This window comes from Triticum urartu, chromosome 5A (assembly GCF_056163025.1).
Source record: "Triticum urartu cultivar PI428250 chromosome 5A, HENAU_Tu73, whole genome shotgun sequence".
Classification (NCBI taxonomy): domain Eukaryota; kingdom Viridiplantae; phylum Streptophyta; class Magnoliopsida; order Poales; family Poaceae; genus Triticum; species Triticum urartu.
Window position 1 is genome coordinate 514,227,966 of NC_141877.1, and position 72,089 is coordinate 514,300,054.

General features: G+C 42.5%; 1 protein-coding gene and 1 long non-coding RNA gene across 26 annotated transcripts; one reads left to right on the top strand and one right to left on the bottom strand.

Moving 5' to 3' along the window:
• The first annotated feature begins 18,116 nt into the window (after positions 1-18,116).
• On the top strand, positions 18,117-29,432 carry LOC125532438 (uncharacterized). Of its 25 annotated transcripts, none has more exons than XR_015602518.1 (10): positions 18,120-18,896; positions 19,027-19,930; positions 20,256-20,763; positions 21,128-21,203; positions 21,296-21,501; positions 21,882-21,987; positions 22,617-22,714; positions 22,792-22,924; positions 25,770-26,602; positions 28,926-29,432. It is a non-coding gene; the product is annotated as an uncharacterized LOC125532438 (long non-coding RNA). The 25 variants fall into 25 exon arrangements; XR_015602516.1 differs by having other exon boundaries at positions 18,121-18,896; positions 21,882-21,958; positions 28,926-29,431; XR_015602513.1 differs by having other exon boundaries at positions 18,122-18,896; positions 22,812-22,924; positions 28,926-29,431.
• Positions 29,433-50,329: 20,897 nt separating this feature from the next.
• On the bottom strand, positions 50,330-50,973 carry LOC147972366 (protein MEI2-like 6). The gene is made up of 3 exons (XM_087523045.1): positions 50,855-50,973; positions 50,612-50,747; positions 50,330-50,488 (listed from the first exon to the last, which is right to left on the bottom strand). The coding sequence occupies exons 1-3, from the start codon at positions 50,971-50,973 to the stop codon at positions 50,330-50,332; spliced, it is 414 nt and encodes a 137-aa protein (XP_087379171.1).
• Between the last annotated feature and the right edge of the window lie 21,116 nt (positions 50,974-72,089).

Consider the following 72,089-nt stretch of genomic DNA (forward strand, 5'->3'; position numbering starts at 1 on the left):
TGTTGATTCTCAACCTCACTCTGAAATTCCTTGAACTTTTCAAATGTCTCAGACTTGTGTTTCATTAAGTAGACATACCCATATCTACTCAAGTCATCAGTGAGGGTGAGAACATAACGATAGCCACCGCGAGCCTCAACACTCATTGGACCACACACATCAGTATGTATGATTTCCAATAAGTTGGTTGCTCGCTCCATTGTTCCTGAGAACGGAGTCTTGGTCATTTTAGCCATGAGGCATGGTTCGCACGTGTCAAATGATTCGTAATCAAGAGACTCTAAAAGTCCATCTGCATGGAGCTTCTTCATGCGTTTGACACCTATGTGACCAAGGCGGCAGTGCCACGAGTATGTGGGACTATCATTATCAACCTTACATCTTTTGGTATTCACACTATGAATATGTGTAGCATTACGCTCGAGATTCATTAAGAATAAACCATTCAACATCGGAGCATGACCATAAAACATATCTCTCATATAAATAGAACAACCATTATTCTCGGATTTAAATGAGTAGCCATCTCGTATTAAACGAGATCCTGATACAATGTTCATGCTCAAAGCTGGCACTAAATAACAATTATTGAGGTTTAAAACTAATCCCGTAGGTAAATGTAGAGGCAGCATGCCGACGGCGATCACATCGACCTTGGAACCATTCCCGACGCGCATCGTCACCTCGTCCTTCGCCAGTCTCCGTTTATTCCGCAGCTCCTGCTGTGAGTTACAAATGTGAGCAACCGCACCGGTATCAAATACCCAGGAGCTACTACGAGTACTGGTAAGGTACACATCAATTACATGTATATCACATATACCTTTCGTGATGCCGGCCTTCTTGTCCGCTAAGTATTTGGGGCAGTTCCGCTTTCAGTGACCACTTCCCTTGCAATAAAAGCACTCAGTCTTGGGCTTGGGTCCATTCTTTGGCTTCTTCCCGGCAGCTTGCTTACCGGGCGCGGCAACTCCCTTGCCGTCCTTCTTGAAGTTCTTCTTACCCTTGCCTTTCTTGAATTTAGTGGTTTTATCCACCATCAACACTTGATGTTCCTTTTTGACTTCTACCTCTACTGATTTCAGCATTGCAAATACTTCAGGAATGGTCTTTTCCATCCCCTGCATATTGAAGTTCATCACAAAGCTCTTGTAGCTCGATGGAAGCGATTGAAGGATTCTGTCAATGACCGCGTCATCCGGGAGATTAACTCCCAGCTGAGTCAAGCGGTTATGCAACCCAGACATTTTGAGTATGTGCTCACTGACAGAACTATTTTCCTCCATCTTACAGCTGAAGAACTTGTCGGAGACTTCATATCTCTCGACCCGGGCATGAGCTTGAAAAACCATTTTTAGCTCTTCGAACATCTCATATGCTTCGTGTCTCTCAAAACACTTTTGGAGCCCCGGTTCTAAGCTGTAAAGCATGCCGTACTGAACGAGGGAGTAATCATCAGCACGTGTCTGCCAAGCGTTCATAACGTCTTGGTTCTGTGGGACGGGTGCGTCACCTAGCGGTGCTTCTAGGACATAATCTTTCTTGGCAGCTATGAGGATGATCCTCAGGTTCCGGACCCAGTCCGTATAGTTGCTGCCATCGTCTTTCAGCTTGGTTTTCTCTAGGAACGCGTTGAAGTTGAGGACAACGTGGGCCATTTGATCTACAAGACATATTGTAAAGATTTTAGACTAAGTTCATGATAATTAAGTTCATCTAATTAAATTATTAAATGAACTCCCACTCAGATAGACATCCCTCCAGTCATCTAAGTATAACATGATCCGAGTTAACTAGGCCGTGTCCGATCATCACGTGAGACGGACTAGTCAACATCAGTGAACATCTTCATGTTGATCGTATCTTCTATACGACTCATGCTCGACCTTTCGGTCTTCTGTGTTCCGAGGCCATGTCTGTACATGCTAGGCTCGTCAAGTCAACCTAAGTGTATTGCGTGTGTAAATTTGGCTTACACCCGTTGTATTCGAACGTTAGAATCTATCACACCCAATCATCACGTGGTGCTTCAAAACAACGAACCTTCGCAACGGTGCACAGTTAGGGGGAACACTTTCTTGAAATTATTACGAGGGATCATCTTATTTAAGCTATCGTCGTTCTAAGAAAATAAGATGTAAAACATGATAAACATCACATGCAATCAAATAGTGACATGATATGGCCAATATCATTTGCTCCTTTGATCTCCATCTTCGGGGCTCCATGATCATCGTTGTCACCGGCATGACACCATGATCTCCATCATCGTGTCTTCTTGAAGTTGTCTCGTCATCTATTACTTCTACTACTATGGCTAACGCTTTAGCAATAAAGTAAAGTAATTACATGACGTTTATGTTGACACGCAGGTCATAAATAAATAAAGACAACTCCTATGGCTCCTGCCGGTTGTCATACTCATCGACATGCAATTCGTGATTCCTATTACAAGAACATGATCAATCTCATACATCACATATATCATTCATCATTCATCACAACCTTTGGCCATATCACATCACAAAACACTTGCTGCAAAAACAAGTTAGACGTCCTCTAATTGTTGTTGCAAGTTTTTACGTGGCTGCTATAGGTTTCTAGCAAGAACATTTCTTACCTACGCCAAAACCACAACGTGAACTGCCAATTTCTATTTTACCCTTCATAAGGACCCTGTTCATCGAATCCGATCCGACTAAAGTGGGAGAGACAGACACCCGCCAGCCACCTTATGCAACTAGTGCATGTCAGTCGGTGGAACCGGTCTCACGTAAGCATATGTGTAAGGTTGGTCCGAGCCGCTTCATCCCACGATGCCGCCGAATCAAGATAAGACTAGTAACGGCAAGCAAATTGACAATATCGACGCCCACAACTACTTTGTGTTCTACTCGTGCATAGTAACTACGCATAGACCTGGCTCATGATGCCACTGTTGGGGAACGTAGCAGAATTTTAAAATTTTCTACGCATCACCAAGATCAATCTATGGAGTCATCTAGCAACGAGGGAGAGAGGAGTGCATCTACATACCCTTGTAGATCACGAGCGGAAGCGTTCAATAGAACGGGGTTGATGGAGTCGTACTCGACGTGATTCAAATCACCGATGACCAAGTGCCGAACGAACGGCACCTCCGCGTTCAACACACGTACGGTTGGGAGACGTCTCCTCCTTCTTGATCCAGCAAGGGGGAAGGAGAGGTTGATGAAGATCCAGCAGCACGACGACGTGGTGGTGGAAGCAACGGTGATCTCGGCAGGGCTTCGCCAAGCGCTGGGAGACGGAGGAGTGTCACGGGAGGGAGAGGGAGAGGCCAGGGGCTTGGGTGTGCAGCCCTCCCTCCCCCCCACTATATATAGGGTGTCTAGGGGGGCGCCAGCCCTAGGAGATCCAATCTCCTAGGGGGGGCGGCAGCCAATGGGGTGCCTTGCCCCCCAAGGCAAGGGTGGCACCCCCACCCCTAGGGTTTCCAACCCTAGGCGCAGGGGGAGGCCCAAGGGGGGGCGCACCAGCCCACTAGGGGCTGGTTCCCCTCCCACTTCAGCCCATGGGGCCCTCCGGGATAGGTGGCCCCACCCGGTGGACCCCCGGGACCCTTCCGGTGGTCCCGGTACAATACCGGTGACCCCCGAAACCTTCCCGATGGCCGAAACTGGACTTCCTGTATATGAATCTTTACCTCCGGACCATTCCGGAACTCCTCGTGACGTTCGGGATCTCATCCGGGACTCCGAACAAATTTCGGGTTGCCGTGTGCTAATATCTCTACAACCCTAGCGTCACCGAACCTTAAGTGTGTAGACCCTATGGGTTCGGGAGACATGCAAACATGACCGAGAAGCCTCTCCGGTCAATAACCAACAGCGGGATCTGGATACCCATGTTGGCTCCCACATGCTCCATGATGATCTCATCGGATGAACCATGATGTCGAGGATTCAATCAATCCGTATACAATTCCCTTTGTCAATCGGTACGTTACTTGCCCGAGACTCGATCGTTGGTATGCCAATACCTTGTTCAGTCTCGTTACCGGCAAGTCACTTTACTCGTACCGTAATGCATGATCTCGTGATCAACCACTTGATCACATTGAGCTCATTATGATGATGCATTACCGAGTGGGCCCAGAGATACCTCTCCGTCATACGGAGTGACAAATCCCAGTCTCGATTCGTGCCAACCCAACAGACACTTTCGGAGATACCTGTAATGTACCTTTATAATCACCCAGTTACGTTGTGACGTTTGGCACACCCAAGGCACTCCTACGGTATCCGGGATTTACACAATCTCATGGTCTAAGGAAATGATACTTGACATTCAGAAAAGCTACAGCAAACGAACTACACGATCTTTGAGCTAAGCTTAGGATTGGGTCTTGTCCATCACATCATTCTCCTAATGATGTGATCCCGTTATCAATGACATCCAATGTCCATAGTCAGGAAACCATGACTATCTTTTGATCAACGAGCTAGTCAACTAGAGGCTCACTAGGGACGTGTTGTGGTCTATGTATTCACACATGTATTACGATTTCCGGATAACACAATTATAGCATGAACAATAGACAATTATCATGAACAAAGAAATATAATAATAACCATTTTATTATTGCCTCTAGGGCATATTTCCAACAGGTCCGACTATATTAACAAAGCCCGTAATACATCAAGATCGTGACATCTCAAGAACACGGGAGGGAGAGATTAAACACATAGCTACTGGTACAAACCCTCAACCCCGAGGGTGGACTACTCCCTCCTTGTCGTGGTGGCCGACGGGATGATGAAGATGGATACCGGAGATGATTCCCCCCTCCGGCAGGGTGCCGAAACAGGGTCTAGATTGGTTTTCGGTGGCTACAGAGCCTTGCGGTGGCGGAACTTCTGATCTAGGTTTACCCCGAGGGTTTTTGGAATATTTGGGAATTTATAGGATGAAGAGGGGGTGCGGGAGATCACCGAGGTGAGCACAACCCACCTGGGCGCGCCTGGGCCCCTAGGTACCCTGGTGGGTTGTGCCCCCCTCGGGGCACCCGCCAGGTGCTGCTTTGGTCCATCGGGAGTCTTCTGGTCCATAAAAAATCCACAAAAAGTTTCGCGATGTTTGGACTCCGTTTGATATTGATTTCATGCGATGTAAAAAACAAGCAAAAAACAGCAACTGGCACTGGGCACTGGGTCAATAGGTTAGTCCCAAAAAATGATATAAAGTTGCTATAAAATGATTAAAACATCCAAGAATGATAATAAAACAGCATGAATACTTCGTAAATTATAGATACATTGGAGACGTATCAGCATCCCCAAGCTTAATTCCTACTCGTCCTCGAGTAGCTAGGTAAATGAGAAAAGAAATAATTTATGAAGTGTGAATGCTAGCAAAGTCCATAAGTTTGATCAATGATAATATCAATTACTTTTCCTAGCATCATGACAACAACTCTTTCTTATAAAATTTCTCATGTTTAAAGTAGCAACCAATTCACATGTTAAGGTTCAAACAATGCATTCTCTTGACACTCAACAACCTATGTTCTCAGTCACCACGCAATTGCAATTCAACTTATTCAACAGAGTCTAAGTAAGAGCTCCACATACTCAACCATCATATAGTATTCTATGATTGCTAACACTCACCGCATACACATGAGCAAAACGTTTCAACCGGACACATAGGAAGATTGGGGCTTATAATTTCGCCTTCCAACGTGTTCACCTCAAGGGTGATGTCAACAACAATAACTCATGCTACGCATATCCAACTGGATCTATGTGCCTAGATCTTTCCTCGCCACATGATGCTTGCCAAAAGAGAAAAATAAAAAGAATAGCAAGAAAAAATTTGACTCTTGCATGAAAGTAAATACATAAAAGTAAGAAATAGGCCCTTCGCAGAGGGAAGCAGAGGTTGTCATGCGCTTATTTGTTTGTATGCTCAACCCCTTAGTGCAAAAGAACGTCATGTTATACTGCCCCTTATGACAGCAATCTTTATTATGCAGCCTGTCGCTTTTATTCTTTGACATCACAAGTTTTTACAACGCTCAATTTTCTCTTACACTAAATGATCTAACACTTTTAGAAGCTATTTTTATTGCCTTATTGTACCAGTGAGAACTTACTTGAAGGATCTTTCTTAATCCTTAGGTAGGTATGGTGGACGCTTGAAAATAAGAGTTGGGTTTAAGGGTTTTTGGATGCACAAGTAGTATCTCTACTTGGTGCGGAATTTTTGGCTAGCAAAGATGGGGGGCAAGCACCACATGTTGAAGGATCTATGACAATATAGCTTCTATGTGAATATGAACAAACATAAACCATTACGTTGTCTTCCTTGTCCAACATCAACATTTTTGGCATATAATATTTTGATGGGGGCTCACAATCACAATTCCAAGATAGTGTATTTGCATCTTAAAGTTCTCTTCCTTATACTAATTATTCATGAATTGCTTGCATGACCAATATTGTAATTGTCAAGCTTCAAAAGATTTCACTTTCTAAACCCAATGTGAAGCTACCACTAGGCATGGTATAATTTCAACTTCATGAAATTCAGTTCATTCAACAATTTACTCATAGGATATAAGTGAAGCACAAGAGTAATTGACAAGCTACTCCAAAAAGATATAAATGAAGACCAAGCGAGTAGTTATGTAAATGGGCAACTATTTGAGGACTCTCTCTTATTTAAAAACTTTCAGATCTAAGTATTTTATTAAAACAGAAAGCAAAACAAAACAAAATTACAATCCAATAATAGCACACATCATGTGAAGAAGCAAAAACTTAGGCTCAACCTATACTAACCGATAATTGTTGAAGAAGAAAGGTGGGATGCCTACCGGGGCATCCCCAAGCTTAGATGCTTGAGACTTCTTGAAATATTATCTTGGGAGGCCTTGGGCATCCCCAAGCTTGAGATTTTGTGTCTCCTTAATTCCTTTTATATCACGGTTTCCCTAAATCTTAAAAACTTCATCCACACAAAACTCAACAAGAACTCGTGAGATAAGTTAGTATAAACCAATGCAAAAACCTTATCATTCTCTACTGTAGCAAATCACTAAAATTATTGTTCAATATTGCATACTAAATTCCTCTGCATATTTAATACTCCTGTCCTCAAATAGAATCATCAAACAAGCAAACATATGCAAACAATGCAAACATAACAGCAATCTGCCAAAACAGTACAGTCTGTAAAGAATGCAAGAGTATCAATACTTATTTAACTCCAAAAATTATGAAAATTTACAACACTGTAGAAAATTTATCAGAGCTTATTGTGCAAAATGTTTCAACATTTTATCACATTCTGACTTTTCTAGAGAATGTTTGCAACAGCGATAAACTTTCTGTTTTGAAACAGCAACTCATAAACTTGCAAGATAAGCATGGTAAAGGCTATCCTTGACCTTTTTATTGAAAAGAAACATGCAAATCATAATTATAAATAACAGCAAGCAAATCCTAACAAAATAAAATGATGCTCCAAGCAAAACTCATATCATGTGACGAATGAAAATATAGCTCCAAGTGAGGTTACCGATAATGTTGGAGACGAAAGAGGGGATGCCTTCCGGGGCATTCCCAAGCTTAGTTGTTTGGATATTCCTTGAATATTACCTTGGGGGTGCCTTGGGCATCCCCAAGCTTAGGGTCTTGTCACTCCTTATTCTCCTCGTATCGACATCTCACACAAAACTTGAAAACTTGAATGACACAAAACTTGACGGAACTTCGTGAGATAGGTTAGTATGATAAAGACAAATCATCCACTTTGGTATTGTCAAAGACAAGGTTCATAATTGTTCTCACACAATGCCTACTGTAGCATATCATTTCCACAATTTCTATTGAGCAATATATGCCATAGAAACTAGGAAACAAGCATTCTATGCATTGAAAACAGAATCTGTCAAAAACAGAACAGTCTGTAGTAATCTGTACTCCAACCAAACTTCTGCTACTCCAAAAATTCTGAAAATTTAGGAAATCCTGGGACATTTGTCTATTAATCTTCTGAAAAATGAATCAGTATTTTATCGCCCTTTTGTTAAAAATGATAATTATTTTCCTAAGCGCAAAAGTTTCTGTTTTTCAGCAAGATCAAATCAACTATCACCATAGACCATCCCGAAGGCTTTAGTTGGCACTTTATTGAAAAAAAAGCAATAAAATACGATTACTACAGTAGCCTAATCATGTGAACACACAAAAACAGTAGGTAAAAGTGTTGGGTTGTCTTCCAACAAGCGTTTTTCTTTAGTGCCTTTTAAGCTAGGCATGTTGATTTCAATGATGCTCGCATAAAAGATAAGATTTGAAACACAAAGAGAGCATCATGAAGCATATGACTAGCACATTTAACTCTAACCCACTTCCTATGCATAGGGATTTTGTGATCAAACAATTTTGGGAACAAGAATCAACTAGCATAGGAAGGCAAAACAAGCACAATTTCAAAACTTTCAACACATAGAGAGGAAACTTGATATTATTGCAATTCCTACAAGCATAAGTTCCTCCCTCAAAATAATTTTCTGTAGCATCATGAAGAAATTCAACAATATAATCATCACATAAAGCATTCTTTTCATGACACAAAATCATAGAAAACTTATTACTCTCCACATAAGAAAATTTCTTCTCATCAATAGTAGTGTGAGCAAACTCAACAAAATAACTATCATGAGAGTGAAAATTAAAATCACGATGCCAAGTTTCATGGTTATCATTATTCTTTATAGCATACATGTCATCACCATAATCATCATAGATAGCAACTTTATTTTCATAATCAATTGAAATCTCTTCCAAAATGGTGGATTCATCACTAGATAAAGTCATGACCTCTCCAAATCCACTTTCATCATTATAATCATCATAAATAGGAGGCATGCAATCATTATAACAAATTTGCACGTCAAATCTTGGGGGACTAAACATATCATCTTCATCAAACATAACATCCCCAACCTTATGGCTTTGCATATCACTAGCAACATGAATATTCAAAGAATTAACACTAGCAACATTGCAATCGTGCTCATCATTTATACCAAACATTTTATTGAATTCTTCTTCTATCAATTGAGCACAAGAAAAAATTTCTTTACATCATTTTCACGAAATACATTATAAAGATGAATAATGTGATGCAACCTCAATTCCATTTTTTTGTTTTCTTTGATAAACCAAACTGGTGATAAACAAGAAACTAAAAGATTCGATTGCAAGATCTAAATATATACCTTCAAGCACTCAACTCCCCGGCAACGGCGCCAGAAAAGAGATTGATGTCTACTACACAACTTTATTCTTATAGACTCGTGTTGGGCCTCCAAGCGCAGAGTTTTGTAGGATAGTAGAAATTTTCCCTCAAGTGGATGACCTAAGGTTTATCAATCCGTGGGAGGTGTAGAATGAAGATGGTCTCTCTCAAACAACCATGCAACCAAATACAAGAAATCTCTTGTGTCCCCAACACACCCAATACAATTGCAAATTGTATAGGTGCACTAGTTCGACGAAGAGATGGTGATAAAAGTATAATATTGATGGTAGAAATATATTTTTATAATCTGAATAAATAAATAAAGCAAGGTAGCAAATAGTAAACGGGCACAAAAACGGTATTGCAATGCTTGAAAATGAGGCTTAGGGTCCGTACTTTCGCTAGTGCAATATCTCAACAATGCCAATATAATTGGATCATATAACCGTCCTTCGATGTGCAACGAAGAATCACTCCAAAGTTCCTATCTAGCGGAGAATATACAAAGAAATTGTTTGTAGGGTACGAAACCACCTCGAAGCTATTCTTTCTGATCGTTCTATCCAAGAGTTCATACTAAAATAACACCAAATAATTTCAGATTCATTATACTCAATCCAACACAAAGAACTTCAAAGAGTGCGCCAAGATTTCTACCGGAGAAACAAAAGACGAGAATAACACCCTCAACCCATGACACTAGGGAAGAATAACTAAGCTATCAATTTGTTTATTTTCACCCTTAGTTCTAGCTAATTCCAGCATCAATGAACTAATGTATGGTAAACTAGCACATTAATGCAAAATAGGTTGGATCAAAAATCATATAACGATCCAAAATTCATCAAGCACAACCACACATGATGTCGGATATAACTATTAAAATGATGGCACAAACATTACTTGCATTGTACAAAATGGCTCAAACATGGAAGAGATTATGTTAAGCACCTAGTAAAAATCAAAATCACCAGTACAAAAATGCATAGCTATTTCTGAGTCTCTGTTGGCACGAAAGAATTCAATTCTCACTACCAACGAGGCGTCAACAAGCATTCAACGATTCCCATGAAATTCAGTAATAATACTGCTTCCAACATTAACATTGATAGATTAGCAACTTCAATTCTCACAACCAACTAGCCAACAAAGCGTTAGCAATCATCCAGCACACAGATAACTACTACTACCACTACTTAGAGATACATAAGCACAGTTAACGACGACTAAGAGGAGATAACAACAACCAACTACATTTGTCACAGCAAGCGACGCATCATCCGTCTACGAGGAGGTGAACTTGGTGACGGCCTTGGTGCCCTCGGAGGCAGCGTGCTTGGCGAGCTCACTCAGGAAGACGAGGCGGCAACCATGGTCGGGCGGATGGTAGAAACCTAGACGACGAGGTGAAAGGAGGGGAGGCGAGGACTTACGGTTGGGGAAAAGTCTAGTATGCTGGAGGAGGTACGTCGGCGTCGGGGCGTCGGGCGACGGCGTCTTGAGGAAGAGTTGGAGGGGCTGGGCGATGAAATCCTCGCGTACCAAATGGACCCTCGAGGTTTTGCGAGGTTTTTGGGCCACGTGAGGAAATCCTCTGCCCCACCCCCCGATCCACTTCTACCATACAAGGCCTTCATATTTTCCAAAATTGTTTGCCAATTAGAAGAAATGATCGTGTTATTGGGAAATTTTATCACAAAGTTGAAACTTGAAAATATTTCAATTTTATAAGAAAAAATGTTTTAAAATATATATTCTAGACACTTTTTAATTTCTTAGAACATTTTTAAAATAGAAGATAACATCTGTTTTAATTTGTGAACATTTTTATTTTTGCATGTGTTTGTGAGGGTCTGCATTTTGACTATATTTCTAAATAATAAAAAATTGAAAAAATTGGTGCTCAAGAATTTTTTCATATTCGGGAACTTTATTTAATTTTTGAAAAAACTTATAGTATTCCAGGTCATTTATTTGGTTAAGAACATTCTGTCGAATCCAGGATTTTTCTAATGAAAAAACAATTTTTAAATTTTTCATAAAATTTTTGTATTTGATAAAAAAAATCAATATTTTAGAAGAATTTTTAAAATTTGAGAACAATTTTTGTATTAGAAAACATTTTTTATTTCAAGAAGGTGTTTAGTTTTTGAGAACGTCTTTGGAAACATGCACACTTTTTAATCTGATAACTTGTTCGAAATTTAGAAATTTTGTAAAACTTCTTAATATTTGTTATCTCGTCAGTATTACTTTTTCGCAAAATATCCAGCTATTAGTTTGAAAAATAATCCGGCTAGAAAAAGCAAAGGAAAAACGAAACAGAAGGAAACTCGCGTCAACCCTCTCAGTGCTCGACGTTATATCGTGCATGTCCTTTGTGCGTAACGCTGTTGTTTGACATAGAGAGCGCCAAATAAGGTTTTGAAAACAAAAAAGCGCCAAATAGGTGCTCAGCTAGATGGGCCCCAAAACAGAAGGGATCCAGGTAGAGGTTAAAGTCAAAAGTAACTCGGTCTGATTTGGGCCAAATCCTATTTGGCGCCTTAAGCACCCAATTTAGTTCATTTTGCAATCGGGCGCATACCCCCCTGCCTTCCTTCGCTATTAACGGGCCCGACCCATCCCCCCCTTTGGTTATATGTTGATAAGGCAAAAAAGGGCGCTGCATGAGAATCGAACCTGGCACCTTCAACATCTAGGGGTTGTTTGGATACTGGGATTTTACTAAACCAGTGTGGCCTACACACGTTTTGGGTTATAACAAACTAAAACTCTGTTTGGTTAACATAACAAATTCCTGGATAAGAAGATCTTAGTTTTAGTAAAACTGAAAAACCGAGCTTATAGAAAAATGACTATTTGACGTTTTTCGATAAACCAATTCTTCATCTGCCGCCGATCGGCGTATGGCATAGCTGGCATGCATGTTTCTCCTTCCCCATCAACAACTCATCTCGCACCACCCATGGCCATCATCATACGTAACCAGTCCTCCCGCGCCGCCGGCGGCCGCGACGTTGACCACTGGTCTTCTCCTTCCCCAGCGACAACTGGTCTTCTCCTTCCCCAGCGACAACTCATCTTGCAGCGCTCGTGGCCGTTGCCATCGTCGGGCCGTCGTCATCACTGTTGACCACTGATCCTTCCCCGACGAGCACTCATCCCGCGGCGGCCGTCGCATCAGAGTCAACCACCGGTCCTTCCCTAGCAGGTCGGCACTACATCACCAACGTCTTCAGGGCTTGGTTCCGAGTCCTAAATGCTTGTCTCAACAATTTGATCTTGAGTTGTGCAGCCGCAGCAGATTCCTTGTGTGCTAATTCTTGTTCTTCAATGATTGGGCATTTTCGCATGTCTGTCACACGAGTGTTATTTCTTCTGCTAAGATTCACGTTTGTGAGCATTGAGATGGCCTACCACAGCATCCATGCCTGGACACGATCATATCTTATGCCGATGCGAGGACGCGGCGGTGACGGTGCAGTACGCGAGTCTCCCGTATTTAAACATGTTTTACCATCCAAACAAGCTTTTGTACATGCTTATTCCTAACTAAATTATTAATAAAACTAGTTTTCCAAGAAATCCTACTAAAACGTGTTTTGTTAAAACTAGGTGTTAATTTCGTTTATCCAAACAACCACCTAGGAACGATGCAATTACCACTGCGCCAGCTCTCTGACTGAAACATGTTACATCTTTTTCCTGCCTTTCTTCTTTCATCTTTCCTTTTCCCTTTTTCCAAAGTTTATTTTTCAAATTTGAGAATTTTTCTTTTTCTTCATGTTCTTTTCTGCAAAATGGATGAACATTTTTTGTTCAAATTCAATGACCTTTTTCCATGTTAGATGAACTTTTTTCAAAGTCAATGAACTATTTTTTCGAATTTGATGAACTTTTTTCAAATCCGATGAACTTTTTTTTAGAATTTTATGAACTTTTTTCAAATCCGATGAACTTTTTTTCAATTCTGGTGAACTTTTTTGAAATTTGATGAACTTTTTTCAAAGTCGATGAACTTTTTTTCGAATTTGATGAACTTTTTTCAAATCTGATGAACTTCTTTTAAGAATTCGATGAATTTTTTCAAATCTGATGAACTTTTTTTCAATTCTGGTGAATTTTTTTGAAATTCGATGAACTTTTTTCAAAACTAATGAACTTTTTTCAATTTTTTTAAAAATTCGATGAACTTTTCTAAAATCAATGAACTATTTTTCTAAAAACTGTAGTACATACTGTAGTAAACCGGTTGGGTTTTTCTAAGAAAATCAGTACCTAATGTAGCAGTTTTTGGCGAGAGAAAAAAAAATGATTGAGCAACCAGCGATCAAGCGGGAGCCAACGAAGGGAAGCGATGAGGGAGCGATGGTTTAATGGGCCGGCCCAGAAGGAGGCGCGCGCAGGCACCACGATCGCTTGCTGGCGCTGAAGGCGCTGACGAGGAGGACTCCTGATTTGGGGCGCATGGGAGTGGGCTAGCGCAGTAGTTTTGCGCGAATGCTATTTCTCGCATTAAGTGAATATACAAGAATCTCTTGCGTTGACATAAACAGTATCAGGCGGGCCCATTTAGCATGCACAAATTCAAAAAATCAGAAATAAATGCGGCGTCTCCAGGGTTCTCACCTGGCACTGCTAACCACTCCACCCATCCGTGATTGGATGTAGGATCGATATCTACTAGAGGACACCGAACCGGTCTTCTCCATTTTTTTCTATTTCTTTTTTTTCTTTTGTTCCATTTCTTTTTTTCTTCTCCATTTTTTCCATTCTTTTTTTCATTTCTTCACAGATTTTTTTTATTTTTTCTCCTTTTTTTACGATTTTATTTTTTCTTCCCCATATTTTCTTTTTCTTATGTTTGTTTTCGTTTTCACTCTAAATTTGCGTACATGTCAAAAACATTTTTGCTAACAAGTGATCAACATATTTTTTTTATACATGTTCAACGTTGTCCCAACGCTATTTCAACGTTTTTCAAGTACTTTTTCAACATTTTAATAGTTACTCAACATTTTTAATACTTATTCAACTTTTTGAAATAATGGTTAAACATTTTTATATACACGTTCAACATTTTTAATACCTATTTCAACATTTTCTAAATGTGTTTTGAAGAGTGATTTTTGTAATATGTATATTTAGAACATTTTTAAGTGTAAACAAAAGTGGGCTGGCCCAGACGATCGCGCGCTTCAGCGACTCGGACGCCTTGACTCGCTGAACACGAGGAATAGTGATGCCCGTAGTTTTGCGCCTCTGGCTTGAGTATTTTTTCTATGGTTTTCTTATCTATTTTTCTGTTATTTTTTTCTTTCTTCATCATTTTTTCTACGTTTTCTTCACGATTTTACTTTGGGTTTTTTTTCAACACATGTATACTATTTTTGTTTCAATTCACACTGTACATTTTTAATATACATATGGAACTGTTTTCTACATGCTAACATTTTTTTCAATAGAAAATTTACAGTTTCTTGAAATAGTTTTTTTGTACATTTTTTGACTACATGTTAAACATTTTCAAATACATGTTGATTTTATTAATTGCATGCAATTTGTTTACCATGCAAACATATTTTCAGATTGTATAATATTTTAAAACGTCATTAATATTTTTTTTCAAAATGGATGATATTTTTTGATTATTTTTTTAATTAGGAGAACATTTATTGTGTCGTATATACAATTTTTTAGTGTTAGGCACATTTTTGAAATGCGTGAATAGTTTATGTTATAAAAAAATTGTTTGAATTATGCGAACATTTTTGGCAATGTATATACATTTTGAAAATGTCATACAGATAAAAATATGTATTTGGAATATTTGTGATTTTGAGTATTTTTTTAGTTATACTAGCAAAATTAACCTTGCATTCCAACGGAAGAAAAAAATCATAATCTCCAATGTCCATGACCATATTTTGCTGCACCACCGAGATACACTATCACTCTCATTTCTGTGAAATCGTGAACAGTTGAAAATCCTGAACATTTTTTAAAATTCGTAAACATATTTGAAATCAAGAAATTTTCTAAAATTCATGAACAATTTTACAGATTTTCTACATTTTCTATAATCAATTGAAGTCATGAACATTTTATACTATTTGCAACATTTTTCTCAAAATGCTGATCATTTTTAAAACATTTTTCTTGAATATGAGAACATTGCTATAATCGACGAACATTTCTTTGGAAATTGCTAAAACAAGTTCTGAAATTCACAAACATTTAAATACGTGATCATTTTTTCAATTCACAAACATTACAAGAATCAATAAACTATTTTCTAAGTCATGGACAGTTTTTTTAGGACATTTTTCAATTCATGAACATTTTTTGAATTGGCGATTTTTTTCAATTTCATTAATATTTTTTAATACATGAAGTTTTTTAAAAAACTTTCCTGAACATTTGTTTACAAAATTGCGAAGATTTATTGAATATGTAAACATTTTTTTAAAATCACAAACATTTTCTGAATACACAAATATTTATGAATTATTAAACATTTTAATTCAAAATTCATAATTGTAGAACTTTTTAAAGTCCCAAGCTATTTAAATTGAAAAAACGAAGACGCAAAAGGAAATTGATAAATAAAAAACATAATTCATAAAACAGGCCACGTGGACATGGACCGGCCGAACAGGCGTGTTGTGTCTTCTCCCAGCGCGGGAGCGCATCAGTATGGAACGTTCCTATCGCATGGGCCGGCCCAGGTAGGGATTCCCTGTGTGATACGGTTTTATTATCATTTATAGGTGGCATTGGTGGGTAATATTTTGCAACTTTGAACGCCGTGGCAGACGTCGTATTGTGTATCCTCAGTGGCCAGAAACGAAAAACGTAGGGCTAAGAAAATGGGGATGCACAAAAGTGGGAAATGTAGGGCTAATAAAATGGGGCATGCATCTACAGGAAGCCAATTAGAACCTTATTGTCCTACGTGAAGACAATTAGTTTCAGTCGTCCTACCGGAAGACAATCTCTACTTCTAACTAGAAGAACGCCCGTGCGTTGCAACGGGGCCACATTAATTTTAAGAGTTCAATATTAATATTCTCATACATATCAATCCTTATTCTCCTTCCGTCTGCCACCGAGACAGGGACCTGGACTTTGTGCTGCTCTTATTGATTTCAAATCCAGATGAGATGGGGTGGTGGGAGGGGGGATGAAAAAACCCAGACGAAACAAAGGAGAAGGAGAGCCTCATCAGTAGCATCATGGTGAGTTTCAAACCTAGCGTTGTGCTCCGCCCAACGAACATGGACGCCGCCGCCGGCGGCCCGGTGGAGCTCGAACCCGAGAGACTCTGCTGCTTGCTGGGAGGGGTCGGGGAGGGTCGGAGCATAGGAGCATTGACGTGAAGACAGAGTAGGCCGGGGAGATTACTGTGCACGCCGCACAGTGACTTGGACCTCGGAGGGCCTTAGCTCTGTCAGGAGGAGGTCCCGAGTTCCTGCCGAGGACAGCCTGACGGGGGAGACGCACGGCCGCTCGCGCTGCCCGCAACGCGACCACGCCCTGCCCTAGGGTTCTGCGACGGCGGCAGCGTCGTCCACAGCCACACCCTCTCTGAGTCCTGCCCTGAACTAGGGTTCCGAGATGGCGGCGGTGGCGGAGGTCTCTGAGGTTGGAGAGGGGCAAGATGTAGGACGGCGGAGGCTGGAGCCTGGAGCGATGGCGGCGTTTTGGGATTGCAGGCAGGGGGACGTGCGAGGTGAGTGTTTTTTTCACCGGTTTTATGTTGTGTTGCCTGCACGGATATATAGGAGAACAAATAGGTGGATTATAATTCCTTCCATTGTATCAGTGCTGGGAAAGGAAGCGAGGGACAAAAATCAATCGAGGGGCCTTTAAGAGTAGAGATTAGTTAATTGGATTTTTCTTTAAAGTCTGTTATTTGTTTTCTTAAAATTTATTATATGTTTTCTAAATCAAATTGCATTGATGGGATGGATCGATTGATTTGGATAGTCTATTATTTGTTTCCTTCACATCCATTATATGTTTCCTAAAGCAAATTGCATTGATGAGATGGATCGTTTGATTTGGATGGATCGATTGATTTGTTTCCTTAAAATTGGATTTTTCTTTAAAGTCTGTTATTTATTTCCTTAAAATTTATATATGTTTCCTAAATCAAATTGCATTGATGGGATGGATCGATTGATTTGAGCCTATTATTTGTTTCCTTCACATCCATTATATGTTTCCTAAAGCAAATTGCATTGATGAGATGGATCGTTTGATTTGGATGGATCGATTGATTTGTTTCCTTAAAATTGGATTTTTCTTTAAAGTCTGTTATTTGTTTCCTTAAAATTTATTATATGTTTCCTAAATCAAATTGCATTGACGAGATGGATCAATTGATTTGGATAGTCTATTATTTGTTTTCTTCACATCCATTATATGTTTCCTAAAGCAAATTGCATTGATGAGATGGATCGTTTGATTTGGATGGATCGATTGATTTGTTTCCTTAAAATTGGATTTTTCTTTAAAGTCTGTTATTTGTTTCCTTAAAATTTATTATATGTTTCCTAAATCAAATTGCATTGACGAGATGGATCAATTGATTTGGATAGTCTATTATTTGTTTTCTTCACATCCATTATATGTTTCCTAAAGCAAATTGCATTGATGAGATGGATCGTTTGATTTGGGTAATTTAGTAAAGTTAGATCTGTGTCTTTTTGTACGGTAGGAAAGTGTTTGTTTAGAAGGAAATAGTGAAAAAAATAAACCGATGGGGTGGTGGGAGGGGGGCGAAAAAAACCCAGACGAAAGTGGTGGGAGGATGACGAAAATAAAACGGAGGTGGGAGGCTGACGAAAAAAAAACCAGCGAAAAAAAACCGCGCAGACTATTCACCAAGTCGTCCATTAGAAGTAGAGATGGAGCAGTTGGTAGTCTCCACCGATCAATTTTCGTCCCACCTCTCCTGGTTTTTTGGGTACCTCCTCCCATCTCTGACTTATTCACCAGAAACCGAAAAAACCTCCTCCTAAGGCCCTAACCCGCATCCATCCATATAAAAAAATAGACCTACGAAGGTTAACCAACGAAAAAAGACCTAAGAAGAAGGTTAACCCATGAAAAAAAACCACGGCATGCACCAGCGAGCGAGCGAGCGAGGCCTCGACCTCGAGGGAACCACGCCATCGCACTCGCATTCCGCCGCCGCCGCTCCCTGCGCTACCTCGACGGAAGCCATCGCAAATCCATCCCTTCGCCGCCGCCCTCGCGCTCGCATGATCGAGGCCTCCAGAGTATCCTCGATCCCCGCGTTACCCGTTCGCCGCAGCCGATCCCGCCGCCGCGGGAGAGATGAGCTGATCTCCATGGCCAGATGAGGAAGGAATACGGGTGACGGGATGGATTTGGATCTCAAGTTGGGGAGGCCAACGTAGCCGCCCCTAGCGCGTCGAGCGAAAGCGAAGGATTTGGATCTCATGGATTTGGCTGCGTCGACCAGCAGAGGACCGCCGCCGGCTCGGCTCCTCCACCACGAAGCGACCTCCTTCCACCCCGTAGCCGCCGCCCGAAACCCTAGCAATCGAGCCCCACCCATGGTGCCCTAGGTCAGATCCCCTTCCTTCTTCTTCCTCTGGTTTTCTTCATTGTTCCTGTGATACGTGAGTGAGTGAGTGATGTGCAGGCGGCTTCTTCTTCCTCTGACCCCTGCGTGTCTCTCTCTTCACTTGTCTCTAGGTGGTACAGCGGCCAGAGGAGAGGAAGTGGAGCAGCAATCGCCTGGACGTGAGGTGAGCTTCCCCCATCCAATCTTATCCACCCTCACCCCCAGGTGGCTCACAATATCTATCACCTGCAGCAGCATCTTGTGCATGCATCCATTGAGGACGTGAGGTGCACACCACATTTTGGTTCAGTTTTTCCCTTCTTTATTATAATTATGCCAAGGACATCTTATGCCTTACAGTAGTATTCAAATTCTCAAGTTTGTTTATTTATTTTTAGTGCAATACTGCTCTCTTGTCTGCAGGAGATTGGAGGAAAAAATATCAGAAATCGGAGACATGACGTTTTGGTTCAGTTCTGGATCATTTTCTTTTTTGGTTCAGTTTATATAAGTGGTTGTTGTTTTATGTTGCTGCTAGCCATCAGAAAACGAGTTCACAGTAGGTTTCCATTTTGTGTTGCTCTGAACTGAAAAAATAGAGGGGATGTTGTTATGCCTAGCGTGAAGTTCACAGTAGGTTTGGCATCAATTGAGCAAACTTTGTTACAGTTTTTAGTGGCTGTTGTATGTATTACATTTTTGCTTTTTCTAAAACCACATGTATCCTATAATCTGATTGCTTTTCTTTGTCTGAGCAACAGTGTCTGAGCTTTCCCTCCACTATTTTTTCCCCTCTCTCTCTCTCTCTCTCTCTCTCTTTCTCTCTCTCTCACTCAATCTCAACTTGGCAAGCGATGGCGGCGGTGAATGGGCAGCGCGGGCGTCGAGCAGGATCATGGGGGAGCAGGGGAGGCCAGAGGCTGCTCACCATATACATCACCATCCATAGCCGCCCTCGTCCGCCAAGAAGCTGAGGAGGGAGGCTAACCTCCAGTGACCACTCTACACCGCTCTGGACGACACCCTCCCCACCAGGTTCATCCTCCTAATTCGTTTTAATCATCCTAATTTTTTTTGTCTTACCACAGTTAAGAAATACGTTTCATGTTTGCTATTGCATTTGGAGCTCCATCCTTACAACTTATGGATGATATGAATACATCAAGGTGTTTTGGTTCTCCCCATTCTGTATGTTCGCAATGGCGTGTATATATTGTTGATTTATGTCATGGTGATTGATTTTGATTGCAGAGAGAAAGTGCAAAAGCTATGGGCAATCCTATATGACTGGCGCCATCAGTAATGATTTCTTTTAAGCTAGCTTACTTTTGGGTCTAAGCCAAGTTTATTTCTTTCGCAGATTTATTCACCTTATTGGGACGGTGGGGTTAATATATATACATCAATTTTGAGCATCAGCAACGCATGAAGCTTGCTTCTGAGGCTGCAACATGTTTTATCAGCACAGGTTCAGAGATAACTTTAATGAGTAAACAAATAATTTTCATGCAGGTCAGTTCTGATGTGTGTTGAATAGCTCAATTTTGTTTTGATCTGCTACGTTTAGTCATTGTTTGCTCTAGCATCAACACTAACTGTCACACGCACGCCGCCCCATGGACGCCCCTGACTGAGGTGCGGGTCGGTGCTTGCCGTCGGTCCATCCGCATCGGCGCAGTGGCATGTACCCCTTGAAAGCTTTGAAGCCTGAAAAAGCCGCAGGACCAGATCTTCCCATCAACCTGAAGATGTGAAGTACGCTGCGTCTCCTGGTATTTGTGTTGCTTCCGCTGGATGACGCTCTATTGTCGTTGTTGCCTCAGCCCTCCCAATTGTCGTGTTCTTCCCTTCTCTTGCTGCTCGATGAGGTTGGTAATGCTGCTAGCTTTGCATTCTATGGAGTCTCTATCTCTACCTATGATAAATTCAGTATCGTTCTACACACGTGTTTGTACCAATCCAAGCCCTGGCTGATGATATAGTTTTGACTTGTAATGATCTGACTATGTATTACCTTTTATGTGATGTATGTATGCCAGTATACATGATTAAGTTCTAGGCAAAAGAGGGTGTCATATTTTATCTCGGTGTGGAACATCATCTTTTAGTTGAATCTAGATGTTTATTCAATCTGAATTTAGAAGTTTTATTTAGCATGTACTAGCTAGCTTGTGATTTCCTATGCTGCAAACTGTAACTAATTTTCTTTAGCTGCTGGCTTTGATACTATAGATGACTAGAGCACCTTGTGGTGACTTTGTTCTCTGGGCTGCTCGCGATGTAGTTCTAGAGCAGCTTCAGCGGCAAGGTAAAAATTCAATTTCGGAGAGTGGGATAACTCCCACTATTTTCACTCATTTTGAATTGATAGATCCTATAATAGCATGGATAATTGTGCAGATGCCATAGTTTCCTAATTACTACGATGATTTGCTGGATGAGGAGGTGGGTGAGATGATGCACAAGGAGGTTGCCGCCGGTCAGAGGAGGAGGGCGAGAAGGCTGGAGAGCCGAGGCAGAGGCTTACAGGGAAGAGAAGAAACGACACCTTATACATACAGGATACCCGCTCCCAGGTGCCAGGAGGACAGCCGGGGCTGACGGAGGTGTGGCTTTCTAAAAACTAAACCTTTCCTCTGTAATGCATAGCTTCTCTGTAGAACATCCAATTGTTCTTGGGTAGTATGACTGTGGATAACATCATCATTTTGATCAAACTAAAATTTACAGAGGGAGGCCTAGGGGATAACGTTAGGTTAAGTAAGGTTGGTTTTGTATCTTCTGTATTTTGTTGAAAATGAAGTGCTTCCACCAACATGAATATTCCACGAAAATCAGACTTCATATTTGGTAAAACATGAAGGTCTAGTCTGTATAGATATCCTCAGTAGATCAAGGATATAAATTATTATCTGCATTTATCTCGTGTATTTTGATGGATGGTTGTGGCTGAACCAGCAAATGCTCATTGAGATTTAGATTACAGGATAAGAGTGTCGAGGAAGTTAACACATGAAGTAATCATATAATTCGACCATGACTTAGTGCTGCACATATGTTGAGGTAGTTACGCAGACATCTGTTCTACCAAGGTTCTTACTTATACACACTTGTACATTCTGTTGTTATAGTTGATTGAAATGCTCTAACTGATGGTTTGCCATATGGCCATGGATAGTATATAGTCTGGTTTCGACACTCCCAAATAATAAATGGTTCCTTTGTTTGTTTTTGTGTTTCATAGCAAGGATTAAATAATTAGAACCCAAAAGTGAGTTTCAGGATTTGTAATGAAATCCTATTTGCCGCCTTATGTCGAGGCAGCCATGACGCTCTCTGTTGCAAATATACCACAACTAATTTTACAACTCACCCAGTCGTTATTCCTTATGAGCTGATTTATATAACTCAGGATATAATGTCCAAGATTTCTTACCAATGTACATTCTAGATTCTGTGAGGTTAGAAGGTACTTATAAGAATATAGCTGAACTCCAGATTATCTTCCTTTTGATCAACGCTTCTACTAGAGTTCATTAACTATGTCAGATGTCTGTTGGTGTTGGCATCACATAGTCCCTGTCATGAGCATGCCCTGTTCTCTGAAGTTTACCAAAACAACAAATATTTAGTTGAACATTGACAGCGTTTCTTGTTTTTTCTATTTAAGGAGTTCGAAAAATTACAGGGTTTTTAAGTTTTATCTATGCTTTGTTGGAAGGTATGCTCGGATCACTTATAGAGATCTGGAGAGGAAAGTTTGTTCCTTCCTTACAAGAGCCATATAAACAATAAGGAAAAGCTCTTTCCTAGCATAAGGTGAATCTTGTATAGTTTAATTTGGGTATATTTTCTTATAAATGTGTATTGTTGCATACATAAATTGTCTCAGTTAGACGAATAATTTTTTATTTAGCGGTGACATACTTGGGACACCAAGAATAGGATTGCGGCGGGGTTGGCCAAAGGACTGCACTACTTGCACTTTTTGTACAGCCCAGGATACCATATTGCAACCTAAGGCCATTGGTAATTCAGTTAAATATATATATTCTCATTTTTCAGACTTCAGTCATCAATTTAGTTAAATCTGTTAGCTTACTGATTGCTGCATAACTACCATTTCTCAAATTTACAATGCGGTTTCTGTGTTGATTTCAAAATGATGAGATATAATTAGTTATTCACATTTTAGCAGGGACAAATCTTGATTCTTAAATGCAGGCTAACTGTCAATTAATCTTTTATGTATAATACCAACATGTGTCGTGATAATATAAGAATGCAACATTGTAGTGCCATATAATCTATCATTTTTTTGGAACCACAAGCATGCAGCATGTACTGCCAAAACAATATTTATCATATGTTGTCAGAGAGATCTAGCTCAATATGGGTTCAGAAGGAAATTGTCAAAGATGAAGTGGTACACGTCTACAATCATAGTAAATTCTCTTTAGGGATTTTATTACCAAGAAGCACTTGAGTGGTTTGCTCCATGGTATAACTAACGAGCATTTACTTGGCTTCCTTCGTTAGTTCCTTCGTTAGTGTTTATTTGGCAACGGGCAAAAGCCAAGGCGCCGCCGGCGATGCGCTATCGTTCAGGTGCATCATCAAGGCCCATCTTGGCGTGAGCATGAGGTTGCGCGCTGAATATCATCTCTGTCGGCTGCACCTTATCGATAGGACGGAAGATGAGATGTGTGGACCACCGTTTATTGGTTGGAGAGAAATTTTTGTGGGGAGGTGAGACGATGTATATGGGCTAGGAAAGTGCGTCGTCTGTTTCAGAAGCGGAAGAGCAAAACAATTTCGGGCTAGACGGCTGGCGTTGAGTCTTGACTGTTAGGCTTACGGAACTGCTGGATGAGAGTACAGTAGAGGCAAGCATAGCCCCGCAAACAAATAGGAAAAATAAAATAATTGATGATGGAGTTTATAGGTCAGGCCTGAGGAGGTGGGCTTGAGTGGGACTGCATGAGATATGACGTGGCTCGATGTGATTAGATGCTGAGGTGTCTATGCTACATGTTGAGATAAATCAAGTAGTGGGGGTGAACTTCTTAAATATATAGGATTTGGCAACGCATGGGTATTACACCCAATGTAGTGCCATAAATCTCATCGTATCATATAACCCTCATCATCTAATATTGTATATATTCATATATTGATGCATCAAGGGGCTGCTAATTGTTGCGAAGTGACATCTGCATTGCCAACAGAGCAAATAAAGTTAGTGCGAAGAAGACACGCGTCAGGGAGGAAGTAGGGCATGCACAATGGAATGTGGATATATTTAGGATGTGATGAAAAACTGCATGCTATAGCAGAGAGACTTGGATTGGAGGCAAGTCGAGTTATGGGCGGAGATGAGATGACGAAGACAAGATGAAGACTTGTGGCGGAAAAAACACACGACATGATTTAGACAACAAGGGTGCCATTCCTCCTCACTGTGCCACATCGGCGTGCTCGATGTTGACGATGAGGGTGCCGTCTCTCCACCTCGTTGTGCCACACCATTGTGCCTCATGTAAACGATGTGGGCGTCATTCCTCCTCGCCGCGTCACACCTTTGTGCCAGTTGTAGAGACGAGGGCGCTGTCAGCGGCGAGCCTTTCTGCACCGAACAATAGGATCCAGCTGACTAGGATGCCTGATTGGCGAGCGCATGGGCTCCATGCTGATGTGGTGGCGGGAGGGGTTGCCATCAGAGAAGGAGGCCAACGATGCCATAGCGGGGAGAGGAGGATGTGGGTACAGGCTCGACCGGGGGAAGGGGGGATGGCAGGGATAGGATGGGTCGACCGATGCCGTGAAAGGGTGAAGACGATTCGCCACACCAACGATGGAAGGGAGGCGGCGGGGAAAGGCGCGGACGCGCGGATGTGAGGAGAGAGAGTTCTGCGTGAAGCCAAATATTCAGATGTTGGCAACACTGTTTGATAGCATACTTGGGGTGACTTGTTAAGTAAGGTCTCTTGTCCATTGTTTCATGATTTATGGTTTCTAATATATACCACTTGTGGATTTATTTTTTATATGCATTCATCGCCCGATACATATTGTACTTCAGCAACAAACTTGTACACCGTGTGTATATTTTAGACCCTATCCATACATCATAGTCGCCAGAGATTAAAACTCTGAGTCATTTAGTGAAATTACAAGATTTTGCGAGGCAATTCAACGATGCACTCAAAATTGCGATCCCGGCTGAAATTCCGACATATCTAAATTACAAAGTATATTTTTGTTGGTATTCCAATGAGCATGAATGGATAAATTTATATATTTTATTATCATAACATGCAAGATACATGCATTTATTTTTGTTAGCACCACATTCAAGATAATATTAATTTAGGAAATTGCAAGGACGTGTCTGACTATTTTGTTGTTGATTTTATGCCCTCATGAAATAATAAAGAATTGGTTCATCCGGTTTGCACGATGAGTATTCTCCGTTGCATATTTTTAGACCTTTTCCACATAAAGTACTCATACTAGGTAGATATATTGCTTGTGCTGGATGGTTATGAGTTGAGAAAGAAGTTTTTATTATATTTGCTCAAATATCGTGCGAATGATGCTAAAGACAATATTCTGACATTGATCTTATTTGTAACAGATTAATAGTTGGATCATTGATTTCTATGTATACATCGTCTAATTTTTTTATCAAATTACATTGCAAGTAAAGTGGGCATCAATTATTATCCGATTGTTACTAGCTATTTTTTCTATACATGAAAATTTTAACATGCATTACGTTTATATAACTTTTAAAAATAATAATTAATCAGCGTATTATTTCTGTAAATTAATAAAAATATAGTATTTTAAAAAAATTAGCGACGACGTGCAGGTGCAGCCCGGCACGTTCGATCGCCGCGCGGAGCAACTAGCCGCGACCAGAGCCAAGGTGAGCTATCGAGTGTGCTCTGCCAGACGGCGGCAGCCCGGGCGGCGGGCTTCGCTGTTTTCCAACAAGTTGCGAGTGGAGTACTACTACTGTTTGCCTGCCTGCCTGACACAGCTACAACCTGCCGCGGCACGCAGCACGGCAGGAGTGGACGATGCACACAGGATTGTTGCAGAAGACGGGCGTGCAGGGGATCGTCCAGCTTTCCCGTTTCCCCCGGCTGCATCCCATTAATGGCAAGTGCACGTCCCGGGATGGAGTATGAACCGGACAAACACAACATTCCAAGGGAAAGGATACTGTAGCACGTACGGACGAACAAACCATCATCAGGGGCATTTCCTATTTGGCGCTGCAGGGGGCCGTTACAGTGCAATTTGCAAACGAGCGCCCGCAGCAGTCCAAACTGGGCCGGCACATTCTATTTTTTCATTCTTGTTTTTCTTGTTTTTTGAAAGGTCAAAAAAGAGCGCCGGGATGGAGTATGAACTGGACAAACACAACGTTCCAAGGGAAAGGATATTGTAGCATGTACGGACGAACAACCCACCATCAGGGGGCATTTCCTATTTGGCGCTGCAGGCGCCCGTTATAGTGTAATTTGCAAACGGGCGCCTGCAGCAGTCCAAACTGGACCGGCACATTCTATTTTTTCATTCTTGTTTTTCTTGTTTTTCAGAAGGTCAAAAAAGAGCGCTACAGTTAATGGAACTCGCAACCGTTCTGTCGTAAGGGCTCGGCTCTAGCCACCAGGCTATCCACTCATGACTGTAAAGGTAGATCATTTTTCTCTTTTTATTTTGTTCTTCAGCTCGGTTTATTCATTTTCCCCTTTTCTCATCTTTTTTGTTTTATTTATTGCGCGCTTTCTAAAATTTCTGAAGTTTTTCTTTAAATTTGTGAACTTTTTTGAAAATCGATGAACTTTTTTTATAAATTGTTGAACTTTTCTTCAAATTCGCTGAACTTTTTTGAATTTTGATGAACTTTTTCAAATTCGATGAACTTCTTCTGAAATTCAATGATTTAAAAAAATTCTATGAACTTTCTTCAAATTTGATGAACTTTTTTTCAAATTCACAATTTTTTTTTTCGAATTTGATGAACTTTTTCAAATCCGATGAACTTTTTTCGAATTCACGAACTTTTTCCATTTTCGTGAACTTATCCTTTCAATTCATGGATTATACGTTCTTTGTTCAAAAAAATTAAGTGGTGTGATAGATTTTTGCAATGAAACGGCGTTGCAGCATTGTTATTAAGCGTTTGCCTCTGTTACTAATCATAGAAAGCAAGTAGCTCATGTGGTGAGTTCAAAATCTGTATATAGAAATTTTTTCGCGTTTTCTTTTGCGAGCTTTTGCATTCGCCAGGCTTTGCGTTTCATGGGCCAGCCCAGTGCGGGGCGCTGCAGGCGCCAGGAGCACGAACGGGCGCCTGCAGCGCCGTATAGGAGCTCCCCCATCAGGGATCCATCCACCTCGACCACGGGTGGTAGTATAAATTTGCAGTAGGCCCGTTGAAAAGGCAGGCCAAATTGGCCGAGCACACAAGCCCCGAAAATTTTGAGGCCCTCGGTTCAGGAAATATTACGTGTGATATATATATATATATAAATATTATATATATATATATATATATAAATATTATATATATATATATATATATATATATATATATATATATATATATATATATATATATATATATATATATATATAAGGCCCCAGCAAACCAACACTCAGGCAGCCCATCCTAGCACTTCCGATCAGCAACCAAATTTACCTCTGCCATATACAGCGGCATTGTCAGTTGATCCCCTCTCGTTAGGGTTCCTGCTCCTCTCGGCGGCGACGGCGGTCCCCCGTAGAGATCTCCACTCCCTTGCTGTCCTTCTCCATCACCGGTCTGCCGAGGCCTCTGGGTCACGGTAGCGGGCGCGAGACCGGGATAGCTAGGGTTCCTACCGCCCGTGGAAAAGAAACCACGGGCAAGAGATCAGATCGATGGCTGAAGCAACGGAAAGCTCGGGCTTCTCTGAACTCGAGGCGATGATGGCAGAATTGGGACTCCAGGAGGATGATCTGCAGGATGTGATCGTGGAAGAGGATGAACTCCCGGAGGAGGCGACCCGCTGGATGGCGATAGCTAGGGTTCATATCGACAAACCCTACAACCAGTATTGGTTTTTTTTGGAACATGAGGGTGGCATGGGATCTAGCCCAAGAGGTGAAGATCAAACCACTCGAGGAAAACCTCTATACATTGCAGTTTTCGTGTATTGGTGACTGGGAACGTGTTATGGAGGATGGACCATGGAACTTCAAAGGGAAGGTAGTGGTGATGGCACACTATGATGGATTCACTAAGCCCTCTTCCATAGAGCTCAATAAAGTTGAGATGTGGGTGCACATACACGACTTTCCTCAAGGATACTTCTCCAAGATCAAAGCATTATCATCGACAGTTGGGGAGTTCATCTATGCCGAACCAATGGTGCGAGACTTTGAAGGGAATTTCGCATGTGTGCGTGTTAACATTGATGTCACGAAACCGCTGAAGAACGCCGTCTCCCTGGTAGTGAAGAAGAAGGGAGAGGTTCAGAGGGTGCTCTTCAGGGTCAAGTATGAAAGGCTGCCTGACTGGTGTGCGGTCTGTAGATATCTTGGGCATACTTTCAAAGAGTGCGGGGACGGGGTTCACCCCCCGAAGGCACTAGTGTTTAAGGATCTGAGAGCAACGTGGTTTAGAGGCCCGGGGAGAGGGCTTGGAGAAAGCTCTGGAAATAGAGGTGGTCGAGGCAGGGGTCGTGGTGGCCGTGGAAGAGGTAGAGGTGGCATGTAGCAGAATCCTAACACGTCCAGGAAAGAGGAGGAAACTGAGCAGAATGTGGTGGACATTGAAATGACAGAGGGAGAGCGGAGTCGCAAGAGGGGTGTGATACGTCTCCAACGTATTTATAATTTTTGATTGCTCCATGCTATATTATCTTCTCTTTTGGATGTTATTGGGCTTTATTATTCACTTTTATATTATTTTTGGGACTAACCTATTAACCGAAGGCTCAACCCAGAATTGCTGTTTTTTTGTCTATTTCAGAGTTTCGTAGAAAAAGAATATCAAACGGAGTCCAAACGGAATGAAACCTTCGGGAACGTGATTTTTGGAACGAACAAGATCTAGAAGACTTGGACCCTACGTCAAGCAACCAACAGAGAAGCCACGAGGTAGGGGGGCGCGCCTACCCCCCCAGGCGCGCCCTCCACCCTCGTGGGCCCCCTGTTGCTCCACCACGTATTCCTTCCTCCTATATATATACCTACGTACCCCTAAACGATCAGATACGGAGCCAAAACCCTAATTCCACCACCGTAACTTTCTGTATCCACGAGATCCCATCTTGAGGCCTGTTCTGGAGCTCCGCCGGAGGGGGCATCGATCACGGAGGGCTTCTACATCAACACCATAGCCTCTCCGATGATGTGTGAGTAGTTTACATTAGACCTTCGGGTCCATAGTTATTAGCTAGATGGCTTCTTCTCTCTTTCTGGATCTCAATACAATGTTCTCCCCCTCTGTCGTGGAGATCTATTCGATGTAATCTTCTTTTGCGGTGTGTTTGTTGAGACCGATGAATTGTTGGTTTATGATCAAGTTTATCTATGAACAATATTTGATTCTTCTCTGAATTCTTTTATGTATGATTGGTTATCTTTGCAAGTCTCTTCGAATTATCAGTTTGGTTTGGTCTACTAGATTGATCTTTCTTGCAATGGGAGAAGTGCTTAGCTTTGGGTTCAATCTTGCGGTGTCCTTTCCCAGTGACAGTAGGGGGCAGCAAGGCACGTATTGTATTGTTGCCATCGAGGATAACAAGATGGGGTTTTTATCATATTGCATGAATTTATCCCTCTACATCATGTCATCTTGCTTAAGGCGTTACTCTGTTCTTGTGAACTTAATACTCTAGATGCATGCTGGATAGCGGTCGATGTGTGGAGTAATAGTAGTAGATGCAGGAAGGAGTCGGTCTACTTGTCTCGGACGTGATGCCTATATACATGACCGTACCTAGATATTCTCATAACTATGCTCAATTCTGTCAATTGCTCAACAGTAATTTGTTCACCCACCGTAAAATACTTATGCTCTTGAGAGAAGCCACTAGTGAAACCTATGGCCCCCGGGTCTATCTTCCATCATATTAATCTGCCAACACTTAGTTATTTTCATTGCCTTTTATTTTACTTTGCATCTTTATCATAAAAATACCAAAAATATTATCTTATCATATTTGTCATATCTCACTCTCGTAAGTGACCGTGTAGGGATTGACAACCCCTTATCGCGTTGGTTGCGAGGATTTATTTGTTTTGTGTAGGTGCGAGGGACTCGCGCGTAGCCTCCTACTGAATTGATACCTTGGTTCTCAAAAACTGAGGGAAATACTTACACTACTTTGCTGCATCACCCTTTCCTCTTCAAGGGAAAACCAACGCAGTGCTCAAGAGGTAGCAGGGTGCTTCTCCTATTGCCGATCCCAAGAACCCCCCAATCCTCCTATTCACAATGGAAAGGGTGACATGCCGCTGCTAATGCCGGCCCTAGAAATACCGCCGAGCCCTTCTTCGAAGCAGGAGCCGAAGAGGAACAAGGCAACAACCACAGCTCAAGATAAAGGTCCAGTGAAGAGCTCAACTCCTAGCAAACACATTGATGCGCATTTGGCGGGCCCCTAGATGGGGTCGTGCCAGGCGCAATGAGTTTATTATGCTGGAACTGTCATGGGGCTGGCAAACCAGCGACAGTTCGTGAGCTTCGCGATCTCATGAGGCAACTTGCCCCGTCTATAGTTTGTATTGTTGAAACCCTAATAGAGGGCTCCCGAGTGGAGAATATGGTAGACTCTTTAGGCTATGAAAAAAGCTTTGCAGTGAGTAGCTCTGGCAGAAGTGGTGGCCTAGGAATATTTGGAACGAGAAAATAAAGCTTGAAGATGTTGGTTATTCTGAGTATCACATTGATGTTGTTGTTGACGAGTTAGTGAATATGCAAACAATAATCACTTTTGTATATGGGGATGCGCAGGTTAGTGAGCGCTATAAAACTTGGGACTTGCTTCGTGGAATAGTAGGACCCAACAATCAGCCATGGGTTGTTGTGGGCGACTTTAATGAAGTACTGTTGCCAAGTGAGCACGGCAGAGTTGGAAACAGAAGCCAAGATCAGATGGATTCTTTTCGGGATGCTCTTGACACTTGTGGTTTAACTGATATCGGTTACAAGGGAAGGAACTGGATTTTTGAGAAGAAACTAATAGGTGGAACGTACACTAGGGTACGGTTAGACCGATGTGTGGCTAATGTAGCGTGGTGCATGGCTTTCCTCGATGCGATCACAGAGCACAAAGAAGTGGCGTCTTCTGATCATATACCGATATTTCTCGATGTGGGATTGATGCATGCATGCAGACGGGGCCGATGAAGCTTTAACTATGAACTCTGTTGGGAAAGGGACCCCGCTCTGCCGGACGTAGTGCATGTTGCATGGGCGAGGGGCCCGACAGATTCTGTCGCTGGCATGCGCGACAAGCTCCAATCGTTGGCAACCGATCTGTCACTTTGGGATCGCCAGCATTTTGGTAACGTACGTATCCAAAGCAGCTGCAGAATCTGCTACAAGAGTTGCGAGGATCCTAAGGTAGATCCGGGCCGACAGAAGCAGAAATTAAGGTAACTGACCAATTGGTGAAACTTTTTCACCGGGAAGAAATTTTGTGGAGACAAAGGGCAAGAATAGAGTGGCTTAATTTTCCATCTCCAGGCATGTCGCCGTCGTCGGAAAAATAAAATTAAGGCTCTCCAAAGGGACGATGGCCAATTAACATAAAATAATGAGGAGATGGAGACCATGACAACTGATTTCTACAAACATCTTTACACATCAGAAGGGGTTCAAGAGATGGAGCAAGTACTTGAAACAGTACCAAGGAAGGTAACCGAGGAGATGAATGCCACTCTAAACGCCCCCTATGACAGCAAGGAAGTCAAAACCGCTCTCTTCCAGATGTTTCCAACCAAGGCTCCTGGGTCGGATGGTTTTCCTGCACATTTTGTCCAACGCCATTGGGAGACGTGTGGAGAAGAGATCACCCGGATGGTTCTACGTATAATCGATGGAACAGAGTCAACTGAATGTATTAATGAAACCATCTTGGTCCTAATACCGAAGGTAAAGAACTCCCATCCTTCTGTCTCAATTTTGACCAATCAGTTTATGCAACGTCTTCTATAAGATTGTCTCAAAAGTGATATCCAATCATCTAAAGTTAGTCTTTCCTGACATTATATTTGAGGAGCAGTCTGCTTTTGTGCCTGGAAGGATGATAACTGACAATATTATTATTGCATATGAGTGTTTGCACTTTATGAAAAGAAACAAAGCAAAGAAACACCAGTCGTGTGCGTTGAAGCTGGATATGATGAAAGCATATGACAGAGTAGAATGGCCATATCTCAAGGCTATTATGCTCAAGTTGGGTTTCACTAAGAGGTGGGTAAGTATTGTCATGAACCTAGTATCCACAATGAGTTTCTCTGTTATGTTCAACGGAAAGAGGCTTGAGGGTTTTAAGCCTACACGTGGTATAAGACAAGGGGATCCAATTTCACCATACTTGTTCTTGCTAGCAGCAAAGGGCCTGTCGTGCCTGCTAAAATCTAGAAGACAACCATCCAACTTGGAGGGATTACAGGTGGAACCAATGGCACCCTGGGTTAACCATCTCTTATTCGCTGATGACAACCTGCTGTTTTTCAAGGCAAATAGTGTGGGAGCTGAGGAGGTGAGCCAAGTCTTGGACACTTATTGTAGAGCTTCTGGCCAGAGAATCAACCATGCAAAATTATCTATTTACTTTAGCAAGGGAGTTCCAGATAGCGTCCGGAATGATATCAAGGTTGCCCTAAATGTACCCAATGAAACCCGGAATGAGAAGTACCTCGGTATGCCCTCCGATATTGGCAACAATAAGAATGGAGCGTTCAAATATCTGAAAGACCGACTATGGAGTAAGGTGCAGGGTTGGATTGAAAGTTCCATGTCTTCTGCGGGGAAGGAAGTACTTGTTAAATCAGTGGCCTAAGCTATCCCTGTGTACTCCATGTCGTGTTTTAAATTACCAAGGTGGCAGTGCGAGCACCTAAATAAGTTAATAAGGAAGTTTTGGTGGGGATGTAAGGATGGAAAGAGAAAACCACACTGGGTTTCTTGGAAGGAGATGACCCAGCCTAAAGGAATGAGGGGTTTGGGCTTTAAAGATTTCGAGCTCTTTAATATGGCAATGCTAGCTAAGCAGGCGTGGCGCCTTGTCCAACAACCAGAGAGCCTTTGCGCACGACTGCTCAAGAGCATATATTACCCAGGAGGAGATTTCTTGAACTCTGTTTTAGGAAATCACCCAAGCCAGGTATGGAGAGCTATCACAGAAGGAAAGGACGTTCTGAAACAAAGACTCATTCAACGCATTGGTAATGGATAGTCAACCAGGATATGGGAAGACAATTGGATCCCGCGAGAGGAGATGATGAGACTGAAGGAAATATGCCCTGAGGCAATAATAAAGTTATTATTTATTTCCTTATATCATGATAAATGTTTATTATTCATGCTAGAATTGTATTATCCGGAAACATAATACTTGTGTGAATACATAGACAAACTAAACGTCACTAGTATGCCTCTACTTGACTAGCTCATTAATCGAAGATGGTTATGTTTCCTAACCATAGACATGTGTTGTCATTTGATTAACGGGATCACATCATTAGGAGAATGATGTGATTGACATGACCCATTCCATTAGCTTAGCACCCGATCGTTTAGTATGTTGCTATTGCTTTCTTCATGACTTATACATGTTCCTATGACTATGAGATTATGCAACTCCCGTTTGCCGGTGGAACATTTTGTGTGCTACCAAACGTCACAACGTAACTGAGTGATTAAAAAGGATCTCTACAGGTACATGTTGGGTTGGCGTATTTCGAGATTAGGATTTGTCACTCCGATTGTCGGAGAGGTATCTCTGGGCCCTCTCGGTAATGCACATCACATAAGCCTTGCAAGCATTGCAACTAATGAGTTAGTTGCGAGATGATGTATTACGAAACGAGTAAAGAGACTTGCCGGTAACGAGATTGAACTAGGTATTGAGATACCGACGATCGAATCTCGGGCAAGTAACATACCGATGACAAAGGGAACAAAGTATGTTGTTATGCGGTCTGACCGATAAAAGATCTTCGTAGAATATGTGGGAGCCAATATGAGCATCCAAGTTCCGCTATTGGTTATTGACCGGAGACATGTCTCGGTCATGTCTACATTGTTCTCGAACCCGTAGGGTCCGCACGCTTAACGTTACGATGATAGTTTCATTATGAGTTTATATATTTTGATGTACCGAAGTTTGTTCGGAGTCCCGGATGTGATCACGGACATGACGAGGAGTCTCGAAATGGTCGAGACATAAATATTGATATATTGGAAGCCTATGTTTGGACATCAGAAGTGTTCCGGGTGAAATCGGCATTTTACCGGAGTACCGGGAGGTTACCGGAACCCCCCTCGGTAACCTAATGGGCCTTAATGGGCCTAGTGGAGGAAGAGGAGAGGAGGCCTAGGGGCTGCCGCGCGCCCCTCCCCCCCAAGTCTGAATTGGACAAGGAGGGGGGCGGCGCCCCCCCTTTCCTTTCTTCCCTCTCCTCCTTCCCCCCAAGTCCTAATCCAACTAGGGAAAGGGGGGGAGTCCTACTCCCGGTAGGAGTAGGACTCCTCTGACGCGCCTCCTCCTAGGGCCGTCCGCACCCCCCTTTGCTCCTTTATATACGGAGGCAGGGGGCACCTCTGGACACACAAGTTGATCCGCGTGATCGTTTTCTTACCGTGTGCGGTGCCCCCTTCCACCATACTCCTCGATAATATTGTAGCGGTGCTTAGGCGAAGCCCTGCGACGGTAGAACATCAAGATCGTCACCACGCTGTCGTGCTGATGGAACTCTTCCCCGTCACTTTGCTGGATCGGAGTCCGGGAATCGTCATCGAGCTGAACGTGTGCTAAAACTCGGAGGTGCCGTAGTTTTGGTGCTTGATCGGTCGGGCCGTGAAGACGCATGACTACATCAACCGCGTTGTCATTACGCTTCCGCTGTCGGTCTACGAGGGTACGTAGATTACACTCTCCCCTCTCGTTGCTATGCATCACCATGATCTTGCGTGTGCATAGGATTTTTTTGAAATTACTACGTTCCCCAACAGTGGCATCCGAGCCTAGGTTTTATGTGTTGATGTTATATGCACGAGTAGAACACAAGTGAGTTGTGGGCGATAAAAGTCATACTGCTTACCAGCATGTCATACTTTGGTTCGGCGGTATTGTTGGATGAAGCGGCCCGGACCGACATTACGCGTACGCTTACGCGAGACTGGTTCTACCGACGTGCTTTGCACACAGGTGGCTGGCGGGTGTCAGTTTCTCCAACTTTAGTTGAACCGAGTGTGGCTACGCCCGGTCCTTGTGAAGGTTAAAACAGCACCAACTTGACAAACTATCATTGTGGTTTTGATGCGTAGGTAAGATTGGTTCTTGCTTAAGCCGGTAGCAGCCACGTAAAACTTGCAACAACAAAGTAGAGGACGTCTAACTTGTTTTTGCAGGGCATGTTGTGATGTGATATGGTCAAGACATGATGCTAAATTTTATTGTATGAGATGATCATGTTTTGTAACCAAGTTATCGGCAACTGGCAGGAGCCATATGGTTGTCGCTTTATTGTATGCAATGCAATTGCGCTGTAATGCTTTACTTTATCACTAAGCGGTAGCGATAGTCGTGGAAGCATAAGATTGGCGAGACGACAACGATGCTACGATGCTGATCAAGGTGTCGCGCCGGTGACGATGGTGATCATGACGGTGCTTCGAAGATGGAGATCACAAGCACAAGATGATGATGGCCATATCATATCACTTATATTGATTGCATGTGATGTTTATCTTTTATGCATCTTATCTTGCTTTGATTGACGGTAGCATTTTAAGATGATCTCTCACTAATTATCAAGAAGTGTTCTCCCTGAGTATGCATCGTTGCAAAAGTTCTTCGTGCTGAGACACCACGTGATGATCGGGTGTGATAGGCTCTACGTTCAAATACAACGGGTGCAAAACAGTAGCACACACGGAATACTCAGGTTATACTTGACGAGCCAAGCATATACAGATATGGCCTCGGAACACGGAGACCGAAAGGTCGAGCGTGAATCATATAGTAGATATGATCAACATAGTGATGTTCACCAATGAAACTACTCCATCTCACGTGATGATTGTACATGGTTTAGTTGATTTGGATCACGTGATCACTTAGAGGATTAGAGGGATGTCTATCTAAGTGAGAGTTCTTTAGTAATATGATAAATTGAACTTAAATTTATCATGAACTTAGTACCTGATAGTATCTTGCTTGTTTATATTTAATTGTAGATAGATGGCCCGTGTTGTTGTTCCATTGAATTTTAATGCGTTCCTTGAGAAAGCAAAGTTGAAAGATGATGATAGCAATTACACGGACTGGGTCCGTAACTTGAGGATTATCCTCATTGTTGCACAGAAGAATTACGTCCTGGAAGCACCGCTGGGTGCCAAGCCTGCTGCTGGAGCAACACCAGATGTTATGAACATCTGGCAGAGCAACGATGATGACTACTCGATAGTTCAGTGTGCCATGCTTTACGGCTTAGAATTGGGACTTCAACGACGTTTTGAACGTCATGGAGCATATGAGATGTTCCAGGAGTTGAAGTTAATATTTCAAGCAAATGCCCAGATTGAGAGATATGAAGTCTCCAATAAGTTCTATAGCTGCAAGATGGAGGAGAACAATTCTGTCAGTGAGCATATACTAAAAATGTCTGGGTATAATAATCACTTAATTCAATTGGGAGTTAATCTTCCAAATGATTGCGTCATTGACAGAATTCTCCAATCACTTCCACCTAGCTACAAGAGCTTCGTGATGAACTATAATATGCAAGGGATGAATAAGACAATTCCCGAGCTCTTCGCAATGCTGAAAGCTGCGGAGGTAGAAATCAAGAAGGAGCATCAAGTGTTGATGGTCAACAAGACCACTAGTTTCAAGAAAAAGGGCAAAGGGAAGAAGAAGGGGAACTTCAAAAAGAACAGCAAGCAAGTTACTGCTCAGGAGAAGAAACCCAAATCTGGACCTCCTGAAACTGAGTGCTTCTACTGCAAGCAGACTGGTCACTGGAAGCGGAACTGCCCCAAGTATTTGGCGGATAAGAAGGATGGCAAGGTGAACAAAGGTATATGTGATATACATGTTATTGATGTGTACCTTACTAATGCTCGCAGTAGCACCTGGGTATTTGATACTGGTTCTGTTGCTAATATTTGCAACTCGAAACAGGGACTACGGATTAAGCGAAGATTGGCTAAGGACGAGGTGACGATGCGCGTGGGAAATGGTTCCAAAGTCGATGTGATTGCGGTCGGCACGCTACCTCTACATCTACCTTCGGGATTAGTATTAGACCTAAATAATTGTTATTTGGTGCCAGCGTTGAGCATGAACATTATATCTGGATCTTGTTTGATGTGAGGCAGTTATTCATTTAAAACAGAGAATAATGGTTGTTCTATTTATATGAGTAATATCTTTTATGGTCATGCACCCTTAAAGAGTGGTATATTCTTATTAAATCTCGATAGTAGTGACACACATATTCATAATGTTGAAGCCAAAAGATGCAGAGTTGATAATGATAGTGCAACTTATTTGTGGCACTGCTGTTTAGGTCATATCGGTGTAAAGCGCATGAAGAAACTCCATACTGATGGACTTTTGGAACCACTTGATTATGAATCACTTGGTACTTGCGAACCGTGCCTTATGGGCAAGATGACCAAAACACCGTTCTCCGGTACTATGGAGAGAGCAACAGATTTGTTGGAAATCATACATACAGATGTATGTGGTCCGATGAATGTTGAGGCTCGTGACGGATATCGTTATTTTCTCATCTTCATAGATGACTTACGCAGATATGGGTATATCTACTTAATGAAACATAAGTCTGAAACATTTGAAAAATTCATAGAATTTTAGAGTGAAGTTGAAAATCATCGTAACAAGAAAATAAAATTCCTACGATCTCATCATGGAGGAGAATATTTGAGTTACGAGTTTGGTGTAAATTTGAAACAATGCGGAATAGCTTCGCAACTCACGCCACCCGGAACACCACAGCGTGATGGTGTGTTCGAATGTCATAATCGTACTTTACTAGATATGGTGCGATCTATGATGTCTCTTACTGATTTACCGCTATCATTTTGGGGTTATGCTTTAGAGACGGCCGCATTCACGTTAAATAGGGCACCATCAAAATCCGTTGAGACGACGCCTTATGAACTGTGGTTTGGCAAGAAACCAAAGTTGTCGTTTCTGAAAGTTTGGGTCTGCGATGCTTATGTGAAAAAGCTTCAACCTGATAAGCTCGAACCCAAATCGGAGAAATATGTCTTCATAGGATATCCAAAGGAAACTATTGGATACACCTTCTATCACAGATCCGAAGGCAAGACTTTTGTTGCTAAATTCGGAAAATTTCTAGAGAAGGAGTTTCTCTCGAAAGAAGTGAGTGGTAGGAAAGTAGAACTTGATGAGGTAACTGTACCTGCTCCCTTATTAGAAAGTAGTACATCATAGAAACTGGTTTCTGTGACACCTACACCAATTAGTGAGGAAGCTAATGATGATGATCATGAAACTTCAGAACAAGATACTACTGAACCTCGTAGATCAACCAGAGTAAGATCCGCACCAGAGTGGTACGGTAATCCTGTTCTGAAAGTCATCCTACTAGATCATGATGAACCTACGAACTATGGAGAAGCGATGGTGAGCCCAGATTCCGCAAAATGGCTTGAAGCCATGAAATCTAAGATGGGATCCATGTATGAGAATAAAGTGTGGACTTTGGTTGACTTGCCCAAAGATCGGCAAGCAATTGAGAATAAATGGATCTTCAAGAAGAAGACTGACGCTGACGGTAATGTTACTGTCTACAAAGCTTGACTTGTCGCAAAAGGTTTTCGACAAGTTCAAGGGATTGACTACGATGAGACCTTCTCACCCGTAGCGATGCTTAAGTCTGTCCGAATCATGTTAGCAATTGCCGCATTTTATGATTATGAAATTTGGCAGATGGATGTAAAAACTGCATTCCTGAATGGATTTCTGGAAAAAGAGTTGTATATGATGCAGCCGGAAGGTTTTGTCGATCCAAAGGGAGGTAACAAAGTGTGCAAGCTCCAGCGATCCATTTATGGACTGGTGCAAGCCTCTCGGAGTTGGAATAAACGCTTTGATAGTGTGATCAAAGCATTTGATTTTGTACAGACTTTTGGAGAAGCCTGTATTTACAAGAAAGTGAGTGGGAGCTCTGTAGCATTTCTGATATTATATGTAGATGACATATTACTAATCGGAAATGATATAGAATTTCTGGATAGCATAAAGGGATACTTGAATAAGAGTTTTTTAATGAAAGACCTCGGTGAAGCTGCTTACATATTGGGCATTAAGATCTATAGAGATAGATCAAAACGCTTAATTGGACTTTCACAAAGCACATACCTTGACAAAATTTTGAAGAAATTCAAAATGGATCAAGCAAAGAAAGGATTCTTGCCTGTGTTACAAGGTGTGAAATTGAGTAAGACTCAATGCCCGACCACTGCAAAAGATAGAGAGAAAATGAAAGATGTTCCCTATGCTTCAGCCATAGGCTCTATCATGTATGCAATGATGTGTACCAGACCTGATGTATGTCTTGCTATAAGTCTAGCAGGGAGGTACCAAAGTAATCCAGGAGTGGATCACTAGACAGCAGTCAAGAACATCCTGAAATACCTGAAAAGGACTAAGGATATGTTTCTCGTATATGGAGGTGACAAAGAGCTCATCGTAAATGGTTACGTTGATGCAAGCTTTGACACTGATCCGGACGATTCTAAATCGCAAACCGGATACGTGTTTACATTAAACGGTGGAGCTGTCAGTTGGTGCAGTTCTAAACAAAGCATTGTGGCAGGATCTACATGTGAAGCGGAGTACATAGCTGCTTCGGAAGCAGCAAACGAAGGAGTCTGGATGAAAGAGTTCATATCCGATTTAGGTGTCATACCTAGTGCATCGGGTCCAATGAAAATCTTTTGTGACAATACTGGTGCAATTGCCTTGGCAAAGGAATCCAGATTTCACAAGAGAACCAAGCACATCAAGAGACGCTTCAATTCCATCCAGGATCTAGTCCAGGTGGGAGACATAGAGATTTGCAAGATACATTCGGATCTGAATGTAGCAGACCCGTTGACTAAGCCTCTTCCACGAGCAAAACATGATCAGCACCAAAGCTCCATGGGTGTTAGAATCATTACTGTGTAATCTAGATTATTGACTCTAGTGCAAGTGGGAGACTGAAGGAAATATGCCCTGAGGCAATAATAAAGTTATTATTTATTTCCTTATATCATGATAAATGTTTATTATTCATGCTAGAATTGTATTATCCGGAAACATAATACTTGTGTGAATACATAGACAAACTAAACGTCACTAGTATGCCTCTACTTGACTAGCTCTTTAATCGAAGATGGTTATGTTTCCTAACCATAGACATGTGTTGTCATTTGATTAACGGGATCACATCATTAGGAGAATGATGTGATTGACATGACCCATTCCATTAGCTTAGCACCCGATCGTTTAGTATGTTGCTATTGCTTTCTTCATGACTTATACATGTTCCTATGACTATGAGATTATGCAACTCCCGTTTGCCGGTGGAACATTTTGTGTGCTACCAAACGTCACAACGTAACTGAGTGATTAAAAAGGAGCTCTACAGGTGTCTCTAAAGGTACATGTTGGGTTGGCGTATTTCGAGATTAGGATTTGTCACTCCGATTGTCGGAGAGGTATCTCTGGGCCCTCTCGGTAATGCACATCACATAAGCCTTGCAAGCATTGCAACTAATGAGTTAGTTGCGAGATGATGTATTACGAAACGAGTAAAGAGACTTGCCGGTAACGAGATTGAACTAGGTATTGAGATACCGATGATCGAATCTCGGGCAAGTAACATACCGATGACAAAGGGAACAAAGTATGTTGTTATGCGGTCTGACCGATAAAAGATCTTTGTAGAATATGTGGGAGCCAATATGAGCATCCAGGTTCCGCTATTGGTTATTGACCGGAGACATGTCTCGGTCATGTCTACATTGTTCTCGAACCCGTAGGGTCCGCACGCTTAACGTTACGATGACACTTTCATTATGAGTTTATATATTTTGATGTACCAAAGTTTGTTCGGAGTACCGGATGTGATCACGGACATGACGAGGAGTCTCGAAATGGTCGAGACATAAAGATTGATATATTGGAAGCCTATGTTTGGACATCGAAAGTGTTCCGGGTGAAATCGGCATTTTACCGGAGTATCGGGAGGTTACCGGAACCCTCCCGGTAACCTAATGGGCCTAAATGGGCCTAGTGGAGGAAGAGGAGAGGAGTCCTAGGGGCTGCCGCGCGCCCCTCCCCCCAAGTCCGAATTGGACAAGGAGGGGGGGGGCGCCCCCCCCTTTCCTTTCTTCCCTCTCCTCCTTCCCCCCAAGTCCTAATCCAACTAGGGAAAGGGGGGAGTCCTACTCCCGGTAGGAGTAGGACTCCTCCGGCGCGCCTCCTCCTAGGGCCGACCGCACCCCCCCTTTGCTCCTTTATATACGGAGGCAGGGGGCACCTCTAGACACACAAGTTGATCCGCGTGATCGTTTTCTTAGCCGTGTGCGGTGCCCCCTTCCACCATACTCCTCGATAATATTGTAGCGGTGCTTAGGCGAAGCCCTGCGATGGTAGAACATCAAGATCGTCACCACGCCGTCGTGCTGACGGAACTCTTCCCCGACACTTTGCTGGATCGGAGTCCGGGGATCGTCATCGAGCTGAACGTGTGCTAAAACTCGGAGGTGCCATAGTTTCGGTGCTTGATCGGTCGGGCCGTGAAGACGTACGACTACATCAACCGCGTTGTCATAACGCTTCCACTGTCGGTCTACGAGGGTACGTAGATTACACTCTCCCCTCTCGTTGCTATGCATCACCATGATCTTGCGTGTACGTACGAATTTTTTTGAAATTACTACGTTCCCCAACAGAGACCGTATGGGCACCTTCATCCGAACCCACCTGTCTATGTATCCGAGCTAATAGACCAAACATCAGCCTCATGGGATAAGCAGCGGGTGCATGGTACGTTTCTGCCCATGGATGCTAGGTGTATAATCGGTATCCCTTCGTGCACAAAAAATATAGAAGATTTCTGGAGCTGGAATCATGAAAGATCGGGCTTCTTCTCGGTTAAAAGTGCATACCGGATGCTAGTAAGTACTAGGGCAAGGAGGGAAGCTTGGCTGAAAACTAGAGCGGGATCCTCAAGCACATCTCAGGAGGAGGGAGCGTGGAAAACACTCTGGAAAGTGCAAGTTCAGGCAAAATCCGTATGTTTTTATGGAGACTATCCAAACACTCGATATCAACAAATGATGTCCGAGCGCATTGACATATGACTGATTCTAGCTCATGCGGCATGTGTGGTCAGCCCGACTCGTGGAGACATTCGTTGCTGCAGTGCACTATGTCTCAGTGTATATGGGCTCTAGTGGACGAAGACCTCTCTCAGCAGCTAGCAGTTGTAATAGAACCAAACGCGAAGCAGTGGCTGTTCACACTTATGGAGCTATCATCACACGATCAGTTCGTCAAGCTCACTGTTACGCTATGGGCGATTTGGTCAGCGCGCCGCAAAGCTATCCACGATGGAATTTTTCAGAGTCCACAAAGCACACATGGATTTATATGCAGGTTTATACAAGAGCTTGAACTGCTGAGAGAACCAGGGCAAATCACATCAAGGCGAGGAGCGGGAGCAGCTCAACAAAATCAGCGGCCTAAAGCCCCTCCATCGAGGGTGGCCAAGATACATGTTGATGCCGCATGTTGCAGAGGAACAGGAGGAGTCGCAGCAGCAGTGTGCAGAGATGCAAATGGGGTTTTCATGGGGAGCTCCGCTCTAGGCATCACAGGTGTTGACGATCCTGCTATTCTGAAGATGATTACATGCTGGGAGGCACTTGCCCTAGCCCAAGATCTGTACCTCCATGATGTGCTAGTAGCGTCGGATGCAAAGGACGTTGTGAGTGCAATCAACAAGTCTTGCCAGGGTTCAAACGGAGCCATTATAGCTGAGATAAACAATTTATCCTCTTTATTTAGCGTTTCCTTTACTTATGAATCTCGTGTCGTCAATGTAGAGGCACATTGTTTAGCCAAGCATGCTTTTTCGTTGGGACCAAGGCGTCACTTGTGGTTAGGCCAATCTCATGATCAACATTGTATCCCACATTTTGTGGAATTCTCTGAATAAAGCTTGGTTTAATCGCTAAAAAACAAATTTACCTCTTCTAAAAAAAAGCAACCAAATTTACCTCAAAAAAAGAAAAAGATTAGCAACCAAATCCTATGTGACCTGGGTCGCACGCCCTGACCGTGAGACCTTATTCAGCAGATGACACTTGGCAAACCCGAAAATCTCAAAACACGTAGGCCATTAATCCTCTGCTTCCATTAACTTACGCAGCGAAATCCCAATTCCCTTTTCCTTCTTCCTCTCGCTCGCAACCGTGGCAGCTGCCGTCTTTGCCGCCTCGTCTGCTCTCCCGCGTTCCTCGACTCCCCGAAAACTCGACCGTGAGGCGCTTCTCCGGCTCGCTCGCCGCGGCCGCGGCCATGGCCGCCGTCCCGCTGCTCTACTCCGTCTTCCAGGGCCGCGTTCCTCGGCGCTCCGGCAGCTCGCCTGTTCGTTGCATCGCTGCCCGCCGGAGCTCAGTCCACGGCCATCGTCCAGGTCCCTCGCCGTCCACGCCTCCACGGCCACCATCAAGCTCCTCTGCAGCGCTTCATCTTGGAACGTGACGCTGCCGCCTTTGCCGACATCGACCTCAACCTCCCACCGTTCGACGCCGCCGCCTTTGCCTACACCTGACGTGATAGATGGAAGCAACGGGAATAGCTTTTCTACGGTGCCGGGCCTACCGGCGAGGAGCGCGAGGCCATATAGGATACTCCGAGACTGTTAGGCCCCTCCCAATGCTCCACCTTGTACAGGTGCTAAGGTTGCCAACTAAGCAAAAAATATGATGTGGCATGCTAGCTAAGAAGAGAGAGAGAGTAGTATGGTGTCCCAGGAAGAAACGGTGCTAAGCACGTGTACCTAGGTGGAAACACAATTCTGAGTCTACAACGAATTAAATGCACAAAGCTTAACACTCAAAAGCTTAGGGCCTGTTTGGTTCCAATAAGTCACCTGACTTAAGTCAGGTGACTTAAAACTAGTGACTTATAAGTCACGTCTGTTTGGCTGTCACCTGACTTATAAGTCACCTGACCACACCTTTTCATATTATTTTTTATGTAAAGGTGGTGGGACCCATGCAAAAGAGGGTGACTTATAAGTTTTAAGTTGGGGTGGAGCAACTTATGACTTATAAGTTGGGGTGACTTATAAGTTGGGTCTGTTTGGCAAAATAAGTCACTTTTTTCACTTTTCGATTTGTAAGTTGGTGACTTATTTGAAATCAAATAGGTCCTTAGCACCTTTGCATTGTGGACTTGAGTTGCTAAGGCATTTAATATGCTTAGCACCTCATCTAAGCACCTTTGCATTGGGGGAGGTCTTAGAATTCATGGGCTGGAGGCGTGAAGTTCGGGAAGGAGGATTGAGGAAGAATGAGTGCATCAAAATTGATGAAGTACACGTGGCATCCTCTGGAGTGGGTCTTACGAGATGAAGCGTGAGACCAGATCGTTTAGGCTGCCCGTAATGGGAGTATCATAGGTAGCATCATGCATGTCAACTAAGCAATTTTGATGAGGTGGCATAGAATTAAATGAAGAAAGAGAGGTTTGAGTATCATATCATGATACCATATCATATTAAATGATGTGCTACTTTGTGTCATGCATGGCAATAAATGTAGTTTTCTATGGTACTAACATATGATATTATGCATTAGGGATGTAGTATCATAGAGTAGTATCATATGCATGATAATAGTATATGATACTTCCCATTACAACCAGCCTTAGGTCTCGAGCAGAGCAAGGGGCGGCTGGGCGACTCCGCGACGGCAGCCGGCAAGCGAGAGCGGCAGGAGTAGAAGACATGCGTACGCGGCCGCCGGCCGGCCATGCTCCACGGCGCCGTATTAGGTATTACAGCCGCTTCGTCCCTGCCAGTGCAAATCCTTTTATATGAAGCCCTATTTTATTTTGCTAGTGTACATTCGTCTTTGTTAAACAATTTTTCATAATGTTGCATCAAGGTGAAATATTACATACAATTCGGAATGATATATATCATTTTTGTTTGTTTTATAAAACAGAAAGAATCATGCATAGAAGGAACTATAATTCTAGTGCTGAAAAGCGTAGGAACGAAACAAAACTATAAGCGGATGCTCGATCCCAAAAGGGTGCTCTCGATGAATATGTCCTGAAAGAATCTCATCGCAAAAAAGAGAAGATTAATTATGAAGATATAATTGAAGATTTGATGAAAAAAAGACTAAACGGGTGCTGGTATTTTTAGTAGAAAGTGAGGTCACTTTATAAGTTTATTGCTTCGGTACCATCTTTACTATTTTACAATTAGTATTCAGTATATTTTCAAAATATTGTATCAAATAACACATATTTGAAGTTATATAAGTAAATGAGAGTATGCCTTACTTACATTAGTTCTTCAGTTATATGATTTTAAAAAAATAGGGCCCTACTTTGATTCTCATCCCGGACCCCTAATTTTTCAGAGACAACCCTGTTTGCAGGTCTTAACAAGTTGAATGTTATTATATTTTTGAGAACACAATTAGCAATATATTTCCTTTTTCAGTTTATTAAGGCTACCCCAAAATTCATTTTAACCGAAGAGAATCTAACTATGAGCAATGCATGTATTCTTCCGCAATAGTTTATCAAAAAACTTACATACTCCATGTTTTCTCCAGGCGGTTACTGGTTCTGTCATAGTACATAACTATTTCATAGAAGTCGTCTGTAGGACATTGTGTGTTGAAACACTACTTAGAGCATCCACAACCGGATGCCCCGTATTCGTTCCAAACGTCCGGGCAGGTTGTTATGTCCGGCCCAGACGCAGAAGTGCCACCTAACCGGACCTGACAAATACGGCCAAACACCCAGACTGACCGACAACCCCGAAATCCAAACCATATCAGGGGAGGATATGGGCATGCTCGGATGCGATCGCCACGTCATATCCGACCTACTGTGGCCCACCCAACCCCATATATATTCAACCCTATCCGCGTTTCAGAGGAAACCCTGGCCGCATTCCACTCCACTCCACCCCCTCGCCCGAAGCTCCCTCAGGTGATCTCCGGCCTTCTCCGACATGGCGGGGGGCGGATCCGAATCCTACACATCCCGATCCGTTGACTGAAAACTCATCCAACGTAGCCCCAAGGAAGAAATGGATGTCTGCATTGCGCTCCGCCGCGCCCGTGAGGAGAACGCCAACAATGGATGGACTTCATCTGGCAGAAATCCAGTGCGTCCGCCCACATAGCACATGGATCTGGTGCGGGACACGTCGGCCGCTGGCTCGCTGAAGGCGGTGCGGTTCGTCTAGCGTCCAAACGCCCTGGCGAACACGCAACCCCTTCGTTGGTGCGCCGACTCGGAGGTGCACCCACGCCCGCCCGAGAAAAATATGATGCGGCGTGCCCGCCGTGCGAGGCAAAGGGCACAAGAGGCCGCGGCAGCCCTCACGGCGGAGGCCGGTGAGGCGGAATCGCACTCTTCGGCGCCAGTGCGGGTGACCAGCAACCGCTAGCACAACCGTGCCGTGGTGGGCATGTCGGGCTCCGACCACAACGGATCCATAGTCGGCCTTACATCGATCGGCAACGCTCAGGATGCGGGCTCTAATAAGGAAGAGTAGGGCATGGGAGACGACGACACCACGAGTCCTGTGAGCCGGCATGTGTCCCATGTCCTACTCTACCCTGCTGGCGACCATGCCTCCATTTTTAGGGGCTCAGCCGGCTGGCGGATATGGACAGGGCTGGACAATAAGGACGGTGGTCAGAGAATATTTAGATTATGTTTACATTGCACGTAATTGTGTGAACTTGATCGTTTGAAAATGAGATCTTCAGTTCTGAAAACGATTTTTTGTGTGTTGGCCGGGCATTCTGCGGGCGAGTCCGCGGGCATTTGGGGCTGGATTTTGCGAGAGTACACCACGCATGTCACATTTCTCCTTCATGCATGCAGACTTAGACAAAAATTAATGTGCCCATAACTAGTGTCTTTTTTTTTCTTTAATAAACTAAGAAGTAAAAGAACAACAACAAAGTAATACTGCAACACAAAGCATGTAATAAGTTCATGTAATTTTTGGTATACAAAAAATGGTATTAGGCAAATTTTAGCATGGTCTCTCTTACCTTTCCTTTTCACGTGAGAAGTAAGAGATCATCATAGATCTTAGCCATTGATGTGATTAAGTAACGGTCTGATTAACGTACCTTCTTACCTCCCATGTAAAAAGAGGGGGTAAGAGGGAGCATGTTAAAATTACTCATGGTATTAAGAGAGAACACGGTTCAAAACACAATGAAATAAGCATCAGCCCGGCTATTGAAAGAGAAATAACTTGACAGCGTCCCTCCACCCTAGTAATTTTCGTAAGGACTCGATTGTGTTCCATTTTGCTGAATTTTTTATTTGTTAAATCATTTTCTATAATTGTTATTTTTCTGTGATGTCTCTAACATGTTTTGTACTAATTACAATTGCTTCCAACAATTAAATCCCGGTTATTCTTATTTTTGTGCTTTACAATCCTACGAATGAAAGAAGCCCAATGTAAAATTTCACCATGTCTAGTCATATAATTTGATACCTACATGCTCTTTGATTTGTAGTTCATTTTAGGCTCTCACTAATTTACATGATCATTTGATACCCACATACTCTTTGAGTGGATCATTCTAGGCCCTCTATGATTTACATGATCTTCAAAATTTGGAATGGAAAAATAAAACAACACACACATAAAATATATTGCATGTGCAAAGTAACGGATGTGAGAACACAATTTTCGTGAAATCAAGTGTTTGGTTAGGAGGAATTCCTTTTGTCGTCCATTAGAACTTAAACGAAAAGAAAACATACCTCTCCTATGTGTATTGCTTTAAAACAAATGGATACCATTTCATGATTTTTGAAATTGCATATATTTTTCTATGAATCAAAAAGGCCCTAAGTTACTAGGTTGGGGTCGAGGGACCTTGATATAAATTTCATTGTGTTTGGAGTGCTTTGTACTTTTTGTGAATTTTCATAATAGATTCGAGTGACATGCAACCACGCTTTTCGTCGAAGCAAAAGTTCACGAAAGAACACAACATTTTGGCATGTAAACTTTGGCAACTCAAATATTGGATCCCCAAAATGACAAATTTTGAAGAGAAAAAGTATACATTTTGTCCCTCAACTCTTGGTGGAGTTTAGATTTGATCCGTCAACTCTAAAAATGGACGAGTTGCATCCTTACCTCTTCAAACCAGATAAATTTAGTGCCTTGAATCAGCCAAGCGATATTCATGCTAAGTCAACATGGTTTTGACCAAACGTGGTCTAGTGGCAATTTCTATTGCTGGGAGGGGCTCGGCGGGACTCCGTCACTGGACACATGGTGCATGGCAGTGACCTCCAGGAGAAGAGATGCACGCACTTAACGATGCTCGGGTGCCCCGCCATCTTGTTCCGGGAAACTCGCCGGCAGGGCCAACGGTGGACAGAGTCGAGGTTAGAGTGGCAAGGGAGGCCCATGAGCTTTGACTATGATGTCGGCGATGAACGGCGAGGCATAGAGCTCGTGGGGACGAACGGCAACAAAGGAACGACTCCAGAAACTTCGGAGGGAGCTCTGGGTGGAGAGGAAGCCGGGGAGGAGGGGCGGGGCTTGTCGAAAGAGGAGATCAGGTAATGACGGAGATGCACAACAGTTTTACAATGACGTGGCAATTTTGTCGAGCAGTTTCACAACAAGGTGGCGGTTTCAATAGTTGGGGGGTGAAACTTGTCTGGTATTGAATTTGAGTGATCAAATTAGACTCTGTCAAGGGTTGAGATGTACTTTTCTCAAATTTGAAAGATTAGGTCCAAAATTTACCAAAATGACAAGTTTTGTATGGTTGGCACGAATGGGTACCGACAAATTGGTAGGCTTCTTTTTCTTACCTACTCCCTCCGTTTCGAATTACTTGTTTTAGATTTGTCTAGATACGGATGTATCTAGCACTAAAATGAGTCTAGATACATCCGTATCTAAACAAATCCAAAACAAGTAATTTAGAATAAAGGGAGTACATATTAACAACACACTAAGCAGGGAAGCGAAATTTTGGCTCTCGGGTGCCAACCCATCTTATATGCAAAAAAAATAATCAGAAAAAGTCAAAAAAAAATCTGAATCTTTTTGGAATCAAACACGATCTAGTAGTGTACTCGTATAAAAAGTTTGGCCAAGGAATGATTCTTGTTGACTTCAAGGAAAAAACAATTTATGAAGACAATACTGCGTGAATAGTATTCCCTGGATACAATGAAAGTCATTCCCTAGCGAATCTTTTTATACGAGTATAATACTTGATCATGTTTAATTTCAGAAAAGTTTCTAAATCTTTTGACTTGTTTTTAGTTACTAAATTATGTTTTCATATAGAGTGCTCGCACCGAGAGCACCAGTGTATTTCCCTACCAAGGAACCTCTACTAGTGCAGTAAAGAATAAAAGGTTAATCTCCCAAAGGAGCAAAAATAAGGCGAAGGTAGAAAGAAACAGATGAGAATGTTAATCATCTCACACTTATGTCTAGCACATAAATAAGCTCCTTCCACTAGGCTTCAGTACATTTAATTTTACTGCACATAACACCGGAGATCCCAAGACATTAAACATTCAGATATAGCCCACGAGCTAAACGTCACTGGCTAGACGCATACTGCTACCAATACTGGACTACTCGTAGTACGCCTGCCTGGACTATTAGTACTACTACTAGCTTCTGAAGATTCATCTTAAAAACATGAAATAGCCATGGAAATTCATATCTCTTTTTTTTAGAGAGAGAATGAAAATTCATAACTGAGCCAACCTCCATCTCCCGTTCTATCAATCGATGGCATTGGCATTGGCATGACATGGAATAGATAGAATGCAAGATAGAGGTCTAACACGGCCGGTGTGCAGCGAGCGAACAAGGTCAGCTGAGGCGACGACGGACCACCGCACAGCCGATGGTGCGCTCCGCCGTCTGCCGGAGGCCGTCCCTGGGAGGCCCGAACCGCACCGGCAGGAACTCCTTGTTGTTGCCACATGGGAATAGCGAGCGGGAGAAGTGCGCCGCCAGCGCGTCCACTCCCTGAAATGCAAAATCCAGGCCGGAGCAACCAAACATCCATTTCTGGCTTCGTTAGCACATCCAGGTACTCGAGTATACTACTACTAGAATACCAGTGTTCATGCCGGAGAAGAAGATGGGTACCTGGATGTGGGCGTGCACGACCTCGCAGACCTTGGCGCAGCCCGCCCAGTGGTGGCCGTGGAGGAACGCGTAGAGCCGCCGTGCGGCCGTCGGCGTCGTCATGTTGACGAACGCGTAGCCTTTGTTGCATTTTGTCCTGCCCAGTGCAAACGTTGTGGTCAGCTGCAAGCTCAGAACAAGCGAAAGCCCTACACGAGCAGTACTAGACTACTAGTACAAAGATGGGGATTGGTGTACTAGTACCTAAAATCGATTGGAAGGTATAAGAAGTCGTACTCCGACTTCGCGACGGCGGCGCCGCCGCCTCGGGGGCGACATCGAAGCTTGTTCTCCTCCGCGCAATGCTGGTCCAAGATGGCCATCAACCTTCGTTTCCTTCGAGGGGAGAAAAAATAAACTTGAAGCAACAATCAAGAACATCCGTACAATCAAGAACCTCAGCAAGATTGAAGCAAGAAACAAGAAATATAGGAAGTACTAACATGAAACTATTGGGGATGTTGCAGATCATGACGGATGTCTTCTTGCTCCTTTCGTCGAAGGGTGGTTTGCTGCCTGCGACGCCGGAAGACGGAGGCGGAAGCGCCGCGCTCCTCCTCCAGAGCGCGAGGACCGAGCGAGGGGAGGGCTCGTCTTCCACCTCTGCCATCGGGGGCTCGACGTTGCCGTCTTCTACGATCTCCGTGATGCTGCAGCGCGTCGCCGGCAGCAGCGGCTTGAGGGCCGGGTTGTAGTACAGCACCATCGGAAAAGGCGGCGGAGGGGGCATGTGCAGCCAAGGCAAGAACGGTAACGCGGGCACCCCCACGGTGTAGGCACTACCCATCGGAGCGAGCCAGCCGTCGCACCCGACAGCCAGCCCGCACGAAGGCGGCAGCGGGGGAGGTGGGTACAGGTAGTGCGGCGGGAAGGGACAGCACAGCGGCAGGGCGAATGGAGCCGCGGAACAGAGCTGAAAGGGGGAGAAGGCCACGGGACCGGTCCCAGGAGCGGCAGGGTGCAGGAGCGAGGTTGAGTAGGCAGTCATGGCTTCTTTTCTCTTGCTTCTTTCAACGGTGCAGATGCAGTGAGTGGGAAGAACGAGAGTGGGCTCGAGAGACTGGAGATGCACCTGCGCAGGACGGTTCTTGTACTGCATCCCTCGGTCGGTCACTCCCATTTTGAGCTTTTACAACATTATACTCTGATATTTTTTTCTCTTTCTTTTCTTCTCAGAAATATCTCGAACGATTAAACTAGAGAAATGCTATCTGACTGACGTCAGATTTTTGGTCTCTCCCCGTGAATATGCTTTGTTTGCCATCGAATCACTCACACATATCTTGATTCTACGTGATTCGCCACGCTCAATTTCTTTTACAAGCTTGTTTTACTAGTTCACTCTCTTCAATGCATACGCCAAGACCTCCCGCTTCTCTTTTCTTTCATAGAGAGATAATCTTACTCCCTCCGTCCGTTGAAAAATGTACATATAGAAATTTTAGGATAAATTATGGAGTTAAATAAAAAATACATTAAAAAGATGCAAGCCACCATATCTCTCCTCTTTAATTATCCAACCCCCAATGAGCTAAGGGCATGTAGCAATTAAAAAGACCATGTGTAGATTGCTATTGGTCTTGATTACCATGTAATGAGAGAGAAGTATTTTTTTCTACTTTAAAGTGCATTGAAAAGATAGAAGTACACTCTTTTGTGGACAAATTTTGAAGCTAGATGTGCAGTTTTCATCAGACGGGAGTGAGTAGCTCTTATCTCCCCCCCCCCCCCCCCCCCCCAAGACATTAAACATTCAGATATAGCCCACGAGCTAAAGGCTAGTCATAGTGGGGAGTAACTTAGACTAGTGTCATGCATATTACACTAGTCTTTGTTACTATCTTCATAGTGCAAAGTAACATACAAGTACTCCCTCCGGTCCTTTTTAGTTCGAATATAAGATTTGACTGAAGTCAAGCCTCGTAAAGTTTGACCAACTTTATAGAAAAAAGTACCAACATTCACAATCTGAAATCAATATCAGTAGATGTGTTATGAATTAAAGTTTCATATTGTATAACTTTAGCATGATAGATGTTGATATTTTTTATATAAATACGGTCAAACTTTGTGAAGTTTGACTTCAGAGAATTCTAATATGCAAAGTAAAAAGGACCGGAGGGAGTAGTATCGTAGATGATAGCATTTATTATATCATAGACTCATTTTGCTTTGGGTTGCGTTATGTTACAGTAACATATTATGTTACTCCAAACACCTCTCTCCTCATTAACTCTATGCCACATAAGCAAATCTGTCTTGAAATGCGCTATGTTACTTGCTAAGTTACTCCCACTATGACCAGCCTAAACGTCACTGGCCAAAGAAAGTTCATCCCTACAAAATCATATAGTTTAGTCATGCTCCATTTTCGTCACACAAGAATGCTCTCATTATGCACAACCCCGATGACAAGCCAAACAATTGTTTCATACTTTAGTAATCTCAAACTTTATAAACCTTCACGCAATACATGAGCGCGAGCCATGGATATAGCACTATGGGTGGAATAGAATATGATGATGGAGGTTATGTGGAGAAGACAAAAAGGAGAAAGTCTCACATCAACGAGGCTAATCAATGAGCTATGGAGATGCCCATCGATTGATGTTAATGCAAGGAGTAGGGATTGCCATGCAACGGATGCACTAGAGCTATAAATGTATGAAAGCTCAACAAAAGAGACTAAGTGGGTGTGCATCCAACTTACTTGCTCACGAAGACCTAGGGCACTTAAGGAGGCCCATTGTTGGAATATACAAGCCAAGTTCTATAATGAAAAATTCCCACTAGTATATGAAAGTGACAAAACAAAAGACTCTCTATCATGAAGATTATGGTACTACTTTGAATCACAAGTGTGGAAAAAGGATAGTAGCATTGCCCCTTTTTATTTTCTCTTTTTTTGCCTTTATTTTTTTATTTTTTTATTTGGCCTTTTTCGGGGGGGGGGGGCAATGCTCTATTAATGATGATCATCACACTTCTATTTATTTACAACTCAATGATTACAACTCGATGCTTAGAACAAGATATGACTCTATATGAATGCCTCCGGCGGTGTACCGAGTTATGCAATGAACCAAGAGTGACATGTATGAAAGAATTATGAACGGTGGCTTTGCCACAAATACTATGTCAACTACATGATCATGCTAAGCAATATGACAATGATGAATGTGTCATGATGAACGAAATGGTGAAAAGTTGCATGGCAATATATCTCGGAATGGCTATGGAAATGCCATAATAGGTAGGTATGGTGACTGTTTTGAGGAAGATATAAGGAGGTTTATGTGTGAAAGAGCGTATCATATCATGGGGTTTGGATGCATCGGCGAAGTTTGCACCAACTGTCAAGGTGAGAAAGGGCAATGCACGGTACCGAAGAGGCTAGCAATGATGGAAGGGTGAGAGTGCGTATAATCCATGGACTCAACATTAGTCATAAATAACTCACATACTTATTGCAAAAATATATTAGTTATCAAAACAAAGTACTACGCGCATGCTCCTAGGGGGATAGATTGGTAGGAAAAGACCATCGCTCGTCCCCGACCGCCACTCATAAGGAAGACAATCAATAAATAAATCATGCTCCGAAGCACAAGAGTTGGGCCAGAAGAGTCCCGAGTCAACGACAAGGGTGGAGGGTGCGCCCCCTGCCTTGTCGTTGACTCGTGGACCCCCCCGATGCAACGCCAAAAAAATCCTATAAATCCAGAAACCCCAGAAATAAACCTAGATCGGGAGTTCCGCCACCGCAAGCCTCTGTAGCCACGAAAAACCAATCGGGAGCCTGTTTCGGCACCCTGTCGGAGGGGGAAACCATTGATGTCTACTACACAACCTTCTTCTTGTAGACGTTGTTGGGCCTCCAAGTGCAGAGGTTTGTAGGACAGTAGCAAATTTCCCTCAAGTGGATGACCTAAGGTTTATCAATCCGTAGGAGGCGTAGGATGAAGATGTTCTCTCTCAAGCAACCCTGCAACCAAATAACAAAGAGTCTCTTGTGTCCCCAACACACCCAATACAATGGTAAATTGTATAGGTGCACTAGTTCGGCGAAGAGATGGTGATACAAGTGGTATATGGATGGTAGATAAAGGTTTTTGTAATCTGAAAATATAAAAACAGCAAGGTAACTAATGATAAAAGTGAGCGTAAACGGTATTGCAATGTGTTGAAACAAGGACTAGGGTTCATAATTTCACTAGTGCAAGTTCTCTCAACAATAATAACATAATTGGATCACATAACTATCCCTCAACATGCAACAAAGAGTCACTCCAAAGTCATTAATAGCGGAGAACAAACGAAGAGATTATGGTAGGGTACGAAACTACCTCAAAGCTATTCTTTCCAATCAATCCGTTGGGGTATTCCTATAAGTGTCACAAACATCCCTAGAGTTCGTACTAGAATAACACCTTAAGACACAAATCAACCAAAACCCTAACGTCACCTAGATACTCCAGTGTCACCTCAAGTATCCGTGGGTATGATTATATGATATGCATCGCACAATCTCAGATTCATCTATTCAACCAACACATAGAACCTCAAAGAGTGCCCCAAAGTTTCTAGCGGAGAGTCAAGACGAAAACGTGTGCCAACCCCTATGCATAGGTTCATGGGCGGAACCCGCAAGTTGATCACCAAAACATACATCAAGTGGATCAATTGAATACCCCATTGTCACCACAGGTATCCCACGCAAGACATACATCAAGTGTTCTCAAATCCTTAAAGACTCAATCCGATAAGATAACTTCAAAGGGAAAACTCAATCCATTACAAGAGAGTAGATGGGGAGAAACATCATAAGATCCAACTATAATAGCAAAGTTCGCGATACATCAAGATCGTACCGCCTCAAGAACACGAGAGAGAGAGAGAGAGATCAAACACATAGCTACTGGTACATACCCTCAGCCCCGAGGGAGAACTACTCCCTCCTCGTCATGGAGAGCACCGGATGATGAAGATGGTCACCGGAGAGGTATTGCCCCCTCCGGCAGGGTGCCGGAACGGGTCTAGATTGGCTTTCGGTGGCTACGGAGGCGACGGTGGAACTCCCGATCTATTGTGCTCCTCGATCGTTTTAGGGTATATGGATATATATAGGCGGAAGAAATTCGTCAGGGGAGCCACGAGGGGCCCACAAGGGTGGAGGGCGCGCCTTAGGGGGGTGGGCGCGCCCCCCTGCCTCGTGGCTCCCTTGTTTCTTTCCTAACGTGCACTCCAAGTCTATCGAGTAGCTTTCCTTCCAAAAATAACTTCTCCAGAAGGTTTCATTCCGTTTCGAATCCATTTGATATTCCTTTTCTTCGAAACACTAAAATAAGGGAAAAACAGGAACTGGCACTGGGCTCTGGGTCAATAGGTTAGTCCCAAAAATAATATAAAAGTGCATAATAAAGCCCATAAACATCCAAAATAGATAATATAATAGCATGGAACAATAAAAAATTATAGATACGTTGGAGACGTATCAGCATCCCCAAGCTTAATTCTTGCTCGTCCTCAAGTAGGTAAATGATAAAAAACAGAATTTTTGATGTAGAATGCCACCTAACATATTTCTTTAAGTAATCTTCTTTATTGTGGCAAGAATATTCAGATCCATAAGATTCAAGACAAAAGTTTAATATTGACATAGAAATAATAATACTTCAAGCATACTAACAAAGCAATTATGTCTTCTCAAAGAAAGCTATCCCTGCAAAATCATATAGTCTGGCTATGCTCTATCTTCACCACACAAAATATTTAAATCATGCACAACCCCGATGACAAGCCAAGCAATTGTTTCATACTTTTGATGTTCTCAAACCTTTTCAATCTTCACGCAATACATGAGCGTGAGCCATGGACATAGCACTATAGGTGGAATAGAATGGTGGTTGTGGAGAAGACAAAAAGGAGAAGATAGTATCACATCAACTAGGCGTATCAATGGGCTATGGAGATGCCCATTAATAGATATCAATCTAAGTGACTAGGGATTGCCATGCAATGGATGCACTAGAGTTATAAGTGTATGAAAGCTCAACAAAAGAAACTAGTGGGTGTGCATCCAACTCGCTTGCTCACGAAGACCTAGGGCATTTTGAGGAAGCCATCATTGGAATATACAAGCCAAGTTCTATAATGAAAGATTCCCACTAGTATATGAAAGTGACAACATAGGAGACTCTCTATCATGAAGATCATGGTGCTACTTTGAAGCACAAGTGTGGTAAAAAGATAGTAGCATTGCCCCTTCTCTCTTTTTCTCTCATTTATTTATTTTATTTTTTATTTGGGCCTTCTCTTTTTTATGGCCTCTTTTCTCTTCTTTTTTATTTGGGCTTCTTTGGCCTCTTTTATTTATTTATTTTTGTCCGGAGTCTCATCCCGACTTGTGGGGGAATCATAGTCTCTATCATCCTTTCCTCACTGGGACGATGCTCTAATAATGATGATCATCACACTTTTATTTACTTACAACTCAAGAATTACAACTCGATACTTAGAACAAGATACGACTCTATATGAATGCCTCCGGCGGTGTACCAGGATGTTCAATGAATCAAGAGTGACATGTATGGAAGAATTATGAACGGTGGCTTTGCCACAAATATGATGTCAACTACATGATCATGCAAAGCAATATGACAATGATTGAGCGTGTCATAGTGAACGGAACGGTGGAAAGTTGCTTGGCAATATATCTCGGAATGGCTATGGAAATGCCATGATAGGTAGGTATGGTGGCTGTTTTAGGAAGGTATATGGTGGGTGTATGATACCGGCGAAAGGTGCGCGGTATTAGAGAGGCTAGCAATGGTGGAAGGGTGAGAGTGCGTATAATCCATGGACTCAACATTAGTCATAAATAACTCACATACTTATTGCAAAACTGTATTAGTTATCAAAACAAAGTACTACGCGCATGCTCCTAGGGGGATAGATTGGTAGGAAAAGACCATCGCTCGTCCCCGACCGCCACTCATAAGGAAGAGAATCAATAAATAAATCATGCTCCGACTTCATCACATAACGGTTCACCATACGTGCATGCTACGGGAATCACAAACTTTAACACAAGTATCTATCAAATTCACAACTACTCACTAGCATGACTCTAATATTAACATCCTCATATCTCAAAACAATCATCAAGTATCAAACTTCTCATAGTATTCAATGCACTTTATATGAAAGTTTTTATTATATCCCTCTTGGATGCCCATCATATTAGGACTAGTTTCATAACCAAAGCAAACTACCATGCTGTTCTAAAGACTCTCAAAATATTATAAGTGAAGCACGAGAGTTTATCCATTTCTTCAAAATAAAACCACCACCGTGCTCTAAAAAGATATAAGTGAAACACTAGAGCAAATGGCAAACTACTCCGAAAGATATAAGTGAAGACCAATGAGTAGTCGAATAATTATGCAACTATGTGAAGACTCTCTAACATTTAATAATTTCAGATCTTGGTATTTTATTCAAACAGCAAGCAAAACTAAATAAAATAAATTGACGCTCCAAGCAAAACACATATCATGTGGCGAATAAAAATATAGCTCCAAGTAAAGTTACCGATGAACGAAGACGAAAGAGGGGATGCCTTCCGGGGCATCCCCAAGCTTTGGCTTTTTTAGGTGTCCTTAGATTATCTTGGGGTGCCTTGGGCATCCCCAAGCTTAGGCTCTTGCCACTCCTTATTCCATAGTCCATCGAATCTTTACCCAAAACTTGAAAACTTCACAACACAAAACTTAACAGAAAATTCGTAAGCTCCGTTAGTATAAGAAAATAAATCACCACTTAGGTACTGTTTTGAACTCATTATAAATTCATATTGGTGTAATATCTACTGTATTCCAACTTATCCATGGTTCATACCATCCGATACTACTCATAGATTCATCAAAATAAGCGAACAACGCATCGAAAACAGAATCTGTCAAAAACATAATAGTCTGTAGTAATCTGGATCAAACGTATACTTCTGGAACTCATAAAATTCTCAAATAAATTGCTGAACGTGAGGAGTTTATCTATTAATCATCTGCAAAAATAATTAACTAAATAGCACTCTCCAAATAAAAATGTCAGCAATTCTCGTGAGCGCTAAAGTTTCTGTTTTTTACAGCATGATCATAAAGACTTCACCCAAGTCTTCCCAAAGGTTCTACTTAGCACAAACACTAATTAAAATATAAAACCACATCTAAACAGAGGCTAGATAAATTATTTATTACTAAACAGGAGCAAAAAGTAAGGAACAAAAATAAAATTGGGTTGCCTCCCAACAAGCGTTATCGTCTAACGCCCCTAGCTAGGCATGATGATTTCAATGATGCTCACATAAAGGATAAGAATTGTAACATAAAGAGAGCATCATGAAGAATATGACTAGCACATTCAAGTCTAACCCACTTCCTATGCATAGGTATTTTGTGAGCAAACAACTTATGGGAACAATAATCGACTAGCATAGGAAGGCAAAATAAGCATAACTTCAAAACTTTAAGCACATAGAGAGGAAACCTGATATTATTGCAATTCCTACAAGCATATGTTCCTCCCTCATAATAATTTTCAGTAGCATCATGAATGAATTCAACAATATAACCAGCACCTAAAGCATTCTTTTCATGATCTACAAGCATATAAATTTTATTACTCTCCACACAAGCAAAATTCTTCTCATGAATAATAGTGGGAGCAAACTCAACAAAATAATTATCATGTGAGGCATAATCCAATTGAAAACTAAAATCATGATGACAAGTTTCATGGATATCATTATTCTTTATAGCATACAAGTCATCACAATAACCATCATAGATAGCAACTTTGTTCTCATAATCAATTGGAACCTCTTCCGAAATAGTGGATTCACCACAAAATAAAGTCATGACCTCTCCAAATCCACTTTCATCAATATAATCATCATAAATAGGAGGCATGCTTTCATCATAATAAATTTGCTCATCAAAACATGGGGGACAAAAAATGTCATCTTTATCAAACATAGCTTCCCCAAGCTTGTGGCTTTGCATATCATTAGCATCATGGGTATTCAAGGAATTCATACTAACAATATTGCAATCATGCTCATCATTCAAATATTTAGTGCCAAACATTCTAATGCATTCTTCTTCTAATATTTTGGCACAATTTTCCTTTCCATCATACTCACGAAAGATATTAAAAAGATGAAGCGTATGAGACAAACTAAATTCCATATTTTTGTAATTTTCTTTTATAAACTAAACTAGTGATAAAACAAGAAACTAAAAGACTCGATTGCAAGATCTAAAGATATACCTTCAAGCACTCACCTCCCAGGCAACGGCGCCAGAAAAGAGCTTGATGTCTACTACACAACCTTCTTCTTATAGACGTTGTTGGTCCTCCAAGTGCAGAGGTTTGTAGGATAGTAGCAAATTTCCCTCAAGTGGATGACCTAAGGTTTATCAATTCGTAGGAGGCGTAGGATGAAGATGGTCTCTCTCAAGCAACCCTGCAACCAAATAACACAGAGTCTCTTGTGTCCCCAACACACCCAATACAATGGTAAATTGTATCGGTGCACTAGTTCGGCGAAGAGATGGTGATACAAGTGGTATATGGATAGTAGATAATGGTTTTTGTAATCTGAAATTATAGAACAACATAAAAGTGAGCGTAAACAGTATTGCAATGCTAGGAAACAAGGCCTAGGGTTCATACTTTCACTAGTGCAAGTTTTCTCAACAATAATAACATAATTGGATAACATAACTATCCCTCAACATGCAACAAAGAGTCACTCCAAAGTCAATAATAGCGGAGAACAAACAAAGAGATTGTGGTAGGGTACGAAACCACCTCAAAGTTATTCTTTCCAATCAATCCGTTGGGCTATTCCTATAAGTGTCACAAACAGCCCTAGAGTTTGTACTAGAATAACACCTTAAGACACAAATCAACCAAAACCCTAATGTCACCTAGATACTCCAATGTCACCTCAAGTATCCGTGGTCATGATTATACGATATGCATCACATAATCTCAGATTCATCTATTCAACCAACACATAGAACCTCAAAGAGTGCCTCAAAGTTCCTACCAGAGAATCATGACGAAAACGTGTGCCAACCCCTATGCATAGGTTCATGGGCGGAACCCGCAAGTTGATCACCAAAACATACATCAAGTGAATCACGTGATATCCCATTGTCACCACAGATACGCACGGCAAGACATACATCAAGTGTTCTCAAATCTTTAAATTGTCAATCCGATAAGATAACTTCAAAGGGAAAACTCAATCCATTACAAGAGAGTAGAGGGGGGAGAAAACATCATAAGATCCAACTATAATAACAAAGCTCGCGATACATCAAGATTGTATCACCTTACGAACATGAGAGAGAGAGAGATCAAACACATAGCTACTGGTACATACCCTCAGCCCCGAGGGAGAACTACTCCCTCCTCGTCATGGAGAGCACCGGGATGATGAAGATGGCCACCGGAGAGGGATTGCCCCCTCCGGCAGGGTGCCGGAACGGGTCTAGATTGGCTTTCGGTGGCTACGGAGGCTTCTGGCGACGGAACTCCCGATATATTGTGCTCTACGATTGTTTTAGGGTATATGGAGATATATAGGCGGAAGAAGTACGTCAGGGGGCCATGAGGGGCCCACGGGGGTGGAGGGCGCGCCCAGGGGGGTGGGCGCCCCCTGCCTCGTGGCTTCCTCGTTGCTTCCCTTACGTGGACTCCAAGTCTCCCGGGTTGCTTTCCTTCCAAAAATAAGTTCCGTGAAGTTTCAGGTCAATTTGACTCCGTTTGATTTTCCTTTTCTGCGATACTCTAAAACAAGGAAAAAACAGAAACTCGCACTAGGCTCTGGGCTAATAGGTTAGTCCCAAAAATAATATAAAAGTGTATAATAAAGCCCATAAACATCCAAAACAGAAGATAATATAGCATGGAGCAATCAAAAATTATAGATATGTTGAAGACGTATCAGCTACCTTGTCGTGTCCCTCGTCGTCGCTCACCGACCTTCTATTTCCTCTCACCATGGCTGCGCGCTTCCTTGATGTGGCCCTCTGGCCGGTGCTTCGACCTCATGCTCGTCGCCAACGTCCCCACAAAGTGCGTGCTCAATCGTGTCGGTCACTGCGTCGAGGAAGCTTTCTTCCGCAAGCTCAGCGCTCCACGGAGGCAGATGTGTGGGCACACTTTGGCGCAAGTTATGCAGACCTCGTCGTATGTCTCCCCATCAGTGTCCTTGCCATCATTGCTGCTCCTCGAGCTGCTCTCGTTCCTCCGTGGTGTCGCAGCCTCCAACACCCTCGGCACCTCCTCCGCAAGATGCGCTTCGTTGCAGCGCTATTTTGACTTGTCCGATGCCAGGCATGGTCTGGTCCCGCGCTCCTCGCCGCGGCTTTTCACCAGTGTGTGCTCCTGCCTCAAGCTAGGGTATCCGTCCAGAACTGTTGGGCCAGCCTTACACAACCTTGAAGGGAAGCAAGGTGACATGGAGGCGGTTGTGTTGCCTCTCCCGGTGATGCGGGCCACCGTGGCGCGACGGGTTGACATGAAGCTCACCATTGTCTCTTTCAACCTCTAGGTGAGCTAGCTATTGTACTTACATCTCTCTTTGTCAAGACGTGGCAGAGTCGAAACACATGATCTAGTTTGCCCTGCAAACTGTGCACGAGGTTGTTGCCATGGCAAGTGTTTGTGTTAGCTAATGCATCCATCCTGGTATTAGTCCCCATCGTATTTAGCATCATAACCATGATTTTAACTAATAAAATATAATTTAGACATAGTAAAAATAGTATTACCGGAGACTATGTTCAGATACGAATCCAATAATATAATTTTTGGTGACATGAATTAATATTTTGTAAACTTTTAGTACTTGTTGTAAACTTGTATAGCCGTTTTTTGCCAGGGTTAATTTGTTGTTAAGGCTGGCAAGTTGGGTTTGAAGAGTTTTAAGTAGCATTTTAGATGATAACTCCTAATTTTTACTCATGGGGATTTTTCTTTACTTGGTACATTTTTCACAAGTCACATGGCAAATTTAGAAAACATTGGGTCCAAATGTAAAAGCAAATTCAAAGAAAGTCTTTTTGGTTCGTCACATGGCAAATGCTTGGAATTTTTTCTCTAAAAGCATGGCAAATTTTGAAGAAAAAAGTATCGAAGATCAAGGCAAGGTCACACAAAAATAACTCACATGGCAATTTCATTGACATGCTGCCAAAGTATGCAGAAGTAGTTGACATGGCAAAATAAGTACACAAAAATGTTACAACAACAAATCTTAATTAACATGGCAGCAAATTCTTAGATTCCATGGCAAACAAGATTCTTAAGTAACCATGGCAACATGCTTGTGGTTGCCATGGGCCACAACTATGAACCTTTAACTTTGGCACTTTTTTCAAAATAACAAAATTCATAAATCTGCCATGTCCCCATTATAACAAAAAAAAAATCCTAATTTTGCAGACCATGGAAAATTTTGGAATATGGTAGTTTTTGCTGTAGATACCATCACATTTTTTATTATTTAGACCATGGCCATTTTATTAGTTAGACCATGACAATTTCAATTTATGTAGCAATTTTATTTTTAGTGTATGCCAATTTTATTAAATACACCATGTCACAATTATTAATTAGACCATGTTAGTTTTGTTTTTGGTCGCATACAAAATTTTATGTTTTGAGAGAATGGCAAATTTATTAATTAGGTGTCCCAAAACATGGCACATTTTTAATTACAGTTGTCTCATGTGTGCACGGAAAATTCCTAAATTTTCCATTCTTTCAAATAATAAATCCATGACCTTGCCATGTTTTTTGAACATGAATAAAAGAATAAATTTTCCTTCTTACCATTACAAGTTTTCTAAAAGTTGAAATGTTTTCCAAGAGAACATTTTTTCTAAATTTTACATGTGCAATTTTAATATAGGTCCATGGCAATTTCACTAACGAGACCATGGCAAACAAGTTATTAAACCATGATAGTTTTATTCTTGTAGCTGCCATGGAAATTTATTTAAATGGACCATGGAAAATTTAGTAAATATACCATGGCAAACACTTTTTTAATTTTATCATGAGAACTTCGGGGTAGGGGGAGAGATGGACAGTAAAATACATGGTGAAAAAATTGTGTTCATAGTTTTTACTAGATGGGCAAGTAGGTTTTATCACATCGGCGCAACTCACGCGATGGTGGCAGGCTTGTAATTATTTTAGTTTGTAGGGGACAATGGCAAATGTTTTGTATATAAGATGGCACATTTACTGATCATTCCATGGCAAAAAACTTTCTGTATCTACCATGGCAATTTCATATTATAAACAGACGGATTTTTTTCCATTGTGTCATTGCAAATCTCTCAGTTTTTTCATATATTTTTATCCTTGTATATGAAATCTTGAAACATGACATTTTTGGGCATGTGATCTTTTGGTACAAAGTGTTTTCATCTTGCGTTGTCATCATTATTAATTTGCATTTTTTTGCATGCTACCATTTTATATAGAGCATGTTCAACACTTTTTTATGCTTGCCATATGATTATTACAGATATTATTGCAACTTGACATGCTTCTATATAACACAAAATCCTTAGTTTAACTTTGCGTGTTTTTCCTGTACAACATTGTTGCAGTTTTTTGTGTGCATGATGGCAATTTCTTTTTACTGATTTGGTGCTTGGACTGCCTTTTCTTCATAGAAGGAATGACGCTGGAGGGTCAGCAAACGACCAAATGTTCGCGCAGGGGGTTTCCATGAGTGAACAAAAAGGTTCGCTCGCTCCTTTCTCAACGAGCTATATTTCTGCTCGGGGGGTCAACTTGAGTTAACATACGCCAGATATTGGCATCCTTAAATAGCATGTCATATTTTTAAAACACCACTACCACATATATTAATCAAGAATATTATTACAATCATCACAACTCATGTCTCACCCTGGGTAGGAGTAAAAAAATAGTTTTCTAAATACTTGGGCATGTTTGGTTTGTAGTCAGACTTGACCACACTTTTCTAACTAAATTGTGGCATGCCACAAATGCGGTGAATAAATTGGTCGTCACAAGTCTAGTAAGATTTGATAAAAAGTGTGTGTGTATGGCATGCGGGACATACTGCTAAGAAAGTGTGGCATGCCACAACTATGACAGTTGCATGGCACACTTGTGGCAATGTGTTGCTATGAGTCAAACACGCCTTTGAGATGTAGCACTTTTTTTGTAGTGAAGCCATGTATATTGTTTGTCACAGTTTATATTCCTCAATTGCTAACCATAACGTCACGCATTAGCCGATAGGTTCATTTTCACTTTTTGCTAAAATAATGTTTCTAGAATGAATTAAGACCACGTGTGTTACAATTGTCTACTTTTTTTAGTTGATTCGCCCTAACCATTGAAATAGAAATCCAGCAGATGCGGCTTCATGTTTCTCCTTCCTCAGCTTTCTCTTCGCCATAAAACTGGCCAACCTGCCCAGCTCGTTACTGGCAAACCACCTGCTGCTGTCACCCGTGATCGACTGTACAACCACACACACCTTGTTGCCCCTCTGTGCTCTCTCTGCCACCCCGACTTTCTCTCTAAACTCCACCCCTGAACTTCGATGCCAATGATCCCCCGCACGCGCATCGTAAACTTGTTGCTTCCATAGAGATCGTGGGGCTCCTCTCTGGCTCGAGGTTTCACTCCACTCTCTTGCAAAATCAACTGGCGCAATTTGTAAATTATGACAACTAAGGATTATCAGAACCATAATAAATTTTATGTACTACGACGAAGATATTATAATAGTTGTGTTACGCCATCACGGATGACAAACATGTACGCACAAATTGTGAGTTGCAACCAAAAGACTGTTTTGAAGAGACACTTGTAGATGTAAGATTGTAAGTATGAGATGCATGAGCAGAGACACAAGGGGTGCACACCCATATTGATATAGGTAATAAAGAATGAACTAAATAGAATCAAAGTATAAATTAGAAAATAGCTAGGAAACTTGTACTCCCTCCGTCTAGATGAGTAAGAGGGTGCTTGGATACGTTTTAGTCTCATGATTAAAAGTAGTGGGAGTAAAACTTGCTAGCCTCACCCATGCTTGGATCCAAATACTAAAGAGACTAAAATCAAGTTAATGAGCATTTATTATCTTCCAAACACTTCAATCCAGAACTCACATGTGTTAAAGGAGAAGAGTTAAATGAGGAGAGAGAGGACTAATCCACATTTTAGTAGGGGTACCCTTGACTAAAATTTTTTAGTCTCAAGACTAGTTTTAGCCCCTTTTTAGTCAGGGGTGCTTGGAACTTTAGCCTCTTAAAGAGACTATTTTTAGTCAAACTAAAATAAGTCCCTTGGATCCAAGCACCCTCTAAGTCACATTAGAAGAAGCAACACGACCTAGGTAGTTTAAGAGCAACTCTAGCAGACCCCGCATCCCGTCGGCCCGCAAAACGCGTTTGCAGTTCACGCAAAACTGCTTTTGCGGGCCGGCGCTGGCTGGCACAGATGCAGACCCCCAAACGGATCCGTAAAAAGGTATATTCGTGGAATATGTTTTTTAACGGGTCGGCTATGCGGGTTCTGCTCGGACACCGCCATGACGACCCGCAAACAGATAAACTGCAAATCTCGCATTTGACATAGGATTTCACAAACAAGTTCAAATTCAAACGACATAATTACGCGCAAATAGAAGCCAAGTTCATTACGGCTAACGCAAAAGAGGGCCCTGCAAAAGGTTTGCGCCCATGTCCGGCATCATTTTGATCGATCTTCACTCCGCGTCATCAAGTCCACCTTGGAGTTCATCGGCGCCACCGAATCCACCTCCGGCGCTTGTTCCAACTCCCGCACCGAAATCATCCACATTGCCACCATATGGAGCGGAGAAAACATCACCGGAACTGTAGCACGGACCGGCCGACGCCACCATTCTTCTCTTCAAGATTTCTCTCCTTGTCATGTCATGCCATATTTTGGTGAGGTCGTCCATGTCATTGCGGTTCATTGACATGATCTTGTTCTCTTCGGCGAGCAACATGGACATAGATTTGTTTTCGGCGGCGCGTGCTCTTCTCTCCTCGATGGCAGCTTTGCGCAGCCCCTCTTCCTTGAGCAACTGCCACTTTTCTTGCTTCTCCTTCGCCTTCTTCTCGGCCAACTCTTTCTTGATCTCCAACGATTTCAACAACATCGACTCATTGGATTGCACCATGGCATCAATCTTCTCCCTCAAGCTTGATGCTTCTTGCTCTCTCTTCATCTTCTCCTTGGTCTTCTTGTCACCATCGGGCTTTGTGCAAATTTCTTGGGCCGTCATCATCCTCATCTTCATCCATATTTGTAAGTGAGCCTCTCTTTGGTGGGGATTCTTTGTCGATCAACTTCCACTTCTCGCACTTTTGGAGCAACTCCCAACAATGCTCTAGTTTGAAAATTTTGCCTTCCGAAGCTTCCATGTCCTTGTATCTATGTTGAGCAATCTTGTCCTACACAATGTGAACAAAGTGATCCAATCATTTCTCATGATGCAATATGATGATGCACAAATTGAACAAAGGCAAAACAAACTCACATAGTTGGACTCCACGGTGCCACTTGCAGGTGCATTGCGTACTTGCTCCAAGCAAGCTGCCCAACGGCTGCACATAGGCTTGATGTTCTCCCAACGCCCTTGAAGTGACCGAAATGTGCGTGGGGTCCTATTGGGATGCTTTGCCATAATGCGGAAGCATTGATCTTCGATCCTTTGCCAATATCTCTTGGAAGTTTGAGAAGTACCCGTGCATGCATCAAGAGACACCACACTCCATGCTTGAATCAAAGCTTGATCTTCCAAGATCGTGTAGTTCTTTGATCTTATGCTTTTCCCGGTTTTTGCTTGCGTTTGCTTGATAAGTCTCCAACGTATCTATAATTTTTTATTGCTCCATGCTATATTATCTACTGTTTTGGACATTATTGGGCTTTATTATCCACTTTTATATTATTTTTGGGACTAACCTTTTAACGGGAGGCCCGGCCCAGAATTGCTATTTTTTGGCCTATTTTAGGGTTTCAAAGAAAAGGAATATCAAACGGAGTCCAAACGGAATGAAACCTTCGGGAACGTGATTTTCTCACCGAACATTATCCAGGAGACTTGGACCCTACGTCAAGCAACCAACAGGGAGGCCACGAGGTAGGGGGCGCGCCTACCCACCCCCCCAGGTGTGCCCTCCACCCTCGTGGGCCCCCTGTTGCTCCACCGACGTACTTCTTCCTCCTATATATACCTATGTACCCCCAAACGATCAGATACGGAGCCAAAACCCTAATTCCACCGCCGTAACTTTCTGTATCCACGAGATCCCATCTCGGGGACTGTTCCGGAGCTCCGCCGGAGGGGGCATCGATCACGGAGGGCTTCTACATCAACACCATAGCCTCTCCAATGAAGTGTGAGTAGTTTACCTCAGACCTACGGGTCCATAGTTATTAGATAGATGGCTTCTTCTCTCTTTTTGGATCTCAATACAAAGTTCTCCCCCTCTCTTGTGGAGATCTATTCGATGAACTCTTCTTTTGCGGTGTGTTTGTTGAGACCGATGAATTGTGGGTTTATGATCAAGTTTATCTATGAACAATATTTGAATCTTCTCTGAATTCTTTTATGTATGATTGGTTATCTTTGCAAGTCTCTTCGAATTATCAGTTTGGTTTGGCCTACTAGATTGATCTTTCTTGCAATGGGAGAAGTGCTTAGCTTTGGGTTCAATCTTGCGGTGTCCTTTCCCAGTGACAGTAGGGGCAGCAAGGTACGTATTGTATTGTTGCCATCAAGGATAACAAGATGGTTTTTTTATCATATTGCATGAATTTATCCCTGTACATCATGTCATCTTGCTTAAGGCGTTACTCTGTTCTTATGAACTTAATACTCTAGATGCATGCTGGATAGCGGTCGATGTGTGGAGTAATAGTAGTAGATGCAGGCAGGAGTCGGTCTACTTGTCTTGGACGTGATGCCTATATACATGATCATACCTAGATATTCTCATAACTATGCTCAATTCTGTCAATTGCTCAACAGTAATTTGTTCACCCACCGTAAAATATCTATGCTCTTGGGAGAAGCCACTAGTGAAACCTATGGCCCCCGGGTCTATCTCTATCATATTAGTATTCTAATACTTAGTTATTTTCATTGCCTTTTATTTTACTTTGCATCTTTATCATAAAAATACCAAAATTTTTATCTTATCATATCTATCAGATCTCACTCTCGTAAGTGATCGTGTAGGGATTGACAACCCCTTATCGCGTTGGTTGCGAGGATTTATTTGTTTTGTGCAGGTGCGAGGGACTCGCGCGTAGCCTCCTACTGGATTGATACCTTGGTTCTAAAAAACTGAGGGAAATACTTACGCTACTTTGCTGCATCACCCTTTCCTCTTCAAGGGAAAACCAATGCAGTGCTCAAGAGGTAGCAAGAAGGATTTCTGGCGCCATTGCCGGGGAGGTCTACGCAAAAGTCAAACATACCAAGTACCCATCACAAACTCTTATCTCCCGCATTACATTATTTGCCATTTGCCTCTCGTTTTCCCCTCCCCCACTTCACCCTTGCCGTTTTATTCGCCCTCTCTCTCTATCCTCCCTCTCTTTCTCTATTTGCCTCTTTTTGCCAGTTTCTTGTTTTCTTGTGTGTTGGATTGCTTGCTTGTCACGATGGCTCAAGATAACACTAAATTGTGTGACTTTACCAATACCAACAACAATGGTTTTATTAGCACTCCGATTGCTCCTCTTACCGATGCTGAATCTTGTAAAATTAATGTTGCCTTGCTGAATCTTGTCATGAAAGATCTGTTTTCCGGCCTTCCTAGTGAAGATGCCGCTATTCATCTAAATAGCTTCGTTGACTTGTGTGGTATGCAAACGAAGAAAGATGTGGATAACTATATTGTTAAATTGAAGCTATTTCCTTTTTCGCTTAGAGATCGTGCTAAAGCTTGGTTTTCGTCTTTGCCTAAAAATAGTATTGATTCTTGGAATAAGTACAAAGATGCTTTTATCTCTAAGTATTTTCCTCCCGCTAAGATCATCTCTCTTAGAAACGATATTATGAATTTTAAGCAACTTGATCATGAACATGTTGCACAAGCTTAGGAGAGGATGAAATTAATGATACGTAATTGCCCAACACATGGTTTAAATTTGTGGATGATTATACAAAATTTTTATGCCGGATTGAATTTTGCTTCTAGAAATCTTTTAGATTCGGCCGCGGGAGGCACTTTTATGGAAATCACTTTAGGAGAAGCTACTAAACTCCTAGATAATATAATGGTTAATTATTCTCAATGGCACACTGAAAGATCTACTAATAAGAAAGTGCGTGCGATAGAAGAAATTAATGTTTTGAGTGGAAAGTTCGATGAACTTATGAAATTATTTGCTAACAAAAGTGTTTCTTCTGATCCTAATGATATGCCTTTGTCTACTTTGATTGAGAATAATAATGAGTCTATGGATGTGAATTTTGTTGGTAGGAACAATTTTGGTAACAATGCGTTTAGAGGAAACTTTAATCCTAGGCCTTATATGTAACACCCCGGATATGACTTTCCAAATTTGTACTCCAACTCTTGCCGTTTCCGGCGTTAAGTTATTTTATTTTCTCGGGTTCGGGTCTTTGTTTCCATGTGTTGTTATCGTTGTCATGCATTTCATATCATGTCATCAGGTGCATTGCATTTGCATACGTGTTCGTCTCATGCATTCAAGCATTTTCCCCGTTGTCCATTTTGCATTCCGGCGCTTCGTTCTCCTCTTGTGGTCATTTCTAGCTTTCTTTCATGTCTGGGGACTAAACATTTTCGGATTAGACCGAGACTTGCCAAGCGGCCTTGGTTTACTACCGGTAGACCGCCTGTCAAGTTTCGTATCATTTGGACTTCGTTTGATACTCCAACGGTTAACCGGGGGATCGAAAAGGCCTCGTGTGTGCTGCAGCCCAACACCCCTCCAATTTGGCCCAAAACCCACCAAAACCCTCTCCATCATCTAGAGCGTTCGATCACGATCGCGTGGCCGAAAACCGCACCTCATTTGGACTCTCCTAGCTCCCTCTATGCCTATATAAAGACCCCCTCCGTTTTCTTCTTCTTCTTCCCCCCGAAACCCTAGATCCGCCACCTCGCACGCGCCGGACAAAATTCGCCACCGATGGACGTGTCCGCCTGCCGTGTCCGCCGCCACGTGGCATGCCATCATTGGCCCGCGCCTCAGCCGCCACTCCCTCCGCCGCCGGCCCGGGAAGCCCACCCCGGGCCCCCGAGGCCCATCCGCCGCCGCCGTCGCGCCAGGGCGCCTCCCCGCCGCCCGAGCGCACTGCCCGCCGCCTCCTTCTCCGTGCCGGCGCACGAGCCGCCGCCGCGCCACCGCAGGTCCCCGCCACCGCCGCCGCGCAAACCGCCGCAGCGCGCCGCCCCCGCCGGCGCCTCCCTCCTCCGGCCAGATCCGGTCGAGGAGCGACCGGATCCGGCGACCCCGACCTCGCCGGCCGCCATCTTCGTCTTCTCCGGCGAGATCCGCCACCGCCTCGGCTTCCGTGCAACCGTTGACTTTTATCTCAAGGTTGTTTTTGCACCAAGTCCCCGAATCTCAAATCCATATGCTCCTGTTCATGGCATCATAACTCCTCATCCGTAGCTCCGATTTGGGCATATAGCATATCAAAATGTTCATCTCAGAGATTACATCATTTCATTCCATTGCATCATTTTCATTTGAGTTCATCTTGATGCCCGAAATGCTGTTAGAAGAGGGCTACTTGAGATATTTGTCAGATCTGCTACTCCATTTAGACATTTGTCATTTTTGCCATGATTATTGTGTGCATGATATGCCCTGATGCTATACATATGTTTTGTTAAGGGTTTTGTCATCTTTTCAGAGGTGCAACCCATGTATTTTTGTGATGTGTATGGTGACTAGCACAAGCTTGCCATGTGAGGCACTTGGTAATTCTGATTTCAAGGACTTAGCATTTCCACTAAGTCCTTGAGCTGTTTATCCCATGTTGTTATATGTTCATGTTGTTTCCGAGTGATCCGTGCCTCTTTTGAGGATGATCAGTAAGGATGTTTTATTAATCTTGTCGTGCTCTATCCATCCATGTCTTTGTTTGCATTTATGGAGCACCCTAGCTTGAGTCAATTGAGCTCTACTTTTGCTACTTCGTGAATCTGGGCAGATTGTCAACTTGTTTGCAATTTTGCCGATGATGTTGTAGTTGATCCGTGCATGCTATGCAATTGTTCTTGCCATGTCTAGCTTGAATTTTGTGTGTTCTTGATAGATGTATGATTAGCTTTTCATGACTTGC

Coding starts and splice junctions, on each gene's coding strand:
- LOC147972366 (XM_087523045.1), bottom strand. CDS start 50,973: ATGGCCATCTTGGACCAGCATTGCGCGGAGGAGAACAAGCTTCGATGT. Junction 50,748..50,854: donor TACCTTCCAATCGATTTTAG/GTACTAGTACAC, acceptor TGCACTGGGCAG/GACAAAATGCAACAAAGGCT. Junction 50,489..50,611: donor TCGTGCACGCCCACATCCAG/GTACCCATCTTC, acceptor TTTGCATTTCAG/GGAGTGGACGCGCTGGCGGC.